Below are 66207 nucleotides of genomic sequence, written 5' to 3'. Positions count from 1 at the left end.
TTATTTAGTTTTATTTATGTGTTTGTGTGTGTGCCATACAAGTGTTGGTGCTCTTGGAGGTCAGAAGCAGGACTCAGACCCCCTGGAACTGAGTTAATGGTGATTGTGAGCCACTTGATGTGAGTTCTGGGAGCTGAACTCATATCCTCTAGAAGAGCAGAATTCACTCTTAATGGCTGAGCCGTCTCTCCAGCTCCACACCCAGCTTCTTATATAGGTGCTAAGATCCGAACTCAGGTCCTTGTGATGGCATAACAAACATTAAATCAGCAGAACCATCTCTTCCTCCTTTTGTTTATTTGAGAAAGTGTCTCCTAGATGTCTGAGATGTAGCACAGGCTATCCTTGAACTTGCTATGTAGCTTCAGATAACGTTGAACCTACTGCCTCCACTTTCCAAGGGCTGTGCCACCACTGTACCTGACATTCCTTTATGGTTTGTTGTCCTCCTTGAAACAAAAGCTCTATGAAAGCTAATGGCTTAATGGTTTCTCAGTTGGGCTGAGAAACTGGGGAGGAAAGTTGGCTTGCCTGTGGGCTATCAGTAGAACCTCCCCCGCTCCCCCTACCACCCCCCCCAGAAATCTTTTGACTGATATACCAACCTCTGTTAGTATTTACCTCATTGAGAGTACAGAGGAACTGATATTAATCCCACCAATCAAGAATAAGATCACTGCCAGGTGGTCTTGGCACACCCCTTTAAACCCAGCTCTCGGGAGGCAGAGGCAGGTGGATCTCTGTGAGTTCAAGGCCAGCCTGGTCTACAAAGCTACACAGAAAAGCCCTGTCTTGGCAAATTAAAAAAGAAAAGGAAGAAGAAGAGGAGGAGGAGGAGCAGAAGGAGGAGAAGGAGGAAGAGGAGGAGGAAGAGGAGGAGGGGGAAGGAGGAGGAGAAGGAGGAGGGAGGAGAAGGAGGAAGAGGAGGAGGGGGAGGAGGGGGGAGAAGGAGGAGGAGGAGGAGAAGGAGGAGAAGAAGAAGGAAAACCCATAATTCATTGTATTTCCCATCAGGTTCAATCAAGGGCATGCATATGTCCTGTTGTACTTCCAGCCTATATCCAATCAGAGGCAAGCATACATCCTGACATATTTCCTGCCTGTGAACCTCCTGACCACATGCAATCAAATACATCTGCTATAGATGGGCCAAACAAAATTGTTTAGGAAAGTGAAAATATGTGACTTGTTATCTCTCATAAACAATGGCCCCCAGCATTTCAGGAGCTATCTGTCTTTAGGCAAGGAAGGGGCTTGTAGATCAGCGGCGTTTTGTTTCATGGATCTCTTAGACATGGTAATTAAAACTTAAAACATAACTTTGGCTCTCACACTGACCTACAAATGTTATCTTCCATTCCCAAAGTCCCCCTTTCCACCTAATAAACTCCCTAAGCCTCCACTACTGCAGGAACAATTCTGTGTAGAGGTGTGTAAAGAGTCTTTCTCTGTCCCACCATTCAGCTCCCAAATAATGACATGGAGATTTGTTTATACATATATACATTTGTTTATACATACATACATACTCACAGAGATCCGGCTGCCTCTGCCTCTGGAGTGCCAGGATTAAAGGTGTGCGCCCCCAATGCCTGGCTAGACTTGTTAATAATTAAAGCTTGACCTTAGTTTAGGCTTGTTCCACTAACTCTTATAATTTTAATTAACCCCTTTATATTAATCCATATTTTGCCTCATGGCTTTTTACCTTTCTTTCATTCTCTACGCACAACTTCCTCCATGTCTCTTTGGCACTTGGATTCATCTCCTACTTCCTCTTTCTGCCTAGAAGCCCCACCTATACCTCCTGCCTGGCTATTGGCCATTCAACTCTTTGTTACACCAATCACAGCAATACACCTTCACACAGTGTACAAATATCCCACAACAGAGGTTAGTCTCTGATTTCCACATCGCCTCCATCAATCCCATTCTAACAAAGGCAAAGACATCCACTTATAGACCTATCTACTATGCCTAAAACTGCCCAGGAATTCTTCAGTTAACATCTGTGAAATAAACAACACACTTTAAAAGACCACGACGCAGGTTGCCTGTCCTCTCCTCTCACCACAGGGCAGCTGAGTAACTTTCCTCAGGTAGATTCTGCTATGTGGGCTTAGCCATGTGTGAGAGAGGACAGTCCACTGGTCTGAAGGTAGGGCAGAAACAATCTGGGAAAATGACTGAAGCAATAGCTTGCAAGTCTCAGTTGACTGAGCAGGTCCCTGTGGCCTAGGAAAACAGGTTGGACCAGTTTTGCCCCACCCCGCAGGGAAGAAGGAATGGAGGCTTCAAACACAGGTGCTCCCAACCCCCATAGCTTCAAACCCTTTGTCCAGGTTCTCAGGTCCTGCACAATTTGAATCACAGAGGTTGACAGAGTCTGCACTCATGGTTAAGGGTTTGACATTCTATAGGGGTATTTGGGGTACATTTAAGAGCCCTAGCCTGGGTGACCAAAGACCAAAGTCCTTGCCCTTTGTACAGTCATAGAGAATGCACTCTTTGGGAGGAAAGATCACTTTCCAAGGTCTCACTTGGGGCAAGACTCCCAGATCATCCCTACCTCTGTCCTTTCATTAATCCATTTAACCAATACTTTCCTAGCTTAGAAGATAACATCACGAACACAATGATTTGTATGATCCTTTGTGGAGATTAAAAAAAAAGAACACAGTAAATACAACAATTATGTGGTTTGTTGTAAAGCAGAAAAGAATAGAAAGGGGAGTGTGTGGAGTGAAGTGCCTGGAGGAAGAGGCCAGGGGGAAGGGAGGCTCATCCCTCCCCGCTCCCCTTTCTGTGTGTGTGTGTGTGTGTGTGTGTGGTGTGTGTGTGTGTGTGTGTGTACAGGTCTTTACCTACTTCGCCATCCCTCCCCGCCCCTTCCTCTCTCTCTCTCTCTCTCTCTCTCTCTCTCTCTCTCTCTCTCTCTCTGTGTGTGTGTGTGTGTGTGTGTGTGTGTGTGTGTGTGTGTGTATACACAGGTCTTTACCTATGTGGCCATCCCTCCAGCCCTTTCTGGATTCTTGTGTCTGCATTTCTTGACTTAGCCTTTCTTCACTTTCAAAGCCAGGAGGAGCATCTTGCATTCTGATCCTCCTCCTTTGATTACACCATGTCCAACTGGATAATCCAGAATATCCTCTTCCTCTCAAAGACCTTTAAGGACATTCTGGGTATAGGGCATAGGTATCTTTGGAAAGTTACTGTGTGGCACACTTCAGGGGGCTACTGCCAAAATCCAAGCATGAGATAGATAATAGTGACCTGGAGGGAAGTGACAGCAGTGAAGAGTGACAGATGCTGGGGCTCTGGGGACACTTTGAGGGTCGAGCCAGCAGGATGTTCTAAGGCATTGGACATGTGTTAATTCCACAAATTGACAAGACAACTACAACTTAAAGCCAAATTTTGAAGCAAGCTTTAATTAAATACTGGCCCGGTGGTTGGGCTCTGGCCAGGTCCATACCTAGGTTCCTGGGAAATGGCCCCATGTCACTGTTTGCAGTGGCTTAAACCCCATAATTCATCACATTTCCCATCAGGTCCAATCAAGGGCAAGCATGTGTTTCCTCCTACCCAAAGGGGATCAAGCACATCTGGTGCAGATGGGTCAAACAAACATATGAAAAACATGTGGCTTCTTATCTCCCATAAACAATATTTCAGGAACTATTTGTCCTTGAGCAAGAGGCTTGCAGATCATTTTTGTTTCATGGATCTCTTAGGCATAGTATTAAAACTTAAAATGTAACTTTAGCTCTCCCACATGGACTTTCCTTCCATCTATCTGGACTTGGAAGCAGACCCTCCCTTCTGTGAGAGAGAGTAGGCGCCTCTATAAAGGTCCAGGGAGTGATCACTGGAGCCTGTGTGCCCCCTCCAATGTGTTGTTACTGTTAGCATTCAGGCATCTGTACTGGCTTGTCCTTGGGGTTCTGACAGAATATGTCCTCAGCTGCAGCCACTAAGAGCACATTCACTATGTTCCCTTTTAAAAGGGCCCCAACTCCCATCTCTCCCTCCCTCTCTCCCTCCCTCCCTCTCTGCCTGTCTCTCCTTCTCTCTTCTCTCTCTGCCTCTCCTCTTCTGCCACTCCTGTCCCCAGAGGCCAGTCTCCCCTCTCTCCTCCTCCCTTTTGCCATTCACTTTCTCCCAATTAAAAAAAAAACAACAACCCTCCACCTCTTGTTTCTAATTCAAATTAAAAAAAACAAAACAATAACAACAACAAAAAACCCTCCACCCAAGCTCCATTGCATGGCATCTTTACAACAGTCACTTGGTTTACATAGACTCAGCGGAACCCACCATTGTCTCAAGTAGAGGCCCCATCCAGCACACATCTCCCTCTCACACCCCTCAGGTTGGGTCTGTCTTATCTCCATTGCTGAATTTGCCCAGATTTCACTAAGTAGCCCTGTGTGACCTAGAACTGGATATGGAGACTGCGCTGGCCCCAAACACACAGGGATCCACCTGCCTCTGCCTCCTGAGTACTGGGACTGAAGATGTAAATCAGCATGTCTGGTATAAATAAATAATTTTAGATGAAAAAGAAAAAAGGGTTGTAGGGTGTGGGGATTTAGCTTAGTAGGAAAGTGCTTTCCCAGCCCATGAAAGGCCCTGGGTTCAATCCCTAGCACTAAAAAAATGAAAGAAAAAAGATACTCAGCAGGGCATAGTGGTTTGTGTCTGTAATTCCAGCACTTGAGAGGCAAAGGCAGAAAGACTGCCATGAGTTTTTGTGCCTAGCTTCTTTCATTCAAGGTAACACATACTGTGCTTATTGTTTTCACATGGCTTCAACACTTTCGTTTGTTTTGAAGACGGGTTTTTCTATGTAGCCCTGGCTATCCTGGAGCTCACAGAGATCCACCTGCCTCTGCCTCCCAAGTGCTGAGATTAAAGGCGTGCGCCATCAATGCCTGGCTGGCTTTAACAATTTGTTTTGTTTTGTTTTTGTTTCCCCGAGACAGGGTTTCTATTGATGCCTCTGGGACCAGCCTCTAGGCAGCTCAGGGTTCTGAGAGAAGCCAAGGCAATGGTGAAGCTAAGACCTTTTCTATCTGAGAGGGTTAGGGAGAAGACATTCACATTTTCTTCATCATTTCCTTTTTTATTCATTAACCTCTTCTGATACTGAAAGACCCCTGGAGGCTCAGGCCCCCAGGATGTTGGCCCAGGACTGAGGTGGTGGCAAAAACTTGATGCAAACAGCACGAGGCTTTATTATAGTTTTTTAACGAGCTAACCCCATGTTAGCTTGGCTCTTTCATCCACCCACCATGGCTGATGGCTAGGAAAGACAGCTCAAAGTGTCTGCATAGAGATCTTATAGGGCAGCATAAGGGGAGTGTCTAGGGGTACGCACAGGCTCAGGATTGGTGTGGCTTCAGGCTTGGAGGGTTTGCCCTGTGTTGATTGGTCAACTGGTTGTTATGGCCCATAGGCCCTCCCAGGGCGATTGCTATGCTCTGCGTGTCATTGCTGTGCACCTGTCCAAGAAGCACACCCAGAGCCATAAAGCGTAGCACCACGAGCTAACTTCTGATTGGTTCTTTGCCACGAGGCAGGCATCTGACCTCCTAGTGACCAAGGCAAGGTCAGGCAAGCACGTGCTAGGCTGTTATGGCTGCCGAAATGGGGAGCTGGAACCTTCAATACACTCTCTGGGCTGGATCTGGCTGTTATGTTTTTGTTTAAATTAGATATAAAAAGAGGGGAGCGCAAGTTGAGACATATTAGCCATTTTATTATAAGCCCGGCAGAGTAGGGAGACTAAGAGAGAAGAGAAACGGGGTAAATGGCTGACCGCCATGGCCGGTAGCCATAGAGAGAGAGAAGAGAAGCAGAAGCAAACAGAGCGAAGAAGCAGCAGAGAGAGAGCGCAAAGCAAAGAAGTTGGAACTTTCAAAGGGAAGACTGTGCATACGCACTGAGGTTCCACGCATGCCCAGAGTCCTCATGTAGGCTGTAAATGCATGGTGGGTGATGGCACGTCGCATGCCCTGACTGTTGTCAGGGGGCGGGGTCTGTCTCTCAAAGAGGTAGAGCTGATCAGCATTAAAGCCTGAACCTTTCACTGGCCACCCCTTTAAAACTGCACAAAAGTGTATTTTTTGTTTGTTTGTTTGTTTTTGGAGACAGGGTTTCTCTGTGTAACACCCATGGCTGTCCTGGAACTCATGCTGTGGACCAGGCTGGCCTCGAACTCACAGAGATCCACCTGCTTCTGTCTCTAGAGTGCTGGGATTAAAGGTGTGTGCCACCACTGCATGGCTTTTTCTTTTCTTTTTTAAAGATTTATTTCTTTACTATGTATATCATGTTCTGCCTGCACACCAGGAGAGGACACCAGATCTCATTACAGATGGTTATGAGCCACCATTCAATTGTTGGGAATTGAATTCAGGACCTCTGGAAGAACAGCCAGGACTCTTTTATTCCCCCCTCCCCCCCCTTGCCCGGAAACCAGAACATTTTATTTTATGACTGACTGAAATCCTCAAGATGAACTGGATGCTGCAACAGCTGCCCTCTTGGGTTTAGGTGTTGTCCCTTCATGGAATCCATGTTTGAATCTTCGACAATTTTTAGGTGCCTCAGCCACCCAGTTCCGTCAGTGTTTTGTCTCTTAGCCTTGGCACACCAGTTATACTTTCTCTTGCGCTTGGCAGGGTAGCCACATTTGCCATTCTGAAGTTGGTAGGCCTTAGAGCCACAGCGGCAGCACAATGCTTTCCAAAGGATGATGTTCCTTTCGTCATCTTGCTTCTACAGCTGAGGCCAAAGAGCCAGCCAGTACTCTTAACCTCTGAGCCATCTCTCTAGCACAAAAGTGTATTTATCAATTGTTACACAAAGCATTTCCCAATTCCAAGGTTCCCCATCTTAATCTACATATCTTATTGAAGGGAGCATCACATGTCTCCATGACTTTCATCCTTCATTAAGCATTGTGTACAATACACAAATAATACAAGAGCCTCTGGTGTGCCTGAGGTGTCCTGTGAGCAAGGTCATGGGATGGCACCCTCAGTAAAACAATCATTGGTCTCCGCTTGGATTCCTCAAGTCAAAGCACTCCTAAGAAGCATCTGTTTACTCTAGTCTCTATCCCATATAGTGATTTTGCTAAATTCTTACAGAGTACATTCATCTTACATGACTAATGAAGTTTCTGCACCCCGATTAGCCTCTCCACTGATGCAGCAATCCAAATCAGACCAAATCAAACTGAATTAGAAAAAGCCCACGTTGAATGGATAAAAAACGCTCCCACATGACTTTCCAAACTCCCAGGGAGGAGACTGAAAAGAGAGACTAGAAAACCACATGTCTATTTTCTGGGGGTCAGTTTAAATACCCTGTGGGAGTGGTCTTGAGCATCTCTGGGGGAGGGGTCATCATTTGTCGGGCTTCTGGAGATATGGCAGGGTTTGGAGAGAGATGAGGGAGGGGGTTTGAGGTGGAACTTCCATCAGAACATTCCAGACTCTCTAGGTATATGGTTGCCAGGGGTTGGGATGAAGCTTCTACCAGAATATCTAATAATAAAATCATCCCAATAAATCTCAAGAAAAAAACACAAAAAACAAAACAAAATTTATCCCAATATCCCATATACATTTACATCTTGAAGGGACCAGCTCCCCATTTCGGCAGCCATAACAGCTGAACACGTGCTTGTCTGACCTTGCTTGGTCACTAAGAGGTCAGATGCCTGCCTCGTGGCAAGGAACCAATCAGAAGTTAGCTGGTGGGCTATGCTTTATGGCTCTGGGTGTGCTTCTTGGACAGGTGCACAGCAATGACACACAGAGCATAGCAACCACCCTGGGAGGGCCTATGGCCCATAACAACCAGTTGACCAATCAACACAGGGCAAGCCCTCCAAGCCTGGAGGCACACCAATGCTGAGCCTGTGCGTACTCCTAGACACTCCCCTTATGCTGCCCTTCAAGATCTCTATGCAGATGGTTCGAGCTGTCTTTCCTAGCCATCAGCCATGGTTGGTGGATGAAAGACCCGAGCTAACATGGGTTAGCTTGTTAAAAAACTACAATAAAGCCTCGTGCAGTTTGCATCAAACTTTCGAATCCACCTGGTGATTGGGGTGACCATGGTCCTGGGAAAAGATCCTGGAGGCCTGAGCTTTCCTGAGGTCTTACAATCTAAGTAACTTATTGCAGATCAATAGAGCATAAGCAGACAGAAATCGTCTCTTTACAGACAACTCTCTTGCTTGCTGGCAGGGTCTATTCAATGGCTACAAAGAATCAGTTATTCTATTGTCTATCTAGAAAGTTAATTTTTTTAATGGTTTTTTGAGACAGGGTTTCTCTGTATTATTTTGGAGCCTATCCTGGCACTCACTCTGTAGAGCAGGCTGGCCTCAAACTCACAGAGATCCGTCTGCCTCTGCCTTCCCAGTACTGGGATTAAAGGTGTTCGCCACCATGACCAGAAACATTTTTTTTAAACAAATTCTTTTATTGTAAGAGCATTTTGTCTGCATGTATTTGTACTACATGTGTGTCTGGAGTCTGTGGAGGTCAGAAGAGGGCACTGGATCTCCTGGAACTGGAGTTACAGTTGTAACCCATCACATGAGTGTTGAGAACTGAGCCTTGCAAGCAACAAGTGCTACACCCCTGTTTTTCACAGAGCTTTTAAATGAGGTAATAGTAGTTGCTTAAAAATTTAAAAGGGCCTGCACTTACCCCAAAGGCCAGAACAATGAAGCCCAGGCTTTCTGGTATTTAACCAATGTACACTGTGAGTCTTGCCATGGCAGTTAAATCCTCAGGCGAGATGGCAGCCACCCATGTGTCACCATGAGGTATTCCACAACCTAAGCAGACATCATGACTTGCTCCTCTTCTTCTTCTTCTTCTTCTTCTTCTTCTTCTTCTTCTTCTTCTTCTTCTTCTTCTTCTTCTTCTTCTTCTTGAGATTGAGAATTATGCTATGAAGGCTAAGCTGGCCTGGAACTTGTGGTCTCCTGTGTCAGTCTTCCAAGGCCACACTGTAGACAACATACTGCACCTGGCTTTCAGCACCTTTTCAAAAACAGTGCCAGGGTAGGATCAAAATTCTTCTTCGGTGACCAATATCAATTGTATGGGAACAGCACTCAAATTTGAGTTTTCTCCTGTGATTTCCCCACAAGATGATTTTCTGGACTCCTAGGGTGTCTCAGTTGGGGTTACTATTGCTGTGATGAAACAGCATGACCAGAAAGTAAGTTGGGGAGGAAAGGGTTTATTTAGATTACCCTTCCATATCACTGTTAATCATCTAAGGGAGTCAGGACAGGAACTCAAACAGGGATCAATGCAGAGGCCATGGAGGGTGCTGCTTACTGGCTTGCTCTTTCTTCATGGTTTGCTCAACCTGCTTTCTTTCTTTCTTTCCTTCCTTCTTTCTTTCTTTTTTAATAATTTAGTTATTTTTATTTGCATTGGTGTGGTGCCTGCATGCATGTTGTGTGAGGGTGTCAGACCTTGGAGTTACAGACAGTTGTGAGCTGCCATGTGGGTGCTAGGAATTGAACTAGGGTCCTCTGGAAGAGCTGTCAGTGCCTTAACCACTGAGCCATCTCTCCAGATCCTCAACGTGCTTTCTTATAGAACCAAGAACCATCACCCCAGGGTGGCCCCACTCACAATGGGATGGACCCTCCCCATCAATCACTAATGAAGAAAATGCTCTACAGGCTTGCCTACAGCCCAGTCTTAACTGAGGTTCCTTCCTCTCCAATGTCAAGTAGTGTCAAGTTGACATAAGCTTATTAGGACACAGTCAGGACACAAGGACTCTGCTGTCAACCTGTTTAGCTCAACAGCAGTGTGAGACTGGTGGTTAAGATTTGTGGCATCTACACTGGGAGGTGGTGGCACACGCCTTTAGTTCCAGCACTCCGGAGGCAGAGGCAGGCGGATCTCTGTGAGTTCGAGACCAGCCTGGTCTACAAGAGCAAGTTCCAGGATAGGCTCCAAAACCACAGAGAAACCAAAAACAAAAAAGAAACGAAACCCTGGAACGGCATTAACTATCATACACTGATTATGAAAATCAAATGTGATCATGTGCTTTGGGGGCTGGGAATTTAACCCAGGCCTCTACCACGGAATCCCTCTCTGTAATAGTTATTTCGCTCCCTGTTCTTCCGTCTCTACGGAGCACATTCCAAGGAGACTACGTCTTCCAGCATGCCACCTCACCCTTTGACCTCGGCGCGACTAAAAAGGTGCGCCATCGTACGCCATGAGCCGGAAGACTCGGACTCCCGGCATGCAGCGCACAGTCCTCCCTTAGACTCGAGGGGCTGTGGGCGCGTGGTGCTCTGGGAGCTGTAGTCAGCGGCGCGTTGCCCTGACGCCGGCCGGGCCGGGCGTGGGGGCCTGTGGGAGGTTGCGCGGCCGGGCCCAGCTGCGGGGCGGAGGTGGAGGCGAGGCCTGCGGGCTGCGGGGAGCGGCGGGGCCGGGAGCGGGCGCCGGAGCCGAGCCAAGCCGCAGCAGGCGCCGGAGGCCGGCGCGGCGAGCAGCAACCATGTCGGTGTTAGGGAAGCTGTTCGGGACTGGAGGGGGTAAGGGGAGCAAGGGCGGCCCGACCCCCCAGGAGGCCATCCAGCGGCTTCGGGACACGGAGGAGATGCTAAGTAAGAAGCAGGAGTTCCTGGAGAAGAAGATCGAACAGGAGCTGACGGCTGCCAAGAAGCATGGCACCAAAAACAAGCGCGGTGAGGCGGCCCCGACCCCATCAGACTCTCCACTGCCTCTCCTAAGGTCCCCCAGGCTCGGACTCCACTTTGTCTGACTCGTTTCGGGGTCTCCTTCAACCCTGGAACTCTTCGGCTAGACTTCTTCCGGTGCCTCTCCCGGCCCGGGACCACTTTCCACCAGACTCCTGTGTCTCCTTGAGCCGGCTCACTTCCACCATCAGACTCCCTTCAAACTCTTCCCTCCCCTATCAGGCCTTTCTTGACCCAGATCTCACAGCACTTAAACTCCGTGCTCAGTCTGTTCCACTCTGTTTTACTGTGTTCTCGCTTTGACTCACCCACCTTCCCAGCCACTGCCTCCACCCCCACTTTGGCTCATTTCTTTTCTTCATCCTATCATTTTGTGTCTCTCGGTTCACCTCTGCCCTCCTCCGAGCCCTTGGTGGAGTCTGAGCTGCCTTCGGCCTCTGACTTAGGAGTCTTTTTGAAAAGCCTCCTTTATGGAGAGAAAAGAGGATAGGGGAGTGAAGAGACTCTCTGGTACCCGCTCTGTTCACTTGTGAAATTGAACAAGTTTGAGACCTTGGTTTCCGCATCCACTAGCTCGGATCTGGCCGCTGTGAGGCCCAAGATGTCACTAGCCCTATGATTCTCTTTTGGTTGCCCCATATTCAGGCCTTCTTGGAGCTTCCGTATTGTCAGCCTTACCCCCTGTGACTCACCACTTCCCTGTCCTCTGCTGAATAAGGAGATTGGTCCAGTCCAGTCTTGATGTGAATTGATACTACTTCCTGTTGTGAGTCTGTCTAGGAAAGTGCCTTGTAGTTTTCGTAAGGGAAATGAATGTGAAAATGTTTTAGTGACTGTAAAGAAGGTTTGCTTTTTGTCACAGCAACGTGAGTATGAATCATAGCGTGGAGTTCTTCCTTTGAGAGTGGGCCAAAGGTGGGAGGGATTTAGGAGTCGTACAGACAAATATTGAACTCAGAAGGCCAGCAGGGAAGTTTGTTCTGGGATTGTGAACTAGTGGATTTGCCTTTCTGAAAGGATTACTAATACCCAGCACATAGTAGGAACTTAACTAACATTGTAAACATCTGCTTGATGTATTCTCAGAATATAAAATGGTCTATCCTGATAGGAGGTGGTGGCGCCCACCTTTAAACCCAGCACTCGGGAGGCAGAGGCAGATGGGTCTCTGTGAGTTCGAGGCCAGCTTGGTCTACAGATCGAGTTCCAGGACAGGTTCCAAAGCTGCACAGAGAAACCCTGTCGAAAAACCAAACCAAACAAAAAGATGGTCCATCCCTAGGATGCTCCTTGATAATAGCAAACATTCTGGAACTTCTGGGTACCCAGTGCATCCAGTCACATTCATAGAGGGGAATCAGACAGCCCCCACTTCAAGCAGAGAGACAGATACTGGCTGTGTGTGTCCCTGTAGACCTGTCTGTAACCGGGCACTGGGAGGTAGAGGTTGGAGGGTCAAGGCCATCTTTGTTGAGGGAGCAATTTCATGGCCAACCTGGCCTGTGAGAGACTCTGTCTCTAAGAGAGATGGTGGGGGCAGGCAAGATCAGAGTAAGTGAAGAAGCTAGCCATTTAGGAGGTGTCATTGATGAGCATTAAACAAGGAAAAGTTGGTCATAGTGAGGGGGAGCGGTGCTATTTTGGTAGAGTGGTCAGGGATAGCCTCTTTGAAAAGTTAAAGTTTGAACTGAGTCTTTTGAAAAGAACCAGCTTTCGGGGGCTTTTTCCTGGCTGGGAGAACAGCATAAGAATGGCTGGAAAGTTGTCAAGATTAAAGAAATTGAAAGACCTCTGTAGTGATTGAGGGGAGAGCAGAGTAAATAAAAGGAGGGTATAGTAGGTAATTACCAATACGGAGTCAGGTAGAAATATAAGGGTATTTAATAGGGAAAAGCCTTACTTACAGAGCGAACCAGCCAGCCGGTGGTAGTCTGTACAGCAAGAAGCAAAGAGAGAGACCGAAACCGAAAACGCAGTCCCCCTACTCATTCTGACCACGCCCTCATAAGCCCTCAGGTACTCTTGTAGCCAGCCCCTAAGAAGGCGTGGCTACAGCTTCCCCTACAGGAGGGGGACAGGCCTCGAATGGCTGACAGTTTGGATTCTAAGTGGATGGAAAGCTTTTGAAGGGTACTGTTCAGAAGCAAGCCCTAATCATTGGTAAGAGTTTTAAGCATCTGGCTGCTCTCTGGAGAGTGGGAGGGGCATTCGAGGAAGTTGCAGGCATCCATCTGTGGACTGGACACCAGTTGTAGCTGTGGAGAAGAACAGAGCTGTGTTCGTTAATCAGCTCTTTTCTCTGACAACTCTCCCTTAATCAGGGTCCTCTTTCACCAGCGGTAATTAGTCCTGGTTTTTGCCTATCTGCATGTTTGAAAGCTTGCCTCTTCACAGTGGAGTGGAGGAGGGTGTCACTGCACATCCTCTCCCATGCCACAGGACCCCAAGTACAACGTCTGCCACACGGTAAGAGAGCAATAACTCAGGTCTCTTGGTCTAGGGCTAGCTTAGTGTCTGCCGTTGCAGAGGTAACTGAATTGGCTTTCAAGATGCTTGTAGAGACAAAGCTGACACACTGGAGAAGCAACCCCAGCTGTAATAACTTTGTTCAAAGTGATGTCTGTCTTTTTGAGTTTACCTGTGAGGGTCCACGTTCTTGTCTTTCTTATGGTCCTAAGGTCTAATAGTTGTGTTGTTCTTGTCCTAGCGCCTAACCTGCTTCCTCCGAGGCTGCTGTGAGGTTCTACCATTACCACATGCATACCACTTACTTACCAACCCAGACTGTTGAGACTCTGAGCATCAGAGATGAGAAAACACTGCCTTGTCTTCCTGGGAGAAGTCAGGATTGGAAATGGGGGGTGAGGAGGTGGGGAGGGCCAGGAGTAATTTTAGAAGTCAGTGGTGAAGTGTGTTTAAATGGTTGAGGTTACAGAGGGGGAGGTTCTTGTCTGGAGGGAAGGTAGGGAGGAGGCTTTGTGGAGGAAGGAGAATGCGGTGGGCCATCAGGGGTTTAGTGTGTTGAGGAGCAGTGTAACCTTGGAGGGTGACTTCTAGCCTTGGATCTTGCCCTGGATATGTTGGAGAGCTGTTGGTGGGAGTTCCAGGACAGGCTCCAAAGCTACACAGAGAAACTCTGTTGGGGGAGGGGGTGGGGGTGGATTCGAATCTTACAGATCAGGGTTTGAGCTATACCTTCTTTACTGACTAGCTATGTGTCTGGGCAGGTTACTCTGCCTCCCGTTCCTCTGTAAATATGAGTCCTATCAACAGGACAGAATAAGGTATGTTTGTTGTGTATGCAAAGTCAGCACAGAGCTTGCTGTATGGTAAAAGATCAATAACTGCTAGACATTAACATTATTACACTGATACTAGCAGTTATTCGGGTGGGAATTAAGGGCCTAGAATAGACACATGGAAAATGGGCAAAGATATACATGTCCAAGACTTCTAAAGGAGAGTCAGAAGAAGCTTGGTGGTTTGGTAGGGTTATTGGCAGTAGCATGATACAGACAGGAGGAAGACATTCCCAGGCTTTCAGCTGGGGCAGCCGGGTACATGGTGATGCATGGATAAGTTAGGAGGTAAGTGGCATGTCATAGTGTAATCCTTTGAAATTTGTAAAAGCTTTCTGATGAGTATTACAGCGTCTACTGAAACTATGGCTCCCTGAGGTGGGATTTTACAGAAATGTTCACTGCTCTATGCCCAGCAGTATCTGGCTTACGGTTAATGTTCAGTAGATATTTAGTCATGAATGAGAATTGATTTATCTATTTATTTGTTTGTTTATTTTTGGTTTTCCAAGGCAGGGTTTCTCTGTATCAACAGCTCTGGCGGTCCTGGAACTCATTTTTGTCCACCAGGCTGGCCTTGAACTCACAGAGATGCTCCTGCCTCTGCCTCCCAAGTGCTGGGATCAAAGGCGTGAGCTGCTGCTGCCGCCTCGGCCACCTCCACCACCTGGCAAATGAGTATTTATTATATGACTAAAGCCAATCTTGGGACTGGAGAAGTGGCTCAATTGGTAAAGTACCTGCCATACAAGCATGAGGACCTGAGTTCAGATCCCCGCACCCAGGTAAAGGGGCTCATCAGTATGCCCAGCTGTAACCCCAGCACTGGGGTAAGGCAGAGACAGGCAGACTCCTTAGATCCGTGGCCAGACAGCCTTTCTTAATTTTATAGCTTCAGGTTCAGTGAGTGATCCTGTCTTAAAAAATAAAATGGAGAGTAATAGAAGCTATTTAACTTTGACCTTTCAACCTTGTATGACCTCTAGCCTTAATATGCATGTGCACATACATATTCATACAACCACACACAGGTACACATGAAAAGTATCTGGCTGGTATGTTCTTTTATGCCCGGTGTAAAGGGAGGAAAATGAGGCGTAGGAAGTGATGTGTCTCAACTCAGAGACTTGTTCAAGGGACTAGGGGCATCATATTGGCTGATTCCGTGACTGCCAGAGGCTTCACATGGCTGGCATTGTCCCTGCACTCAGTACATAACCCCATTTATGCAAGGTGTGGGATGAGAGGGGGGAAAGTGAGACAGCACCAAATTCTGCCCATCAGAATATGTATCCAAATTCAGAAGCCATCTTGGTGATATATACATTGCAAAGATGGTACACTGCCCTTTGGAAGAAAACATGAAAGCCAGATTGGATTATTTGCACTGTGTCCCGGGCAGTGGCTCCAGTCAGATGAAGAGAGCAAAATTTGGGTCACATATTTTTTTTCCAGTTCCTTTTTGTTTCCTTTAATCATATATTTATTCTCATGTTCTGGTTCTGGTCCCTTACTCAGTGCTAAGAATACAGACCAGGACATAGACCCTGCTACACAGGAGACTTATAAACTTATCTTCACTTGTGAAATATCTACCTGGCTGAGGTGAGGATTACCTAAGATATGTATGAAAGAACAAGATATATGGCACTTGTCTGATAGTTACCGCTGATCAGATTTATATGGTTTAATTGTTAATAGAAACAACTTCAGATCGAGGCCTACCAACAAGAACCATCCAAATTTTTCCTGGGCACCTTTGTAGACAGTACTCTGTTAGTTTCCCAAGAAAGGTGACCGTATGTCTCAGATTCTCTTCTTGTTCCTCCTTTTTTCCCCTTCTTTTTCCAACGCCCACCTCCTTGGGTTTTGTTTTTGTTGTTTTGTTTTTGTTGTTTTGTTTTTGTTTTTCTGGAGACAGGGTTTCTTTGTGTAACCCTGGCTGTCCTGGAATTCGCTCTGTAGACCAGGCTAACCTCGAACTCAGAGATTGCCTGCCTCTGCCTCCCAGGTGCTGGGATTAAGGGCATGTGTTACTACCATCTGGCCCCCAAACCTCTTAAAAAGAGATTTATTTACTTTTTGTTTATGTGTATATGTGTGTTCCTGTGTGTTTATGTGCACCACATGTGTGCATGTGCTTTGGGAGGCTCTAGAACTGGAGTTACAGGAAGTTGCGAGCTGCCTGATGTGGGTGTTAGGGGAACGGTACCCAGGTCCTCTGCGGGAGCAGCAAGCAATGAGTTCTCTCCACCCTTTTTCTTCACTTTAAAATTAAATTGTTATTGTTGTTTTTATGATTATGATTATCACTGTTGTTATCATTTGGGGGCACTCAAAGCACAGCACAGGAAGAGGTCAGAAGACAACACTCAGAACTTGGTTCTCTGCCTCTACTTTTCTGTGGGTTCTGGGGCTCAAACTCAAGTCATCATAGCAAGCACCATCTGAACCATCTTGCCAGTTCCTTGTTTTATTTTTTTAAGGGGAGTATGGGCAGTGAGGGTGTGGGACTTGCTATGTATAACCCAGGCTACCCTTGAACTTGTGACCCCTTCCTTGCCTCAGCCTGCTGATTGCAGGGATTCTGAGTTACACATGTGTACCACCACACCTTTATGTTTTAGTGTTTCTCTGTGTAGGACAGCTTGATGGAGTTGGTTCTTTCCTTCTACCATGTGAGTGGGGGCTGGGGTGAACTCAGGTTTCCAGGTTTCCAGGCAAGTGCCCTTTTTACCTGTTGAGCCAACTTACTGTCCCAGTTTCTTTTCTTTTTATGGCATGGTAGCTAATTAAGGAAGTATCTACTTTAGGTAGTTCAGATTTTCTCTTTTCTTATTTTAATAAAGAGGAAGAGAGTTTGTAGGAAGGGTTAGGTTTTTAGTTACACACATTGTGTAAGATTAAGCAATGGGGACTGTGGTCACACGTGTACATTTCTGTAGATCATGGAAGCAACCAGTTCGTTTACTGTTAGGTTCTGCTGAGAATGTCGGAGTCGGAACAATGCAGAGGCCAGGAGCTTATGGGAACTACATCTTCATTAAATTCTGCTCATTGCTGAGACCAGGGTAGCATCCTCATGGTTAATAAAGTCACTAAATCATCAGCATATGAGACGGCATCTTTCTAAATTAAATGGATAGTGAATGTGGCCTTTTGGTTCTTGATAATCAACATCTAAAAACTACAGTATCTTTTATTTTTTTCAGACAGGGTTTCTCTGTGTAGCCCTGGCTGTCCTGGAACTTACAGAGATCCTGCTGCCTCTGCCTCCCAAGTGCTGGGATCAAAGACGTGGACCACCAACGCCTGGCTCAAATTACAGTATCTTTTTTTTTTTTCTCTCTCTTTTTATTATTATTAATTCAAGTTAGGGAACAGGCTTGTTTCACATGTACTTCCCCTCTTCCTCTCCCTCTCCCAAATTACAGTATCTTAATAGTGTGTGTGCCAGCTGGACTGTCTGTCCCAGAGGCCCTTGGATGGAAAACTTGAAACCCATCCAGGAACTAAGCAGTGGGATTTTCCCTTGGTGACATTAATTGTTTGAGGACATAGTTTTATTTATTTCTTAAGACAGATGGGGTGTCAGAAAGGCCCTGTGTGTTGACTTTTTAAACATACTGGTGTCTTCAATTCAAATGAAAAAAATCCGTTTTTGGTAAGATTGCATGCACATGTATGCACGTTTGTGAAGTTTTGCATATGTGGAGGCCAGAGGTCAACACTGAGTGTCATTCCTCAGGAGGCATCTGTCTTATTTTATGAGATAGTGTCTTCCACCTGGCCTGCCTGGCCTGTAAGCCTCAAGGGTTCCTCTCTTTCTACTTCTCTAGTGATAGAATTAAAAATATACTTCACCTCTCCCAGCTTTGCATGCGGATGCTGGGACTGTAACTCAGGTCCTCATGCTTGCATAGTAAGCATTCCACTGGCTGCATGACCTGCACAGCCTGGGTGTGCATGTGTGTCTGTGTGGGGGTGGGGTGTGGTGTGTGGAGAGAGAGGGAGAGACAGACAGATACCCACCTATGTTTGCCTCCTGAGTGCTGGTACTAAAAGAGTGTTCCACCACCTACTGTTTTTAAAAGAGAAAGCTGAATATAATGGTCTCTCTCCACCTGTGATTCCAGCACTTGAACGGTAAAGGCAGAAGTTTCCAGCTAGCTTTAGTGAGACTCTGCCTTTAAAAAAAGTGTAGAACAGAGAGGAAGAGAATATTCAAAAACAACTTTAGTGCTCCATGCATGTGTGCGTGCACACACAGCACTCAGGCTGAAAAAGGATTTCCATGAGTTTGAAGCCAGCCTGGACTACATAGCCTGTTCAAATCAAGCCTGGACTAAACCAACAGATGCTTTAGGTTAGTCATTATTAGTCATTGAAGATGGATGACTATATCTGTTAGTTGTTGAGGATGGGTGATTATATTTGGAAGGAAAATCTGAGCACGTTGAGAAGAAACATCAATCTTAGCTGGCATCTAAGGCAGTGGGCTCAAGTCAGCAGCATCTATTGTGTTCCTTGTAGAAGTCCACATAGTGGTGTAGGTGGATAGTCCCTGTTTTCATGCTGCTTTTCCTCTTACCATCAGTGCCTTGAAGCTTACTCACCCTGAGTCTCTTTTCCTTGTAAAAAGGGAATGCTGTGACTTCCTTCACAGGGCTCGAGTAGAAACAAGTCAGCATGTCTGCAGGACAGAGGACAGAGGCCAGCACCCGAAGAGATGTGTTTCCTCCCTTGGTTTTCCACTCACAGTCTTGAGCTCTGCCTTCTCCTTCCTATGGGGATTCATAACTCTGCAAGGACAGCACATGAAGTATCAGAGGAAAACAGCAGGGAGAGATGACTCTCCTCTGGATTTGGCTGGTTCATTTCACCCAGCCACCCATCCAGGGCCCAGATTTCCTTTGCTGCATTCCTGCATTCCTGCTGCCTATCGATTAGCCTCCTATTGAATCACCCCAACCCTTGCCATCAGGATTTGCGTTAGGATTTCTGGCCTGTGTTATAGTTTATTTTGTCTTGGACAGCTCTGCCAGGGCTGAGAGCTGTCTTCCCGAAGGCTTACGTTGGATCAGGGTGGATGGTCTTCTGTGGTGAAGCAGCCTGGGCTGAAGTCAGAGAGCTTGGGGTCTGATACTAGACAACTGTGAACTGGAAAGTGGGGGTGGGGGGCAGGTTTGGCACCCTCGGGCCACGGAGGACAGGTCTGGCACCATGGCTGATGGAGAAATCTGGTGCTTATGTTTCAAGTCTGCACTTCTTGAGGACAGACAAATGTTTCTCTTACCCTTTGTGGATGTTCACCCATTCAATGGTGGGTGCCTCAGAATACTCAGAATAGTCCAGCAGAAATCTGAACATAGTCCAGCATAGCTCAGAACATGCAGGGTCATGCCATTTGCTTAGGGATTTAGTACAAGCTCTTGAGCCAGGTAATTCCCCTATCCCCAAGCCAGATCTTCTTCTCCTCAAAATTGTGTGTGGGTGTAGCATGTGTTGTACCATTGAGCTAAATCCCTAGTTCCCTTCTAGCCCTTTAAGGAGTATTAGCTAAAGGATGGGTGATTGAAATCACCATGAATACCTGGCTGGCTTGATTCTCCCATAGCTGGTATTTCCAGCTCTACCTCCTCCCTCTTCCTTGTAGGACAAAGGAAAGCTGTACATCTCTTTGGTTGTGGTGTTTATATCAGAAGATTGGTGAGGTGGGTTAGTGGCAACGGTGCTAGGTTTGCAGTCAGAAGACCTAGGTTCACCATCTGCCTTTGCCTCTGCCTCTTGGTACTCTGGAATCCTGCCCAAGTTTCCTTATCTTTATGAGCGTTGGCTTCTTCAGTTGCAAAATTCAGAATACAGTATCTGCTATACTTTCTTGGTGTTTGATGTGGCATATAGGAACATGTTGGGGGTTGTTAGAAATGCATGATATCTGGGCAGTGGAGGCGCACGCTTTTAATCCCAGCATTTGGGAGGCAGAGACAGGTGGATCACTGTGAGGTTGAGGTCAGCCTGGTCTACAGAGCGAGTTCCAAGATAGCCAGGGCTGTCTCCAAAAAGCAAAAATAAATAGAATAAAATAAACCAGACACAGAGGCCACATCCTGACTTCTTAAAGCAGAACTGTTGTTTTTGTGGAATTTCTCTGTAGTTTGTATGTTCCTTGAAGTTTGAGGGGTGCTCAAGTGTGTATGTGTACACACGTGTGCGTGAACCACGATGCTTGTGTGGAGGTCAGAGGGCAACTTTTGGGAGTCATTTTTCCCTCTGCATGTTGAGGCTCCATCTCCCTGCTTGCTATGCTTTCCTGTGTGCTGGCATACTGCAGGCTAGCAGGCATGTGACTTGTGGTTATTGTGTTGTCTCCATCTACTGTGGGATTATAGATGTTTTCTACTGGCTTGTTTTTGAGTCCCAGGGATTGGGACTGAAGTTACTGTTCTTGAATGGCAAGCGCTTTTACCCACAAACTATCTTGCTTGCCTTGTGGGATTTTTTTGGTGGTGTTTGTTTTTGAGACAGGGTCTCACTTTGTAGCCTAGGCTGACTTCAAATTGGTGATTCTTCTGTCTCAGTCTTCCTAGTTCTGGGATTACTGATTTGTGCCACCATGTCTAGAAAGTTTGAGGGATTTCAAAACCAATTTGGCTATCATACATCTTGGGGGAACTCTGGTTTTTCCATTTCCATTTGAGACTGCACTCTTGTAACTCAGCTGGCCTTGAACTTTGCTTCTACCTCCCAAATGCTGGGGTTACAGGCATGCCCCATCTTGGCCCAGTGACATTCCAAGTCTTGTTGATCTGAATACTTGATAGACATTTGTGTTTAATTTCAAGGACTCTATTTTTAAGTGCTAAGGACCAAACCTCGTAACTTATGTATGTTAGCTAAACACCCCACCACTGAGCCACACTCTTAGCCCTGTTTGTAGTTGGATTTTTCTTTGGGCTGCAAACAGCTCCCAAATAAAGACACAGAGACTTAACTATTAATTATGAATGCTCAGCTTGAGCTTAGGCTTGTTCCACTTAATTTTAACTTAATTTAACATATTTTTATTTGTCTCAGGGCTTTGTTTTACTTGTATGTCCTACTTTCTTGCTTCTTCCATGTCTGTCTGTCTGGCATCTCCCTGTTGTCTCTTTCTTTCTCCTTGAGCCTAAATTCCTCTTCCTACTTACTCTCCCTGCTCAGAAATCCTGCCTTTATCTTCTCCCTTGCTGTTGGCCATTCTGCTTTTTATTCAACCAATCAGGTAACTTAGGCAGGCAAGGTAAAACAGCAACACATCTTTACATAATTAAACAAATGCAACAAACACATCATTATGTTGTTAAACAAATGCAATGAATCTGCATAGTTAAATAATCCACAACACCTGTTTGTTAGTTTGTTTTTGAACTCCTGGTCCTTCTGTCCCTGCTTCTGGGGTGCTAGGATGACATGTACCCTGATTTATGGGTGATGAGCCTTAAACCCCAGTCTTGTGCATTACTCAAGCACTCTACCAACTGAGAACATGCCTAGCCCAAAAGGTCCACCCCCCCCCCCAGATAAGGTTCACTACATTGTCTAGATTGACCTTGAAGTTGTGATCCTCAAGCTCCAGAAGACCTGGGATTACAGATCTGTCCCATTGGTTCTGCTAATGTTCATCTTAACAAGAAAGCACTGGGGACCAGTTCCATTCCTATGTGGGATGAGCAGGCATGTTTTAGTGGGAGAGGTGTGCTGATACTGTCTAGTTGCTAGGCAGAGTGCAGGCAACAGATCATTGTTCCTGAGGAGTGTACAATCTACTTGAGGTGATAAACAGATAGTCAGGGCACAGGATGATCTGTTCTAGAAGCATCTTCAGAAGTGCTTGGCACTGGCGTTGTGGCACAGTGTCCAGCACTTGGGAGGCAGAGCCAGGTGGATCCCTGTGAGTTTGAGGACAGCCAGAGCTGTTACACAGAGAAACCCTGTCCGGAAAAACAAAGTAAAAAAACAAAAATAACCCCTCAACCCCAAAAAACAAACAAACAAAAGAAGTACTTGGTAATGCAGTGGCAGGAGCTAAAATAGAGGAGAGGGGAGAAACCTTTACATTTATGTTTTGTTTTGTTTTGTTTTTTGGTTTTTTGAGACAGGGTTTCTCTGTGGCTTTTGAGGTTGTCCTGGAACTAGCTCTTGTAGACCAGGCTGGTCTCAAACTCACAGAGATCCGCCAGCCTCTGCCTCCCAGAGTGCTGGGATTAAAGGCATGCGCCACTAACACCCGGCTACATTTATGTTTTATTAGATAGTTATTATGAAATCTGATGGAATTTAAGATAGAAAGGAATATTTAAGTGTTTGAATTTACTTGGAATTAATAAGATTTTTATTATGTATATGGCTTATTTTTATATGTATGGGTGTTTTGCCTGCGTGTATGTCTGTTGCTGTGTGCAAACATGGAAGTGTATGCTGTGTTGTGTGTGTGTGTGTGTGTGTGTGTGTGTGTGTGTGTGCACATGCGCGTGCACGAGCATATCCTTGGCTGTCCTGGATCAAAGGTGTGCACCACCACCACCCAGCTATGTGCTGTGCTTTTTAAAAGCTTTGTCTGTGTCAGAAGTATCAGTGATGGAAAGGATGTGAGAATGGATCGATGTTTAACTCTGTTTAGTAATAAAATAATTAATACTGGGATCTATGTTAAGGTGTTGTTTGTTCTGATGATTTATTAGCTTCAGAACATTAATTCAGTTAGATCAATTAATAGCAGTTGTTTTACTTCCTATAAAAGGAAGTAGGAACAGCCAGGCGTTGGTGGCACATGCCTTTTTAATCCCAGCACTCGGGAGGCAGAGGCAGAGGCAGAGGCAGAGGATCTCTGTGAGTTTGAGACCAGCCTGGTCTACAAGAGCTAGTTCCAGGACAGCTTCCGAAGCCACAGAGAAACCCTGTCTCGAAAAACCAAAAAAAAAAAGAAGTAGGAACGAAGAACCCTAGGAATGGATTCTTTGCTATTGTCTCTGGCCCTGCTGCTCTTCTTGTTCAGACCCAGAGAGGAAGGGCTCTTTAGACAGGCTGCCTAGAAGATGTTTGCTTGAGACCTCACACTAAAGTGAGAAATTTGATCATAGGACTTGGAGATGATGGCTGGCAAGGCTGACATTAAAAAAAAAAAAAAAATTGTTTTCTCTCTGTGCATCTACCTGCCTGCCTGCCATGTGTGTGGCTGTCACTAGAGACCAGGAGAGGGAGTCAGATGCCCTGGAGCAGGTGTTACAGGCAATTGTGATCTGAAATGGGTGCTGGGAACTGAACTAGGGTTCTCTGGCAGAGCAGAAAGTGCTCTTAGCCACTGAGCTCTCCAGCCCCAGGGCTAACTTTTTTTTTTTTTTTTTTTTTTTTTTTTCGAGACAGGGTTTCTCTGTGTAGCTTTGGAGCCTATCCTGGCACTCGCTCTGGAGACCAGGCTGGCCTCGAACTCACAGAGATCCACCTGCCTCTGCCTCCCGAGTGCTGGGATTAAAAGCGTGCGTCATCAACACCCGGCTCCAGGGCTGACTTTTAAAAGCAAAATGATTGCTAATTTCTTAATTTTTTCCTCGGGTGGACCTGTTGCTTTTACCTCTCCGGAGCACTTTCCCCATAAGAATTGTAGATAGGTAGCTCATTGTCACTGATTGTTTGACAAGTCCAGACATCAAGTTGCAATGCTGTTGATAGATAGTTTTCTGTGTCTTAGCATTGGTAACAATCTGCCTGCTGTTTACCTTGTTGTTCCTAGGGAAAATGTCCTGCACTTTACAGATTTGATCACTTTTTTGGCCTTTTCAGCAACCCCATGCATTGCATGGTGTCTCCCATTCTAGAGATGAGAAAGCTGAAACTTGGATTAAATGGACTCCTGGCTGCCTTGGGTGTTCTGAGGTGGCTGAATCACAGTGGCTTTGGTATCTTTAATATTCTCATAAGATCAGAACTTTGAACACTCATATACTCATAAATTATAAATCTAATTGGAATGGATTTTTTTTTTTTCAAGACAGGGTTTCTCTGTGTAACAGCCCTAATTGCCCTGGAACTTGCTCTGTAGACCAGGCTGGCTTCAAACTCAAAAAGATCCTCCTGCCTCTGCCTCCTGAGTGCTGGGACTAAAGGTGTGCACCACCACTGTCCAGCCTGGGAATGGATTTTTTTTTTAATACTCCCTTCACAGTGTGAGCACCTACAAGCAACTACAGGGTTTTGTGGCATCCATAGCACTGTCAAATACATAAGGTAAATAGAGCGGTTCAAACCCAGGGTCTTGAGCCCAGGGCCTTGTACATGCTAAGCAAATGCTGTACTGTTGAGCCATCAGGTTGTGATTTGATTTTTATCCATCCATCCGTTTATCTTGCTATCTTTCTAGCTATCTATCTCTATTTATTTATTAAGACAGAATTACACTGTCTATCATTGGGCTGGCTTGAAACTGCTGTGTAGACCATGCTAGCCTTGAACTCAGAGATCTGCTTGCCTCTGCCTTCTGAGTACTGGGATTAAAGGCACCTCCACTATGCCTGGCCTAGGTTGTGATTTTTAGCCTGATTGTGCAGAAGAAGAAACTGTTTCAGCCAGTGTTCTTAATCACTGAGCCATTTCTCCAGCCCTAACTGGGACCCTTTTTAAAAGTTGGATGACCAGTTTCTAAATTAAAAGTTATTAGTAACAGTCAGGTGATAATAGTTGTGCCTTTAGTACCATAGATACTAAATAAATGCAGTTACAAAATTTCTCAGCTAGTACGCACTAAGCAGCCCTTGGACTGTATCTGGCATGACAGTGGGAAGTGATCAGGCAGAGGTGTTCGCATTAAGGTTTGGTCATCGTTAGTGTGCAAACAGTGCTTGTGAGCACAGTCAGAGCATTAGAGCGCTAACTGAATGCTGTGGACTCCTGAATGACTTTTACCAGGACACTGGAGAGCATAGCAGGCCTGAAACTCAGGCTTCCCTGAAACCGTGAACTGTGTCCACACTTGGGGTGGAAATCCCTGCACTCTGGAAATGCAGAGCCAGCAGGCTACCCAGGAGTCCTCAGTGCAGCTCTCCCCACTGCCACACACTGGGGTATTTGTGATGAAAGAAGAGGCGTTTGGCTGGAAACAGGCTGAGTTTCTAGCATTAGTTGGTAAGTGGCGCACGAGTCTAAAGAGTTTGAAATAACGGCCTTGAAGTTGAGAATCTGTTTGTAGAGCTGCTCATCTCAAAACACTCAGCTTCTCTAACAAGAGCCGTTATTCTTAGTTCAGAGGTAAGAGGCAGAGAGGCCAGGCCAACCCAGGCCACACAGATCATCCCAGAAAACGAGCTAGCCATTCCCAGAGCTAGGAGCTGAGGCTCCTGGATGGCATCCCAGGGTGGGCTGTTTATTTCTGTTAGATGATGATGGCAAAGAAATGAGGCTGATGGTTTTAAGTCCTACCCAGTTCTGCAAACATTTTGAGCACACTGTGAAACTGTCTGCAAGGGCCATCTGGGACACAGTTGTTACTCTATAGAGGCGTCCAGCTAGCTCTAGTTCACTGCCATTGGTATTCAGTCACAGTGTGGCAAGAGAAGGGAGACTTTAAACTGGGAGAGTCAGTGCCAGGGAGTATGCATTTGTGGGGGTGTTTCTGAGCTGGGCCTTGGCAGATGAATGGGGCGCAGAAGAAACTTAAGGTAGAGGTTGTGGAAGCCAGGGTGCAGAGATTAGCATATGCATGTGGAAGATGTTGGGAGGGTGAGGAGAGTTAGGCAGGCTACAGTCTGCCTCAGAAAGCCCTCGGTGCTAAGTCAGAGAGCTTGAGTTGTGTTGAGATACTTAAGGAGGAACTTTGTACACCCAGACTTTGTGAGGACCAACAGTTATCTCTGCAGCACTCTGAGGACTTTGTTTTATCCATCATTGCCTGTGAGGACAGGATAGGTAGAGGAAGGGAAGTCCTATCGGTCACCACTCTTTCTCTTGTTACAACTTTGCCCTGGTTTTCCTTGTGCCCAGCATATCCTGGGCAGTAGAACAAAGGAAGAATACCACCCCCACCCCCACACACACTCTAAGCTTGCCAAAGGTAAACTGCCTTGACCCACCCTCATCTAACTAGCAGGCTCACCACTTCCTGGTGTTTATTGTGTGGCTCTCTTTCAGTTGCCTGACTGATTGACCCAGTTCGCCATGATCTTTGGAATTATTTAATCTAGGGCTAGAGAGAGCACTTAGTGTTCAAGATAATCCAAGCCAGTACCCAACACCCACTTTATAAGCTCACAGCCTCATGTAACTCCAACTCCAGGGGAATCTACAACCTTTGGCACCTGCTCCCATGTACAGGTACACACACAATTAAAATTAGTAAAAATAAGCCAAGCGTGCTGGTGCATGTCTTTAAGCTCAGCACTTGGGAAGCAGAAGTAGATAGATCTCTGTGACTTCAAGGCTAGTCTGGTCTTCATAGCGAGTTCCAGGGCAGCCAGGGTACATAGAGAGACCCTGTATCAAAGGGGGTGCTGGGCATAGTAATGGATGCCTTTAATTCCAGCCCTTGGAAAGCAGAGGCAGGTGACTCTCTTAGTTCAAGATAGTATAGCCTCCAGAGTGAGTTCCAGGACAGGGCTACACGGAGAAACACTCAAACACACACCAGAGCCAGGGATACACAGAGAAACACTGTCACACACACACACACACACACACACACACACACACACACACACACACACACACACACACCACGCATGCGCATGCTCCAGAGCACATTTGGGTTGGGGAAGGTTTGCTGGAGAGATGGCTCAGCAGTTAAGAGCACTGGCTACTCTTCCAGAGGTCTTAGGTTCAATTCCCAGTGCCCATATGGCAGCTCACAACTATCTGTAATTCCAGTTCCAGGGAATCTGACACCTTCATACAGGCATACACGAAGGCAAAACACTGGTGCACATAAAATAAAAATAATTTATTAAAATGCTTTTGAAATTATACATTTTATTTTGCGTATATTGCCTTATGTATATATGTAACTATGTGCACTGTGTGTATATCTGGTGCTCACAGAGGCCAAAAGAGGGTGCTGGATCCCTTGGAATTGGTGTTACAGGTGGTTGTGAGCTGCCCTTTAGAAATTATTTAATCTTCCTTTTATTTTTTTTTTATCCAAGACAGAGACAGTTACTTCTTGAATGACAATGACCTGTTTCTAAAATCATACATTTCTGTCCCGCGCGCTGTATGTTCTCGCCGGCAAGAAATACACGCAGGACACTCGGATCCTACTGCAGACAAGCTTTAATGCATCTTGAGAGGGAGAGAGCATAAGCTTACCAGAGCGGAGACTCTGAACCAAGAAACCCATCCCTTAATAAAGGCTGGCAAGCAGCCGCCTGGGACGTGTTACCCTATGAATGGCTTCAGCTCCTCAGGCTAAATGAGCCACGGGATAGGCAGAGATCAAAGGAATGGAAATTACCCAGCGCCTGTGAAGTAATTTACATTTTGGTGTCTTCAGGCACCATTATTGTAATGGAGAATGCAGGAACGGCTCCCTACATATCCCCCTTTTTTTTATTAATTAATGATAAGGCTTTATATTTTTACAAGCAAATAGGTCACCCATATGTTGAGGGATAGAGGCAGAGGTTGTACCTTCCCAAATCAAACATTAAGACTGTGTACAAGAGTCGCCATCAGGCTGTTAGCTTGACCCGAAGCACTCTCACCTGTTCTCTGCCGTTTTTCTGGGAAAGGGAGACTGGGGCAGGCAACCCTTATGCAGGACAACATACCTCTCAGAGAAGCCTGCATACTAGGCAACTCTGTGCGATGCCTTTGCTCAACACCCTCATGGGCTGCTCAAACCAGACACTCTACCCTGTGCAATGAGCCTAGGCTCCGGGTGTGCAAGAGCTGTCTGGCCGGCGGCCTATTGCTTAAGCATAGTTAGCCAAATATGAGCGCTTGGGCGATCTCTCTTTAGTTTTGAGCCTAGAGCTTACAGACCAGCCAGAAGTAACACCAATCCGCAAACGGCTGCATCAAACAATCCCACCCCCACCCCTTTCTCTCCGTCAAGGACAGGAGTTAATCTGGATAACAATAGCGGCTCTCAACTCCCGGGGAGAGGGTGGAGTTCCGACTTTTGAAGGTCCGAAGGGGCTCTTCGGGTGAGTCTTTCTGGGATCCATAGGGGATTCTCTTCATCCTGTGGAAAAACACATAGCTCCCCTGGATCTTATGAGAATAGGATCCGGGCCTCTCCAAAGATCAGTTAAGATATCTTTCCATTTTACCATTTCCTTTGGCCTTTTAGGTTTTGAGGTTTGGCGCTTGGCCTCAGTATGGCCCTGAGCTTTAATGTTTATGAGGCTTTAAAGCCCCAGGCATTCCAGGCCTTTAAGAAGTGTTGAATAACATACATGGCCTTTTCCCCTATCAAAGACTGGGAAAGCCATCTGTAATTTTCTCTGCTCCTCTAATGGTAAGAAGGAGTTGGTACCAAATAATGGGGGTGCTGATGGAAGTACACCCGCTGGATTAATAGGCGATGGCCTCATATTTGCTTTCACTTTTGGCAGCCGATATCTATCGGGGTGGTATCGTGCTGCCTCCTCCTCTAGCTCTGCTTCCTTGCTAGAGTCTAAAATCTCAGAGTCTGAGCTGCTCAGCTCCAAGGCCTCTAGTTTCGTTGTAGGGCAGAGGCTAGGTTTTGAGTCTTTATTTCTCTTAAATTTACCAGGATATGACCGGTTATCCCCTATTTTCTCTCCCTCCTTTTTTGTTTCTTTTTCACCTAGCTGAGCTGTTTTCTCTAAAACTTTATCTCTTGAGCTTTTAGAGTCATCAGAGCTATCAAGATTTAAAGCTTTAAACTTATTTACAGAATCATCTAACAAATTATTCACTCCCTTGTCATTAGACATCCCAGGAGGTCCTTTTTTCTTATTTGTTGTTGTTCTTAACAAATTACTCACTCCCTTGTCACTAGACATCCCGGGAGGTCCTTTTTCCTTATATTTTATTGTTGGGCGCGCCCCATCTCTCACTACATTCGGTTTCTGATATGTAATTTTGGACTTCTTTAAGATTGTTACAACAGTGAGAAAGGTCAAAATAGCTCCTCGTAAAAGCACAGAAGCCTCTATATTAACCTCCCAAAATAGCAACATTCCCAAGCCAAAGTCCAGAAAAAACATACCTCTCCGAATTTACCACCCTGCAGTTCTGAATCCGCCCCGTTAGAGGGGTCTCCGCGGTGCCAGCGATGTTAACAAATTCCCGGGTTTCGGCACCATATGTCCCGCGCGCTGTATGTTCTCGCCGGCAAGAAATACACGCAGGACACTCGGATCCTACTGCAGACAAGCTTTAATGCATCTTGAGAGGGAGAGAGCATAAGCTTACCAGAGCGGAGACTCTGAACCAAGAAACCCATCCCTTAATAAAGGCTGGCAAGCAGCCGCCTGGGACGTGTTACCCTATGAATGGCTTCAGCTCCTCAGGCTAAATGAGCCACGGGATAGGCAGAGATCAAAGGAATGGAAATTACCCAGCGCCTGTGAAGTAATTTACATTTTGGTGTCTTCAGGCACCATTATTGTAATGGAGAATGCAGGAACGGCTCCCTACACATTTCCAATTAAGTCCAGACTTTTATGTCACTCACACAAAAAAAATCTGGGTTCCTAGCCTTACCTTAAGGCCTTGGGGTCTCAAGACAGTGCACTCAGGTTCTGGTTGTAATACTGTGTATTTTGGGGTAAGTGCCTTCTTATTTTTGGGCCTTATTTTCTCAGCAATAAAAGGAAGATGGGCTAAATGAGTGCTGAGACTCCTTCATGCTCTATAATTCTCAGAGTCAACAGGTGCCACATTACTGTAACCTCCAGAGAGCCAGGTGTTGCTCCAAGCAGTTTGCCTGTGTAAAAAGATGAAGTAAGTCAGCCTTCATTTTGTTGGTTGACAGCTTGGTCAGTCTAGGGCAGCCACAGCTGTTTTGTAGAAGGTGCTGAGGTTTTTTCCATTTCAGTTCCTAGTTTAGAGGCTAGAGCTCTTTTGGCTGCTCCCCTGATCCAATCCAGGCAGTAGCACAATTCAGATAGGCATTTCTCCTGGCTCCCAAGCTTTCTTTGGATCCATAACAACCTAACCATTTGGTGAATCAAACACAGATTTCTTTTTGGTCTGAGCAACCTAAGGTTTTACTGAGGAAAAATCTAACAGGGACCAGTTAAGCCCCAGAGATATATCCCTTGATAGGATTTTACTTCCTTGCTGACCACCTATGAGGTCATCAGGTGTAGAGGATTTGTCTCCTGTGTAAGGATAATGGAGAAAGGGACCAGTTGTTAAGGGTTGGCCTACCTTGAGTATTTTGTATTAAGTGTACTCTAATAATCTGGTGGTGACTGAGACACCATCTCTGCTGGGATGCTGGGAATGTCAGGAAGACCAGCTGGCTTCTCTCTGAAGGCCTCAGTGTTGAGTGTAAGTCCTGGCCCCACCATGAGCAGCTAAGCCTCTTAATATGGAAAACACTCTGCTTCTAAATGAGGACTTTTAAACCTCAAGTCCCAAGTTGTTCCCATTCTAGTGGCTCACTCCTTTTTATTGACTCCCACAGAACATTGTTGTCTCCTAAGAAACTTTGGAAAGCCAGAGAACTCCAGAGCTCATTTTGTCACATAGGAGGGTATCCCAGGCCCAAAGAGGCTAGATGGCTTGTTAACAGTGACACAGCTCACTGCAGACAAAAAGGAATGGAACCCGTGGTGGAACACGAAGAAATAAAAGACCCAGAGACAGATATTGGGGTTCAAACTTCAAGCAGAAAAGCAAAGCAGCTGGCATTAGCTTCTTACCTCTACCTCAGGCTGAATGGGCTGATCCTGTCTCCATGAGCTTTCACCAAGCCACAGTTTGTAACCTCTCCTCAGCATGGCTGGAGAATGCATGCCTTCTACTTAATGTTTGATACTGACTTATATACCTTTCATGAGTCCTGGGATTAAAGGTGTGAGCTATAATTTTCTTTTAGACTGTTTCAACTTTGTGTAGATCTGGGTGGCCTTGAACCCACAGATATCCGTCTACCTCTTAATCCTGAGTCCTAGGATTAAAGGTGTGTGCCTGACTTCTATGGCTTGTGGCTAACTTTGTTTTCTGAATCCTCAGGCAAGCTTTAATAAATTGTAAATAATATATCACCACACCATGGTGCCTGTCTCCTTGTTCAGTGACGTCTGCCTTGATGCTTTCTGACAGACAGACTAGCACTGTGGCTCAATGTTGCCAACCCTGCCAGGATGGTTTTGAAAATAGCTTTGCGGTGCAGAAAGCCAGCATGGAAGAGATGAAATGAACAGTTGCTATTTTGAGGTTTGTTTTCTTTGGAGTTCTAAGTGGCTGTAGGTGGTTTGGCCAGCTGGCACAGCCTGGGTGGAGGATCTCAAACCCCAGTGGCTGCTGCTGCTACATTTTTACTCCGTGATAAGGCTAAGAAGACATTAGCTTTCACTGGTTACAGTTTCCTCCAATGCAAAGGATCAGACTAATTCTCCCTTTTCACCCACTTAGGATTTAGGAGGATTTAGAGACCCAAGAAAAAGTTGGCATAGAAGTATATAGGAGTTTCCTTTTTAATTTTTAAAAATGATTTGCTTATTTTTATTTCATGTGCATTGGTGTTTTGCCTGCATGGATGCCTGTATGAGGGTCCCAGATCCCCTAGAACTGGACTTACAGGTGGTTATAAGCTGCCATATGGGTGCTGGGAATTGAACCCAGGTCCTCTGGAAGAGCAGCCAGTGCTCTTAACCATTGAGCCATCTCTCCAACCCTGACTGTGTGTGCATGTGTGTGTGTGTGTGTGTGTGTGTGTGTGTGTGTGTGTGTGTGTGTGTGTGTGTGTGTGTGTTTGTCAATTGAAATGTAGCTAACTTTTACCAATATGTACCTGTGAAAACTCCCTTCCCCCTTTAAGCTGTCTGAAGTCTCCACCTTTGGTAGTCTTGACCTTATAGCCAGCCACTCAGGACTTAGAGGAGACAGTGTTTATCTCAACAGGTGCTTCCAAACCCTTGCAGTGCAGGGTGCTAGGTATTGTAGGGAGATCAGAAATGATCAGTGGCTGTCTGTTGTCTCTCACTTCTAGCACATCGGGTTGTGACCATAGTCCAAGGGAGAAATCCAGGACTGAGAGCTTCTAGAAGAGGGATTACTGCTTACTAGGAGAGGAACGGGTTTAGGATTTATATAGACATGGGTGTTGTCCTTCCAGTGTTTGTAAATACTTTCAGCCTCTTGCGACTGGTTCTCCCCCTACTTAAATAATAATAAATACTAATTTTATTTTGCATGTATGGGTATTTTGCCTGCATGTACATCTGTGTGCCAAGTGCAGGTAGTGCCTGTGGAGGCCAGAAGGAGGGCTTTGGACTCACAGGAGTCTATGCTCTTAACCACTGAGCTGTTTCTTCAGGTTCCAGCTGGTTCTTTGCACTCTAGCTCCCTATGGAGAGGAGCAGGTGCTGCCTCAGAGCTGTACCTTCTCCCTGGCAGGCACAAAACAAGCAGTCCCTCTCTTCCTCTTCAGCCCAGGATCCCATAAGCTGACCTGTGTTTTCAGAGTGTACGACCACACATCTGAGATGATTTTGGCTTAAGTGTCTCTGCTTTCTTCGGTTGCATAGTTTAGAAACAGGACACTTCCTTTTTCTTAAGTGAAAACAGAATCAAGAGCAAGTTTTCCAATCCTTTTTTTTTTTTTTTTTTTTTTTTTTTTAAATTTTGAAGTACAGTAGAGGTTTTAACTGCTAACAGGACGTATGGCTCTCTGGTCAATGGGAGTGAGGAAGGCCATGTCCAAATTAGGTTCCTGGTGACCCACTTTTATAAAGGTTCCTAAGGTGGAGTCAGTGTGGAGAGGCAACACCCTGGATGTCTGAGAGTTGTAATCTCCTCACTGCTCATGTGTAGACGGTAGATAGGGAAGAAGGCAACGGCTCAGCCTGGCTCGGGTTCTAGTGAGTCCTTGACTCTTAGAAATAGAAACCAGGGATTATTTGAGTTTATCCCCATTTACAGATAAGAGAAGGAAGGCTTGTGGCCAGAGCCAGATATGGAGTCATGGATGGAAGAGGGTGGTAGCGTGGAGAAGGGTGGATAGTATGGCAGGAGCACCTCCAGTGTTTGGAGCCAGGAATAGCCAAGGGCTAAGGAGGTAGGGCAGGCCAGGAAGGTACTGACTGTCAGCTGTCTGAGGGGCAGGCCAAGGGAGCCATAGACATTCTACACCAGTCAAAAGATTTCGAATGGCTAGAGGATTTTCATGGCTAACCCTTCTTATATTAGTTAGCTCTGGCCGCCCGAACAGGATGCTGTGCACCGGGTCGCTTAGCAGAAAGCATCTTTCCCACAGTTCCGAGATTGGAAGTTGAAGATGGAGTTGGGGGATGGCCTTCTTGGCTTGTTAATGGCCTCTTTGTCCTTACATGGCCTTTCCTTGGCCGTTGCCCATACCTGTGTGTGTGTTGGTGGTGGTGGGGTGGCATGGGGAATGGGGATCTTGACAGCTAGCCATTTCTCCAGCTTCCCTAATTACCTCTTAAAGGCTCCATCTCCAAATACTGACACATCAGAGGTTAGGGCTTCAGCCTGTGAACGGGGAGACAAAAGCAGCCCATAGCTGTTTTTTACTTCTGATGAACTACTTTGGTCTTTTAGGGGTAGGGGTGATTCCTCTTGAAGGCAGCTTGTTTTCCTTTTTTCTTTTTTTCTTTGTGTGTGTGTGTGTGTGTGTGTGTGTGTGTGTGTGTGTGTGTGTGTGTGTGTGTGTGTTCATGTTTTCATGTGTGGCCATGTGAAGGTCCACGGTTCTCCCTTTTTCATTCTTGTGGCAAGTGCTTACCCATTGAGCCGTCACCCTAATACCTCTCCCCCTTTAAGTATCTTTATTATGTCCTTTAATCATTTTGTTTGTTTTGTTTTGTTTTGAGACAGGGTTTCTCTGTATAGCTTTGGAGGCTGTCCTGGTACTCACTCTGTAGACCAGGCTGGCCTCGAACTCATAGATCCACCTGCCTCTCTGTCCTTTAATCTTTTAACAATTATATTGTTTGTATGTATGTATGTATGTATGTATGTATGTATGTATGTATGTATGTATACAGGCACCTGCCACAGTGCATGTTTAGAGGTCAAAGGACACATGTAGGAGTTAGTTCTGTCTTCTGTTGTGTGGGTCTTGTGGATGGAACTCAGGTCATTAGTCTTTATTTACTGAGCTGTCTCATCTCCTACCTCTTGTTTTTGAGATGGTGTTTAACAGCTCAGGCTGGCTTGTACTCACTATATAACTAAGGATGTCCTTGAACTTCTGATTGTCCTGCCTCTGTACCTTCTGAGACTATACCCATATTGCTAGGGATCTGCATCACAACACTCAATTTATGTGATCCAGAAGCTAGAACCCAGTACTTCCTGTGTGCTAAAACTGTGCCCTCTACCATCTAAACTATATCCTCAGCACTCTTCTTGTTTGTCTTACCTAGTCTGTCTTTGCCTTCTGAGTGCTAAGATTGTAGGGGCAACACATTGTGCTCAATTAAGAATCCTTTCTTTTCCTTTCCTTTCCTTTCCTTTCTTTTCTTTCCTTCTCTTTTCTCTTTTCTTTTCTTCTCTTCTTTCTTTTTGAGACAGGGTTTCTCTGTGTAACAGCACTGGCTGTTCTGAAACTCAATTTGTAGACCAGGCTGGCCTCAAACTCAGAAATTCACCTGCCTATGCATCCCAAATGCTGGGATTAAAGGTGTGTGCCACCACTGCCTGGCAGAAACCACTGCCTGGCAGGAATCCTGCTTTCTGATCACTTCCTACTCTATTCTTTTTTTTATAGTACTGGTCTACAATCTAGCACCATTGTGACTTTATTGAAGGGAGCAGTGATTATTTTCATCCAATGTTTGAATTTCTGATAATTCTGTGCAGTTTGGAGTTTGTCCTCCAGTTTTGTTATTCTCACATATATGGCATGTTTTATCTACTGTGTTTCCAGGGAAGATCAGGTGGTGAGCTCCTGACCTGTCTGCTATTGGGTTTAGTGCTGGAGATTGAACCCGGGGCTTTGTGAATACGGACCCAGCACTTTCCAGCCTCAGACTTGGAATGTAGCCAACAATAAACATGAACTTCAGATCCTCCTGTCCACCTCCTAAGGACTAGGATTATAAGCTTGTGGCACCATATCTGATTTTTGCAATGCTGTGGATGGAACTCAAAGCCTTTCAAATGCTAGGCAAATACTCTTGATCTGAGCTGCATCTCTAGCCTCCTGTTCTGTGTTTTAATTGTGTTAAAATATATATGACATAAAACACAAAACTTGCCATTTTAATGACTTGTAAATGGCTTTGTGATATTAAGTATACTTATACTGTTAAATTGCTCTATATTTACTGTTTTTATGTGCATTGGTGTTTTGCCTGTGTGTGTCTGTGTGAGGTTGTCAGATCCCCTAGAACTGGAGTTACAGACAGTTGTGACCTGCCATGTGGGTGCTGGGAATTGAACCCAGGCCCTCTGGAAGAGCAGTCAGTGCTCTTAACTGCTGAGCCATCTCTCCAGTCCCTGCGTTTACTCTTAAGCAAACCTGTTTTTTGTTTTGTTTTGTTTTGTTTTTTGAGACAGGGTTTCTCTGGCTTTGGAGGCTGTCCTGGAACTAGCTCTTGTAGACCAGGCTGGTCTCAAACTCACAGAGATCTGCCTGCCTCTGCCTCCCGAGTGCTGGGACTAAAGGCGTGCGCCACCACCTCCCGGTACAAACCTGTTCTTATGTTTAGTTCTTTCCTGCTATTAAGATGAGCTGTTTCTGAAACAGATGGGATGGCAGAAGGGTTCTGGAGTTAGAGGAACTCAGCTGGAATTCAGGCTCCCTCACTTGCTACATGCAGTTGTTTTGGTTTGCTGTTGAGTGTTCAGTACTTCAGGCAGACTTGGAGCACCCTGAGGGTGGCCTTGATTAAGAGAGTCTCCCGAGAACCAGAATTACAAGCAGAGCCTGCTGGCTTTAGTTAGTTACTCTGCAGCAAAGGAGTTTATTGGCCCACAGGACTGTGAGAACAGTCAGGGTGCGGCTGAACTCTCTTCTGCCAGTCACCTCCATTCTCTTGGCTCCCTCCTCTAAACCTAGTCATGACAGCTGGCCTGTGTAGTTTATAGTTTTTTTCCTGGAAGGAAAATTCCTCTTACCTCCTTTCCTCTCCCATTAGAGTTAGAAAACTCACAGAAAAGGATCCTGATGGGCTACTGGAGTCATGTGTTCATGACTAGCCAATCACTACAAGCCAGAGGATGTCAAGTCTGTGGATAACAGGCCTGCCCCACCCTGTGATAGGGAAGCAGTCTCTTTGCCAAGGCCAGGGCTTTAAGGGACTGTCCTTAGGAAAACAGTTGTCCACCTTACCTTACCTTTCCTGCTTCCTGATCTGGCTTATTGCCCTGCTCAGGTGTTTTTTCCCAGCCCAAGCAGGGCTTGTAGGGAGGCAGGAGACACACTCCTTCACTGGCTGCCTATCAGGATCTGCTGAACACGCTGCCCAGGGCTTGAACACTTGCTGTGTATAGGGATCCTGAGAGAGTGGCACACATTCTAGTTAAGGCTGCACATTTTAGTTAAGCTGCATGCAGAGTAAAGGGAGACATGCATCAGGATTCCAGGACTCTGAGGTTCTGTGTCCTATTTTTGTATGGGCCAAGAAAGGTTGCCTTTTCTCAAAAGAGAGCCTTTTTTTTTTTTTTTTTTTTTTTTTTTTTTTTTTTTTTTTTTTTTTTTTTTTTTTGCCATTTCCCCTGCTGCCGTTTGGACAGGGAAATGCTGTGGCTCTGCAGCCCTCTCTCTCCCTGTGACTGACTGACTGACTGACTGACTGACTGACTGACTGACTCGGGAAGGGCAGGCTGCTTTGGTCTCTTGCTCTACTTGACTAACAGTTGCACACACTGGAAGCATTTTCTGCTGACATTCCTCTTTCCCCACTTCCACATAAATGTCCCCAACCCCCAGCTCTCTGTTGTCACCTCAGTTGCCAGGGCACTCATGCTTGCTCAGGCAGAAGGGGCTTTTGTTGGCATGGATTCAGTTGGAAGCAGAGGAAGAAAAGCCAGTTGGAAAAGAAACAGTGCACCCCAGCCTGGGAACAGAAACCAAGAGCAGGCAGTTTCCCTCTGTCTCAGGCTAAGGGTGTCTAGACCAGGGCCTGGCATGTAGGGGAAGAGCATCATGCTTCTTCTTCCTGTGGACAGGACCAGACCACACAGCTCAACACAGAGAGGTACTGAGGAAAAGTTTGCAGCCTTCAGTGTAGCTGCCATTCTCTCTGCAAGAAATTGGCTGTCTTTTTTTGCTTGTATTTTTTTCTGTTTAGAAAGTTGTATAAATGATAACAACTTGAAAAGTACCTTGCTTGGCTACCCACTCTTCCCGAGATTCCCAGGTATAAGACCCAAAGGTGGGCTTTGAGATACTGACAAGCCTGTGCGTTGTGATATACATACCCAGATATGGTAACTGTTAGGAACTGTTGGATCCTGTGCTCTTAGTAGTTTTACTTTTTTATTTTTTAATGGATTTGGATCAAGCATGTGACACACACTGTAGTCCTAGCAGTCAGAGGGCAGGAGGATCACAAATGCCAGGCCAGCCTGGTCTTCATAGTAAGGCTGTGTTCAAACAGAACTAAACAAAACAAAAAATTGGGGGAAGTCCCTGGATTACATCTTCATTAAATGGATTTAGAAAATGTGGATTTAAATGTCAGCTATTGTTTGAATTTACAGAAAGACCTGAAAATGCTTTCCCCCCTCAAGACCCATCTTGTCTTCTCTGAGTCACTGGTCTGAGAAATGTTAGTCATCTCCTCACCTGGCTCCCCATTAGCAACCTGTGATCCCCTCCCCTTTCCTCCCTGCTGTGGGTTCAGACAAGTGGGGTGATACAGGCCCAGGGGATCATCCTCCTGGCTGGGCCTCAGGTTCAAGCAAGCCCTTCTCTCCAAACCTCCAGTTCAGGCCTTTGAAATCCAAACGCTCCCCGTTGGGTCACCAGTGCCCACTCCCCACATCAGCCAAGCCATCCTTCTGCACTGTAGTCTGTTTCTGTTTCTGTTCTGTTCTGTTCTTTTCTGTTCTGAGTCACCCAGTAGCTTCCCAATGACTGGGATAAAGTCCAGCGGCAGCGCCTTAACAAAGATGTTTTTTCAGCTCTCTCACACCTCTGGGGTCTCCTGCCTGAGATTCCAACCCCTGTCTCTTCCCTTCCTGTAGAGTATGTGCTAACTACCTCTAGAAAAATGTCAAGAACAAGATAAAAGTCTTGATGTAATAGAAAGAATTTGTTTATTTCATCTGAGTTGTGTAACTCATTGACTTGGAGTTGTTCGTAACAGTCCCTTACCCTTTAAATAGCGGTGGGATCTGTAGGGAATCCCACATTTCTTACTCCTGCTGTTTATCATCTTTTATTTCCTTGTCTAGAAGTTCAGTTTGTTTTGTTTTTCATGGCAGGGTTTCTCTGTGTAGCCCTGCCTGCCCTGGAACTTGCTCTGTTGCTCTGTAGGCCAGGCTGGCCTCAAACTCACAGAGGTCTGCCTCTCTGCCTCTCTGCCTCTCTGCCTCTCTGCCTCTCTGCCTCTCTGCCTCTCTGCCTCTCTGCCTCTCTGCCTCTCTGCCTCTCTGCCTCTCTGCCTCTCTGCTCTCTGCCTCTCTCTCTCTGCCTCTCTCTCTCTGCCTCTCTGCCTCTCTGCCTCTCTGCCTCTCTCTCTGCCTCTCTGCCTCTCTGCCTCTCTGCCTCTCTGCCTCTCTGCCTCTCTGCCTCTCTGCCTCTCTCTCTGCCTCTCTGCCTCTCTGCCTCTGCCTCTGCCTCTGCCTCTTGAGTGCTGGAATTTCATGCGCCCTTTGTATGCTTTAAGTTCTGTATTATTTTGTTGTTGCTCATCAAGACTTAAATAACTGAAGTCTATACGTGGTTACCTATGTATTTGTCCTTTGTAATGCTCTTCATCTCATACCTTTATATAAATCTGTCTTTCATCTGGTGCCATTTTCCTTCTGACTCAAAGAGTATGTGTGATGAGGAATTTTTTCAGTTTTTCTGTACCTGATGAACTCTATTTTACCCTTGTTTTGGGGAAATTTTTCTGTATTTAGAATTCTAGGGTGACACAATTTTATGGACTCTCCCCCCCTTTTTTTTTTTTATTAAGAATCTGACTCTATAGCCCAGACTGGCCTGAAATTAGAAATCTTCCTATCTCAGCTTCCCAAGGACTGAGGTTACAAGCATGCCCCACAATGCATAGCTGTTTCTGGTACTTTAATTTTTTTAATTAAAATTATTGTGTGTGTGTGTGTGTGTGTGTGTGTGTGTGTATGTGTGTGTGTGTGTGTATTCGCGCACGCGCGCAAGTTTGTGTTTGTGAGTGCTGGTGCCCATGTGGTACAGTGCACAAGTGAAGGTCAGAGGACATCTCCCAGGAGTATGTCCTCTCCTTTCCACTGTGGCTTCCCGGGACACTTCTGTTACTTTAAAGACTGCTCCAGTGAACTGTGGGTGGAGCCCAGTGGTGGAGCACTTGTCTAACATGGTTGAGACCCTGCATTTAGCCTCCAGCAGTACAACAAATGAAGACGTTGTTCCACTGGCATCTTTTTGTTGTTCTTAAAACAGGGTGTCAACAGGCAGTGGCGGCACTTGGGAGGCAGAGACAAGTGGATCTCTGTGAGTTCAAGGCCAGCCTGGGCTTTATAAGAACCAGAGGCTGGAGAGATGGCTCAGCAGTCAAGAACATTTTGGCAGAAGACCCGGCTGGGTTCAATTCCCAGCACTCATGGCAGCTCACAACTGTCTGTGACTCCAGTTCTAGGGGACCTAATGTTCTCCTCTGACCTCTGCAGGCTCCGGCATGCATGTGGTATACACACAGAGGCACACACATACACAAGTACATAAAAATAAGACAAATAAATTAGAAATTTAAAAAAACCAATCTAAGAACAAAAGTATCTTCTAATTCTGACATTTGTGTTCAAGTTACTTTGTGACTTGAGTATTTCTTATGTTATGGTTATTACCTCCCCCCTCTTACATGATCAGAAACTTTTGGTTGAATCTCAAATGTAAATTTTTCCTTGTTGAATGCTATATTCCTGTATTTTTTGTTGTTGTTTTTGTCTTTTTGAGACCGGGTTCTCTGTGTAGCTTTGGAGGCTGTCCTGGAACTAGCTCTTGTAGACCAGGCTGGTCTTGAACTCACAGACATCCACCTGCCTCTGCCTCCCAAGTGCTGGGACTAAAGGCATGCACCACCACCTTCCGGCTATATTTCTGTATTTTTATAGACTTTTTTTCTTGGGAACAGTTTGTCCTTTTAAGATTTATTAGCTATGGCTGACAATGGTGGTACAGGTGACTAATGCCAGTACTGAAGCAGAATTGTGAGTTTGAGGCCAGCCTAGACTCTATGTTGCGTGTGGACTTATTTTAAAAATCCCCACAGTGGGTATATGTATAGTTGTAATCCCAGCAGGAGGATGACCTGGAGTTCAAGGCTACTTGAGAACCTCTTAAACTTAAGAAAAATGGCTAGGGTTGGAGGTATAGCCTGGTGCTAGAACATGTATTTCTCTATGAGTTATTGGGTTCAGTTACCAGCACAGGAGGGAGCAAAAAGCAAAGAAAGAGATGGCCTTGGTGCAGGGGAGCCATGCTAAAGAACCTCTGAGCAGGGGAGGAACTTAGAAGTTAAGGAGATGGCTGGAGGGGTCTTGACTGCAGTTCTTCCCGAGTGACATTTGTGGCCAGCATTAAACCTGGGCACTGACTTCCTCTGCCCAGCTGGAGTAGCTGAGTTCAGAGGCCAGCAGAAGTCTCTGATCTGTCTGACACAGGTTGTGAAACCAGTCAAGACGAGAGAGGCTGCTAATGCCCCACACAGAATAACTGTGATTATGTGACATACTCAGGAAGTGACATGTGGGGGGGGTTTAATTACATTTCAGGATGATACACGTCCATCAGGAGAGTTTTACCTTTGTGTTTTTGTTAGTCTGTTAGTGGAAATCTCAAAATTCTATGAGCTCCTATATTTTTTAAGTTGGAGGAAGACTAAGGGAAAATATGTTCCCCACTCCCATGCTTTTCCTGGGGAGGCCAAGGCCATGAAGATGTGAGGGGCTCTTACTTGTGACATAATTTGGTGATGACATAGCTGGAGCTAGATTCCATATACAGAACCATGGGGTGTGTATTGCAGGTGCTGTCAGGACCCAAGTATCTCTCAGAGAGTAGAGAGTGCTGTCCATTCAGAACACCACACTTAAGATTCTTGTCTGTTATCTTTAATGCTGTGACCTCAAGCAAGGTATTGAGCTTGTTTTCAGTTGGATATAGCTTAACTGCCTGAAGGCAAGCTGTTATACCAAGATAATTCTTTTTGGTTTCCCCCAGAGGTAAGCTGAATGTCCAACACTGTCAAGTAGCAGATGGGCCGTCGTAGGCTCTATGGTGACCTGAAAAGTACACTATGCCTCTTTTAAAGCTGGACATGGATAGTGCACACCTGTAATCTCAGTGTGTAAAGGCTGTAAGGCAAGGAGGACCAAGAATTTAAAGCCGGCCAGGGTTACATAGTGAGGCCAGGTCTTAAAGCGAGAGATAGATAGATAGATAGATAGATAGATAGATAGATAGATAGATAGATAGATAAATAGATAGATCAATCAATCAAAGGGATGCTGGCTGCTGCTTAGCTCCAGCAGGTTGGTGCTGCAGAGTGGGCCCTGTGTTGCCACATAGTCGGCATTTACAGAGGAACCCCCAAATGTGGATTTGTGGGTAAAATATATAAATACCATATCACCCGTTAAGACCTTTTGTCTGTTTATTTACCTATTCATTTTTCTTTGTTTGTTTTTGTTTTTTTGAAACAGAGTTTCTCTGTATGGCTTTGGAGCCTGTCCTGGAACTCACTCTGTAGACTAGGCTGGCCTCGAACTCACAGAGATCTATCTGCCTGTCTCTGTCCCTCAAGTGCTGGGATTAAAGTTGTGCGTCACCATCACCTGGTTTTTATTTTATTTTTTGAGATAGGGTCTCATATATACATATATATATATATATATATATATATATATATATATATATCCCAGACTGGTGATAGTCCATGCATACAGCCATTTTTATGAATTTGTTTTCCTTCCTTGACAGTGGATCTCACTTTTGAAGTGCACACCAGCTTCCAACTCAAAATCTTCCTGCCTCAGCCTCATGAGTGCTGGGATTACATTTTAATTAAGACAGAACTTATGTGTGGACTATACTGGTTCTCAGTTTGAACTTTGAGAGCCATTTAAGTGGGATTCAGCCTGGCTGGTAAACAGAAAAAGACCTTGGCTTTGGGTAGATCCTCAACAGCCTTTCCTAAGGTCCCTGGCCTGGCCTGAGTTATCACCGATGCTACTTCCTGGTTGCTTCCTGTGTTTGTGAATTGAAGGAATCCTAGTGGGCATTGACAAAAGTGTGTGGACAAATGACAGTTTGAGAAACAATGTTGCGATAAATCTTTCTGCCAAAAGCCACCTGAGCCCCACTGCCACATGGGTGGTCTACGCCAGCTGCCTGCCTGAGTTAGGGCCCCAATTAATGCACAGAGAGACTTGTATTAGGTCTCTCTGCTTGGCCAATGACTAGGATTCTCATCTGTTAGCTCAGTCTCCATTATCATAAATCTATATATTTTATAAGACTTATCTTATAGAGGATGCCTTTGGCTGGCACCCTCTCTTGCCGGTGGCTCACATGGCGCCGCTGGAGGAGGAAGGGGAAAAGGGGGACACTTCCTGTTTCTCCTTGCTAAATATGAGTCTCCTTGCCATGTCACTTCCTGCCTGGATCACCACTTCTCTACTACATTTCCCAGAATCCTCTTTGACTCCTAGTCCTGTCTAACTTGCTGTCTTATTGGCCAAACAGTATTTTATTCAATAACCAATAAGATAAACATAAAAAGAAGTACATTCCCCATCATCTCCTCTTTTCTGTCTAAATAAAAAGGATAACTTATCTTTTATAATAACTGAAGAAAACTATAACTATAACTATCTGTCTTCAACTCTATCAAAAACCACAGAAGGAAAATATATAAACTCTAGAATTGACAGACACATCTCGATACCTGGACAGTCACCCAAGTTCCTCTGTAACGTTGGGGCATCCATCTTCAGCCTATAAGGCCACAGTGTGTCTGGCACACTTCTCCATTTCAACAACAACCGTTCAGTACTGTCTTGTTTTGTAAGTTCAGCAGTCACTTTCTTGTGGGTCCTGCATGTTCCAGTTTATACAGCAACAAACAGTCCAGGCAAGAGCAGTTTCTTGCCCAAATGGCTAATCTTGCCTTGTTGAAAGCAAACTCCATAACAAGTTTCTTCGATACCCATCCTCCTTTCTGACATAATTGGTGTCCCAGGAGCAGTTGTGTCTCACTGCCAAGAAAAACCCTAAACCATTTAAATGCCATATTTCTGTAGGTCTTTGAAAGGTTTGAAGAATACCTATCCATCTCAAATACATCTCTGTATATCTAGAAAACCTAACTAACCTAATTATAAGTTCTGACTATCATAGGTGACTATATAACCTGTATTTAATTATGTATATCATTTTAAAAGATCTGTATAAACACAATATCTAAACAAGAGGAGACATATACATATCACAAAATTGACCTTAAAGTTGTATCAATAAATGAAAATCTATACCAATGCAAAGTATTCATTCTTATATCCTATTCCCCCCTTTTTTTCTTTAAAAAGAGATTGACTATGCTCATTATCATTTATAACCAACCACATTTAAATGAAAACAAACATTTATAAACAATATTTGGGAATTTGGGCATTGTTCTTTCTAAACTGCTTCCTGTTGATTGGGGGCGATGTTCATATACCATGGGGATCATGATAAAACATAGAAATCTGACCAAGTCCTTGTTTTCATAGTCTGAAAGGCTGTATCGTCTCAGCTTTTTTGGATGTAGGATCAGTTGGGTCACTGCTTCGGGGGTCTTGCTTGATCAAACCATATTAGTCTGGAAGGAATCCATAGCTTTTTATTTTCTGTGGAAACACAAACAGAAATTCTTTTTCCAAGTAGCCTGTCCTTAGACTTAAATTTTGAAGTCAAAGTATTTTTAAAATTTATAAGTTGGATTAATTTAGCAGCATTTATAATCAAATGTATTTTAGCAGCAGTAAGTCTTTCCTCAGCAATCAAACAATTTAAAGACAACAATATGGCATATAGTATCCAGATTCTCTGTGTATTTTCCATCTTTATGTGACTTTTTTTATTACTTTATTTTTACTTTCTTTTGTTTCTTTTTTCCCCTGAGACAGGGTTTCTCTGTGGAAATCGCCTGCCTCTGCTTCCTTCAGCAAATCCTACTGGCGTGTACCACCACAACCGGCTACTCTATTTCCTCCTGCTATTTTTTTCTCTCACAAGCCTACATATATTTTTAAACGCAGTGTAAACCTTTAGAGGTTTTTCTTTATCTGGATTTGTCTTTATCATCTCAGAAGTGCCGAGTCCAACGCCCAAGAGCGCCGGGAGGGCGTGAGCCTATGGAAGCTTCTCTGATGCCTCTGAGCGGCCCGACAGGGCCGGCTGTGGCGGCAGGTTTTCCTCTTTCTCTGGGAACCTTGGGGCATGGGGTCATCCCGCTCACTGACACCATTCTGTTACGATACCGCCTGAACCCCACCACCACGTGGGTGGTCTACGCCAGCCACCCGCCTGAGTTAGGGCCCCAATTAATGCACAGAGAGACTTGTATTAGGTACAATGCTGCTTGGCCAATGACTAGCATTCTCATCTGTTAGCTCAGTCTCAATGATTATAAATCTATATATTTTATAAAACTTATCTTATAGAGGATGCCTTTTGCTGGCACTGCTTTTGGCGGAAAGATTTATCATAACAAAACAAAGTTCTTCCCAAGAGCCTTTTTCCCAAGCAAAGGTCATTTTCGGGCCGGAGATAAGTCTAGGGACCATTAAGGGGTGAGAGGACAGAAGACACTGACAGGCAAAGGTAAGATGCAGCTGAGTTGGGCACCTGCTGCCTTCATGCTTTCACAGGGTTCTGCTGTGAGGAGTCTAGGAGCCGAGGATCCGCACTCGGGGAAGCTATCTTTCTTTTCCTTGGCATTTGCAAAGCACCTCCTTGGTAGCCCGGTTCTGTGGGGTCACTAACCTATGTGGAAACATGCTAACATAGTGATTTTTATCATATATGTTTTAAAAACCAGTTTAAAATCCACTGGGAAATAATTTTTTGTCCAGTCAGAGAATTTACTGCTTGTCATGGTTGCCAGCTGGTAGTTTCTGGGCAGACTGAGTCCCCTGATGCCTTTGGTGCCAAACTGTTAGCTTGCAAAGTTGGGGTGCAGAAGGCAGAGCAATAGGCTCAAACGGAAGTAGGCCAGTGCCTGCTGCTCTTCAGAGAGAGGGTGGGCCCTGCAACAGGCAGCCTGATATTGAGCCTTCCTGCTCCTTTTTTAAAAATATTACACTGTGTGTGTGTGTGTGTGTGTGTGTGTGTGTGTGTGTGTGTGTGTGTGTGTGTGTGTGTGTGTGTGTCTGTGTGTGTGTGTCTGTGTGTGTGTGTGTGTGTCTGTGTGTGTGTGTCTGTGTGTGTGTGTGTGTGTGTCTGTGTGTGTGTGTGTCTGTGTGTGTGTGTGTCTGTGTGTGTGTGTGTGTGTGTCTGTGTGTGTGTACATGCATGCGTGCGCGTGCATGCATGCATGCAAGTGGACGAGTGTGCGTGGGCACTCACATGCCACACACAGTGTGCTAAGAGATCATAGGACAACTTGTAGGAATTGGTTCTCCTTTTACCATGTGGAGTTCAGAGGTTGAACTCCTTTCATCAGCTTGAGAGCAAGTGTCTTTACCTGTTGGGTCAGCTCACCAGCCAGGCGCCATCCCCTACCTTCCTAACTGCCTCTGACCTGGGATTACAGGCCTCACCTGGTTTCTGTGCTTCTGGGGATAGAACCCAGGGCTTTGTGTGCACTAGGCACCAAGCTGCATCCCTGCCTCTGTGTGACTTGGGCAGATGATGAACTCTTTGCGCCTCAGTATTCTAATGTGTTAAATCAGACAATAATAATACCTACCTAAGGGGTTGTTGGGGGATGGTAGATGACCAACAACCCTCAAACAAAAAAAAAGCCAGTCATAATACCCATCATCCTGTAGAGCATGTTGTGCAAGGCAAGGAAAGAGGCAGAGGGGAAAGAAGCAAGCAGAATGGAGTGAACGCCTCAATCATCCAGTATTCCTGTGAAGATTATCTTCCCTTCTGCCCACGAAGGTGCTAGTAACACTCTCACTTTGCATCTGACAAAACACACTGAGAGAGGTGTAATAACTTAACCTGCCTCTTGCTCAGCATCAGGGCCAGAATTCTGTCCAGTCTTGATAGTAAACCCCATTGTAGGGGTCACTCTGACCACACCCTAGCAGAATGACCCCTACCTCACCCCATGATCTCTTCCTCTATGTCCTAGAGCTGATTGGCTTCAGCCAAGGGTTGGGGATGACTAGGCTGGCATTGGCTAGAGTGATAAAATGCTTTTGTATGCGATACATGTATGAGTGTGGCTGTGGCTGTGTGTTGGAGTGTGTGCACAGGAATGTCGAGGCCAGAGATCAGTGCCAGGTGTCTTCCTTAGTCATGCTCTACCTTATTTTTTAATGTAGAGTCCTCACTAAGCCGAGAGCGCACTGATCCAGGAAGGCTAGCTAGCCATGGGATTACAGGTAATCTACCTGGCTTTTTACATGGTTGCTGGGGTCAGGAAGCACTTGTTTTTCCCAAGCTGGTTTATTTTGTTTTGTTTCAAGATAGAATTTCTCGGGCTGGAGAGATGGCTCAGAGGTTAAGAGCACTGGCTGCTCTTCCAGAGGTCCTGAGTTCAATTCCCAGCAACCACATGGTGGCTCACAAACATCTGTTACGAGATCTGGTGCCCTCTTCTGGGGTGCAGATATACATGGAAGCAGAATGTTGTATACATAATAAATGAATAAAATCTTAAAAAAAATAAAAAGATAGGATTTATCTGTGTAGTCCTGGCTGTCCTGGAACTTGCTCTGTAGACCAGGCTGGCCTCAAACTCAGAGATTGCCTGCCTCTGTCTCCCAAGTGCTGGGATCAAGTGTATGCCACTACCACCCGGCTCCACACCGTGTTTTGCAGATGTTCATGTGTATACGTCTGTGTGTACACATGCCCACTGGTTGTTTTGTTGCTGTTTTTTTGTTGTGTTTTGTTTTTAAACCTTGGCACTGGTGATTATATTTTCCTATTAAAATCAATTCTGTCCAGAAGTTCTGTAGTTACATAGACCAGTGACAGACATTTTCTGAGCACTTATTTCATTCAGACTCTGCATGTCACATACATAACTCATTCTGATCAGCACAATAACCTCTTGAGATTGGTGTTGTCACAGTAAGGGTTAGTGAGGTTAGGAAATTGGCTCAGGGCAGTAATGGTAGAGCTGGACTTGGTAGCTGGCCACCGGGACTTCCTAAACCACTGTTAAAACATGCTGTAACCCAGCAGATCCTAAGTTTTCTGGACCATGTAGGTGTCTCTTCTAGTTGTTCATAGAACACACTGTGTGCTGTTTCAGTGCTTCTGGGTGGCTCAGCATTCTGTGAAGTTGTTATTGTGGGGCTTATTTCTTTCATCTTTGTCTGTGTTACACAGATAAGAGGCTTCTTTTTCTCTAGAATCTTCCTCTGCAGAGAGTACTGTACTGCCTGTGTACTCCCTGTGTGTCTGCTGATGAAGTCAGCAGGGTTTCAGACTCCCATTTCCTGGTCATACACAAGTACTTATTTTACCATCTCTAAATGGAGTACATTAGCTCCGGGCCACGTAGAGCAAATTAGGGAGCAGGGAGATAGATCACGAGAATGAGGCTGCTTGGAAAATGTGTCTGTGCTTCTGGCCTGAACTCCCTAGCTGTGTGGGAATAAATACAGTGATGTTGGGGTATCATTTCAAGGCTGTTGCAGAATGAGACTGGCTGGTCTACAGGTGATCCTGAAACAAAGCAACCTGTCTTTATAGGTGCTTTTTTGCTTCTGGGAACTTTAAAAAAATGTATTACATTTATTTTAGAGAGGTGTGTGTGTGTATGTGTATCAGAGGACAACTTATAGGAAACAATATCTCTCCTACCATGTGGATCCTAGGGATCTAACTTGATCATCATGCTTGCTGGCAAGTGCCCTTGCCTGCTCATCATCTTATCCGTCTTACTGGACCTGGTTTCTGAGGAGTAACTAAAGCCCAAGCTGGTCCAGCTGCCTTCATACAGGATAGGAAAATGAAAACTCCACCCTGACCCAGCCTTCTGGTGCTGTAGGCAAGATCACAGCACCTACTCAGAGAAAATACCCTTGACCTGGGTCAACCGTCATCCCCCCCCCCACCTCCCTCCCTTCCTTCCTTCCTCCCTCTCTCCCTCCCTCCCTCCCTCCCCCTCCTGTTGCTCAGGATGCCTTATTCTGTTGCTCAGGATGGATGGCCTGGAATTGCAGATGGAGCCACCATGCCTGACCTCTTTTTCTTCTGACTGAGGACTAGAAGAGCACACTGTCATTTTTCAGCTCTTTCATGGGTCAGCACAAGTCTCAAACAAGATTTGCAAAGGGCAGAGTTGAGGACTGAAGTGAAAGGAGCTGGGACATGGTTCCACAGTTGAGAATGCCACTCTTGCAGAGGACCTAGAGCTCAGTTCCCAGAACTTACATGGGTGGCTCAGACCACCATAACTCTAGCTCAAAGGACTCCAACACCCTCTCCTGGCTGATAGCTGCTCCTGCCGACAGATCGGCTTCTTTAGTTTCATTTAACTGTGATTTTGACTTTGTGTCTTGTCTTGTTCTCATACACAGGACAGATGACAGATGAGTGCCTGTGTCTGTCTTGTTCTCATACACAGGATGGATGACAGATGAGCGCCTGCTCTGCTTCCAGCACATGATCAGTGGCTTGATGCCTAGTTGTGGTCATGGTTCTCCAGAAATCTTCATTCACAGCAGAATGAGGCAAGAGCCCTTGAAAGATGGCTAGAGGCAGGTGAATCAAGCCCCCTCATCTGCCTTTGGCTCACTGCCTGCTGTGGTCCTACCATGCATGCCCACGCCACTGAGGGTTCTTCATAGTCTTATTAATGCTGGAGGCGCAGTGTTGCCTTTTTGAGGGAAATAGCCTCTGGAGTGTGCTGGTGTTTGCTGTGTGGTTTATGCTGATTAGGAAGGAAGTGCACACACCCCTCACCCGCAACCTGTCATCACTTCTGATGTTTGCTTTCAGTTGTAATTCATGGCTTTTGGAAGGACTGCAGACACTGCCATTCACTTCTGTGAGAGCTGGTTCCTGAGCCCTCCTTTTCCATGCTGGGGCTCTCCGTGCCCATTGGGAGTGTGCAGATATGCTTTCTTCAAGTCCATTGAGATGCTTTGAGCTATTTTCACCTGTACTGAATGTGGGGCACATCACAACACTTAGACCTCTCTTCTTCCAGGAGAATCTAGTTGATCTTGGTCTACAAGAAAGGAAATCTTCCCTAGTTACATCCAACTGACGCATCCTCTGTTGTCACTGTCAGATGCCTTGTAGAAGGAGTTTCCAGTCCTGGGTGAATGAATGTTTTCCCTACTAGTTGCTCTGCTTCTTGGGGTGTCTCTTGCATGCTGTCTTTTAAATAGCTGTTAGGAGGGTCTAATGAAGCAACTGTCTGGAGACCAATGTTTATTTCAACATGGTTGCAGTTGCTTTTGCTTCAGCTTTCAGAGCCAATAAAGCTGGTTATTAGATTCTGTAATTGCTGCTGTAATTACTCTCTTGGAACTGGCAAAGGCATAATTAAATATGGAGATTTCACAGACTTTTTCTCATCTGAAAACAACCTCGTAAACTTCTGTTAGCAGGGTTAAATTTCTGCTGCTAAAGCCAGTGAATTTACAAATGACACTGAGTTTTGTGGCTGAAGATGAATTTCTTTGGATACTATTTCTTTGAAGATTTGGCTTTGATGAACAGCTGTTATTAGCCTGGAAGCTATTTCTTTAATACAACCACCCAGAATTTGGGAAGGTTGGCAAGTCCTTACAAGCTAGTTTGCATTTATTTATGTAAATACTGGGTTTGGGCTCTGTGGACTTTGGCTACTTAGGAAAACGAGTCTGGTTGGAAATCTGGTTAGAGCTGGGTGTGGTGGCTCATACCTATAATCCTAGCACCTGGGAGGCTGAGTATGCTGATTGCTGAGAGTTCAGGGCCAGTCTAGACTACAGTAAATTCCAAGCCTGCCTGAACTATAGTATAGGAAAGGCCTTGTCTCAAACTCTCCACCCCAGGTAGACATCCCTGTGGGAAGAAGGGAGTTTTACGTGGACAGTGTTCAGAGGGAGCATGTCACGTGACCCGTGGGAGCACCTGCTTCCCCTAAGTTATCCTCACTGTAGTGTCTCACATCTGTATGGTGTAGGGAGTGCTGTGATACTTGTGTTCACACACATCCTTGTGGACCAGATGGCACTTTTCATGGTTACAGGGGTTTATTTTGGTGTTTTGTTTTGTTTCAATTTTGGTTTGGTGTTTTGTTTGGTTTTGGTTTTTCGAGACAGGATTTCTCTATAGCTTGAACCCTGTCTTAGAACTCACTCTGTAGACCAGGCTGGCCTTGAACTCACAGAAATCCACCTGTCTCTGCCTCCCGAATGCTGGAATTGAAGGTGTGCACCACCATGGCCTGTCAGGGTTACTGTTGTTGTGAAACATATTTTAGGGGTTTCTTAGAATGTGTTCTTTCTTTTTAGAGATGTCAGGTAGTTGAAAAATACAGGTTAAATATGAGGTAAGAGGAAAAAATATCCATAGTCCCTACTAGACACCAGCCTGGGGAATCCACTGCTTTCTGGGATGAAACTTTATAAACCCACAGCAGGAGGGTGACCCTGGAGACCAGGGTATTTTCTGGGGACCTTCCCCTAGCTTTTGCATGTTTACCTTACAGTGATGGGCTTGCAAAAGATGCTATTGTATGAACCAAGAAAAAGGCAGGAGACTCCTATATAGAACATATGCTCTTCTGGTCACGCTGATAAGCCCATTGTAAATGGACAGTATTATTAAATAAAAAATGCAGCACACCTTACATAGCTACCTTAAGTGCTAGGATGGGAATATTTGTGTATGAAAATGCATGGAGTTAAAAGATTCAACTTGGCATATATTAACTAACTGCATTCCAGCTGACGTGTTAGATAGATATTGGTCTGCAAAGATGGCTAGTAGCCATCATTCATTCACTGGAGCTTGCTTCCTTATTTCCCTGGTGTATTGGCATTTGTTTCCAAGTCATTTATTCTTGGTGTGTGTGTGTGTGTGTGTGTGTGTGTGTGTGTGTGTGTGTCCACTTGTCCCTGTGCCTGTCTGTCTGTCCATCCCTTGTACTGGGGATTAAACAGGTGCTCAGCCATGGAGCTCTGTTTTTTTTTTTTTTAAGATTTTATTTACTTATTATGTATACAACATTCTGCTTCCATGTATATCTGTACACCAGAAGAGGGCACCAGATCTCATAACGGATGGTTGTGAGCCACCATGTGGTTGCTGGGAATTGAACTCAAGACCTCTGGAAGAGCAGGCAGTGCTCTTAACCTCTGAGCCATCTCTCCAGCCCCAGTCCTGACTCTTGTAGACAGGTTCTGTTCTCAGTTGAGCCCTGGGTAGTGAGAGTAGGGGAGTCTGAGAAAGAACACTCACGAGATGTAGGGTGTAACGATAACTCTTTCCGCCATCTGCTCAAGCCCTGCTGCCACGTGGGCGCCCAAAATACACAGAGATTAACATTAGGCACAATGCCGCTGGCCAATGACTAGGATTCCTTACTTACTACTTCAGTCTTAATTATCAATCATAATTATTAATCTATATATTTTATAAAGACTTATCAAGGACACAGGGTGCTGGGTCTGCCCTTTGAGTCTAAGTCAGAGCAGAGTCAGGGTCTTTTCAAACTTTTAATGAGGGGCAGTAGTATATTGCTCTTCTCATCTGTTTCGGATTCTCCTATTCCAGTGGTTCTCAAACCTTCCCAGTGCTGTGATCCTTTAATACAGTTCCCCATGTTGTGATCCCAACCATAAAATCATAGCTGCAATTTTACTACTGTTATGAATTGTATAGTAAATATCTGATAGGAGACCTCAACAGGGTCGTGACCCTCAGATGGAGAACCTTTATCTTCTTCCTCAGGCTGGGGGAGTTGGATTTTCTATAATGTTAGTGGTTGAACCCAGGATTGAACTATACTCTCAGTCCTAACCAATTTAAATGTTCTCTTTCAAAGATCTAAATATGCTGGTTATGATGGCACACTCCTTTAATCTCAGCACTTGGGAAGCAGAGGCAGGTGGATCTCTGAGTTTGAGGCCAGCCTCGTCTACAAGGAAATTCCAGAACAGCCAGGGCAACACAGAGGAATGTCTTGAAAAACCGAAAGACCGATGCCTAGGCTAATAGTCAGGTGTCTTCAACCTTCAGACGTTGGGCACAATGCTGTCATCTACAGACTCCTCAGTGGAGAAGTGTACAGTTGAGTTGAGTTACACAAATAACTTTACAGTGGTTTTATGTTGGGTGTTGATAGCTATCCTGTGGATCATGTGCCCTGCAGGTTGTAGGATAGGCAACTGCAAGTGGAAGGACAGACAGAAACCACCTCTGTAGAGGAGGTTGTCGTGACCTGCAGCTGGCATGGGTGGCACTGGTGCACACCTCCTGGATGAGGACGTGTCCATGCATGAGTGCATGTATGTGCAGCTTCCCTGACCCAGCCCAGCCCAGTCCAGCTGTTCCTTCTGCCTAAGCCTGCTGGGCTACCTTTCTGAGATTGTAAAGGGAAGGAGCCTACATTTGAGCGGGAGCTGTATATAGTTTGGTCCTAGCTTTGCCACAGATTGATCTTATTGAAATGCTTGCCTTGACTGGATCTCAGACAAAATGATCTCTCTCTCCCCCCACAGGCTGAGAACTAACAGAGCAAATGCCATTGATTTGACTAAATGGTTAAACTCCAGATTTGTTCATGGCAGGAGCCGCGTCTTCAGTTGTGTTTGTGTTTTCTATGCTGTACTAGCCATCATTAGGCATAAAGCTTTCTGGTTTTGTTCAGTTGATTTTCAGACAGAAATTACTGGCTCAGAGAGTGAGGAGACATCTTTATGCTATGCTCCATTCCCACTGTACGTTCAGAACCATAACAATTTGCAGAACTGTTGGCTTTTTGTGACATAGCATTTTAACCAAACTGATCTAATGCTTGTTTATTATTTTTGTCATTTAGTTGGTGTGAAGTGGTACTGCAATGGTGCTTTATAATAATTAGAGCCAGCAGGGTTTTTTTTTTTTTCCGGTGTGCTAGCCTCTTTGCTAATACGCTAGGCTACTCTGTATGTTAGCACATTTCCTCCTCACAGTGAACCTAGCAGGGAAGCTAAGCCACTCACCTCTGTCTGTGAGCGACCGTTTGACCCCAGAAAGCATTCTTCCTTTGGGAGCCTATCCATACTTTGATTTTTGCAACAGATGTGGTTACCAGAGAATTTAAACTGTTTGTGTGCTTCCTTCCTGTCTGCATTGTGGGGTGTGTGAACTTTGGCATTTTCTTAGAAAACTGAATGTGCTCCTGGGAGAAGTTGCTATTAGCTTTCTTACAAAGGAGGCAGCAGCAGAGGTGCATGGAGCACATTTGGGGGAAGGGCTCGGTGTCCTCTCACCACACACCGTGCCAGACATGCTCAAGTCTCCCTTCTCCCTGCAGCGGCCCTGCAGGCTTTGAAACGGAAGAAGCGATATGAGAAGCAGCTGGCGCAGATCGACGGCACCCTGTCAACCATCGAGTTCCAGCGGGAGGCCCTGGAGAACGCCAACACCAACACAGAGGTGCTCAAGAACATGGGCTACGCTGCCAAGGCCATGAAGGCTGCCCACGACAACATGTGCGTGCCGCTGCTGGGGGGAGGACTCTGGAGGGAGGGTGCTGCTGAGGCCACGGCCTCATTGTGGTCGGCTCCCTCTTTGTAGCTTCTGAGGGAACTGTGGCCTGCTGCCTTTGTTTCTACGAGAGCTCAGGGGTGGAAAGAGAAATTGTTTTTCCTGGTTCTAGATTATTGTGACAGGCTTAGTTCCAAGTTGGATAGTCCTTAGAAGGTCTTCTCAGTCACCGATGTTCATCAGACTGTCACAGAGATGGTGGCAGCCTATGCTGATCGAGGGTGGGATTGGGCCATAGCATGTGTGCTTTCCCCCAGGGCTTTGAGTCTGTTCTTAAGTCCGCTTTGGGGGACCTTTTTGTCCCGGCTGCCCTCTGCTTCTGTTCTCAGCAGTCCTTCCTTCCCTGTGGATGCTTCTATGCCAGTGGCCTGAGAACTACACACTCACCTTGGCTCCAGCTGTAAAGAACAAGGGTCTTTCCATGAAAAAACCCTGTATTTATTTTAGTTCTTTGATGCTTCAGCTGGCCCTGAGGGGTACTTGGAGCATTTGCTGCTTTGGCCACCTATGGCCTTCGATGTATAGCAGCCATGTCCTTCATTTGCATACTGTCTGGAGCTGCTCAGTCTTTATAAATAACATTAAAATATTTATCAGTGGGCTGGGGAAATTTGCTACTCTTTGCTCTAGAGACAAGCAGTGCGGAAGCATTGCCTGACATACATGAGGTGTGGGAGTGCACTGTCAGGCGAAGGCTGCATCCTTTAACATTTAGAACAACAGATAGTAAGTAGTGTGTATGTTGTGAAGTACACAGACCATCTTGAATATCTGTGTGACACACAGTGTTTAAAACACAGGCATTTACCTTTCCTTTGGGACTTCATAGATGTTTAAGTAGGGAAGGGCCTGGCTCAGTTTTGTGGTTTATGATTTTTTGTTTGGTTTTGTTTTTCGAGAGGGTTTCTCTGTATTGTTTTGGAGGCTGTCCTGGAGTGGTTTGTGATTTTTACCACCTCCTGTTTAGAGTTGCTTTGGGGCTTGAAGAAGACTTGGTCTTGGCACTAGAGTTAAAGTCCTGTGGTCTCAAATCTGTTTACAGATCTGGGGTAGAGGTGGAGGGTCCTTGACTCCACCCGATGCTAAGCCTACTTTCCTTCAGTGCTGGACTAAATGATGTCTAAGGACTTCCATCTTCGTGATTCTGTGATTTCCAATTTTACATTTATTTTGAGTGTGTGTGCCCCTGCCTGTGTGGATGTAGGGGTCAGAGGACAACTTTGGGGAGTCAGTTCTTTCCTTCCACCTTTATGTGGGTTCTGGGGCAAAGTACTCTGGTCACCAGCTCATGATTCCCAGTTCTGAAGGGAAGGAAGAAGGCAATGATTACAGGCAGTTTCCTAAAGGAGAGTTACTGGGTGCTAAGAAGCAGAGGGTATGTGCAGGGCTTCTGTTCAGACCAGTCTTAGCTAAAGTGATAACCTGTTCATTTCATTTCAAGGGACATTGATAAAGTGGATGAGTTAATGCAGGACATTGCTGACCAGCAAGAACTTGCAGAGGAGATTTCCACAGCTATTTCCAAACCTGTAGGCTTTGGGGAAGAGTTTGACGAGGTGAGTGGTTTCTTGAAGATCACATGGGTCTCATAGGTGACAAGCCTCAGGCTCAACATAGTGTGTCAACTCCAGATGTCAACAGGCATAGTGTGTACCTCCTTGGATTCTGAATTTTTTTTTTTAATTTTTAATATTATTTTGTGCTTGCCATAGTGGCATGTGCCTTTAATCCCATTATTCAAAAGGCAGAAGCTAACCTGGTCTACATAGAGTTTTCCAGGACAGCCAGTGGCAGTGAGACCCAGTTTCAAAAAAGAAGAAAAAGAGAACATAATTTTGATTTTTTGCTTTAAGGGTATTTTGCCTGCCCATGTATGTCTATCTGCGCACTACTTGCATGCCTTGCTCCCCTGGAGGCCAGAAAGAGGGTGTAAGCACTCACTTGGCAGCTAGCAACTGTCTGTAACTCCAAGTCCTTCTGTTGGGGTACTGTATGCACATGGTGCACAGACAGAGATGTGGGCAAAGCACCCGTATACGTAATATAAAATCTCAGAACAACGGCAACAAAGAGGATGGTGCTGGGTTGATGGTGCAGGCTTGTAACCCAGCAGCTCAGGAGTTTGGAGCAGGAGAACAAGCAGCCTGGACCACAGGAAGTGTAAGGCTGGCTTGGGCAACAGCCAGAAACCATCTCAAAACTTTAAAAAGGAAGAAAAAGAGTCTGGGTATGTAGCTCCGTGGTAGAGCACTTGCCTAGCATATGCGCGGTCCTGGTCCAGGTCCCAGTATTTCCCCCTGCAAAGACGTGAAAAGATACAGCCCCTCCACCCAAGAAGCTCGTAGCAGGGACCCCAGATGCATACATATGCCAGTGGCCTCCTCAGAAGGTTCACCGGGCATCAGGGGGAGGAATGGCTGCAGGGAGGGTTTCACCACACTTCCTTTTGCAGGATGAGCTCTTGGCAGAGTTGGAGGAACTCGAACAGGAGGAGCTAGACAAGAATTTGCTGGACATCAGTGGGCCCGAAACAGTTCCACTACCAAATGTCCCCTCTGTAGCCCTACCATCCAAACCTGGTGAGTCTGCCCACAGTTGGGACACACCCTGGCACCATGAGAAGGGGGTGATCGCATGGTCAGTTGACTTCGGTTTGGGTTCTGAGCCAAAGAGGATCTGTTGTGATGATCACGATGCCAATGTCATTTGCAGAACAGATTTCGAACCTCAGCACTGCTGACATGGCCAGATAATTCCAAGGCTTGCAGTGGGGCTGTCTTATAGGATAGCCCTGACTTCTCTCCACCAGATGAGCAGCCGCTGCCTATGATGTCTTCAGGCATTGCTCTGTTCTAGAATGATTTTTCTTATCCCCTAATAAGGGAAAGTTCTAGGCACTGTGCAGAGGTGTGAGAACTTAAGTCTTGCTCCATCCAGGACTCTGTGCTATGTGCTCTCTGGAATGAACCAGCTCTGGCTGGTTTGGAGACCTGCTTTGTAAAACCATCATTTCCTTGCCTGCATTTTCTCCCTCTTCTCCCACGTGCTCCACACAGAGTTTCTAGAGAGACAAAACTGCCCATCTGGAGTGGAGACAAGGGCCTGCTAGCAGGGTGTGAACAGGGTGTGACCCTGTCCCTCTGCCATGGTAAAGAGAGGCCCCTCACCAATCAGTGACTAACAGAGGCAGCCTTGCAAAGCATGGCTCCAGCGACTCCAAATGGAGTCGACTTGGCAAGGATTGCATCTCTTGGGAGGGATGGTCTTGCTTCTCCCCCAACCCTGAGTGCTTCAGGAGTAAGGGACCCCCAGTGTAAAACAGGCCCTCCTGGTATGGCTGCCCCTGCTGAGGGCTGAGGGGAGTTGTGGTGGAAGGTGTGCCTGGTTTCCTGAATTTGCGTGGCAGCTTGTGGGCCCAAAGAGCAGTATGCTGTAGGCCTCAGCTGGCTGCAGGACAGGGCTGTGTGCTTACACAGCGGAGCACAGCCCTGGCTTCCAGGCACCCTTCAAAAATCACCTTTTCTGTCTCCACACAGTCAAGAAGAAGGAAGAAGAAGACGACGACATGAAGGAATTGGAGAACTGGGCCGGATCCATGTAACTGGTCCAGCATAGGCTGGGGCCAGACAGACTCTGGTGGCCTGTGCGACGGGCAGGCGTGTGTGTGCGCAGGGCAGGCAGGACGCGGTGCAGGCAGCCTCCATCGCTCAGCTCTCACCCAAAGCAGTAGGCCGCATCACTGCTCACTCTCGCATAGCATGGTCTGTGCCCAGGGGCGGGCGGGCGGGGGGGGTGTGGGCGGAGGGAGGTGCCTGCTGTTTATAATGTTGAATTTCTGTAAAATAAACTGTATTTGCAAATCCAACATTGAGCTTCTGGACTACGCTAACTCCACTGCTGAATCCTCCATGGAAAGGGTCGGCCGCTTGCAGTTGAAACGATCCGGAAATGTAGCCCGTGTCCTTTAAGTCAGCTGACTTGTCGCACATCTCTGTAAGACGTGTATGGTACTGGCAGAAAAGTCGTTTTTTTAAAAGCCATAGATAGGCTTTTCCTCGTCCTTAGCTGTAATAGCACATCTGATTTTGGTTTCCTCAAGAGCTGTGTTTCTGTCTGTCACCTGTGTACTGCCCCCCACCCCTGTGTTTACCACCCTGGCCCTTGTCACTCCTGCTCCCCTGGTCTTTGGAGTTGTGCCACGGATCTGAAATGGATGTATTCTCTTGAGAACAAATAAGATTGTTAGAATTAAATCCCAGCTATCCAGTTTTCTAACATAGCTCTAAGGTCCTCATTGCTGTTTGTGATGACTGATAGATAACTCACTGAGAACATGTGCATACATTTATATTCAGATGAAATTATGGTTTGCACTGTCTATTAAATATCTCGATTTAATTTTCACACTTGCTGTTGTGTTCAGTCAATCTCTCCCCTCCCTTGGGAACCGACCCTCTCCCGTCCAGCTCTGGTCCAGGGTCACTGGGGAAACATGAAGGACTTTTGAAGAGCAGCTTCCTTCTTCCTACAAACTTCCAGCTTCTGGAGGCCACTGAGCTGTGGCCACTACTTAACCTGGGGACCTCTGGGTCTATACTTAGTGAGTTGATTCTTGTGCAGCCCCAGAATCTTCCATCCTTGCCTGTCAACACCTAGGGAAGTGCCTCTGGGAGCCTCTGCCTGGTGGAAACCACGGTGCCACCATGATACAAGGCCCAGCCAGGCAGCGTGTTTCATAGTAGGGAAGTGTATTGGGTAGGGACTGAGGACTGAGGGCACAAATGCTCCTTTGGGGTCTGCCCAGTCTGTTTCTCTTTGGCCCAACACTTCCATTCTGCACTTTATTCTTGTGCCCTCTTTAGAAACTGATGGATGCTTTGGACCCTTGTATCCAGCTAAGTAGATCTCCACATACGTTTGTCCCTCCTGCATGTCTCAGGATTGAGTAGTCACCCCCATCCCCCTAGCTTCTTTTTTTTGTTGGGGGGGAGAGGTTTTGAGACAGGGTTTCTCTGTGGCTTTGGAGGCTGTCCTAGAACTAGCTCTTGTAGACCAGACTGGTCTCGAACTCACAGAGATCCACCTGCTTCTGCCTCCCAAGTGTTGGGATTAAAGATGTGTGCCACCAACACCTGGCCCCCCTTAGCCTCTTAAGGTTAAAAGCAATCTGAGTTCACAGTGGGATATTGTCATGCTGGCAGTATCCCCAGAGCAAGCTGCCTATGTTCCTGTCTTTCACACTGTTCTGTTTGCTGCGAAGAGACACATGGCAACTTTTAAACGTTTGCTGGGGCCTTGCTTACAGTTTCATAGTGGGAGTCCATGACCATTGTGGCACTGTGCTGGAGCCGTAGCTGAGAGCTCACATCTTTGCAAGTTGAAAGCAGAGAGAGACTGAGCATGGCAAGGGCTTTGGAAACCTCAGAGCCCACCCCCAGGGGCACACCTCCTCCAAGGCCACACCTCCTAATCCTTCCCAAAACAGTTCCACCAACTAGGGACCAAGCACTCAAACACAGGAGTTGATGGGGGCCACTCTCATTCAAACCCCACAGCTCCCTGGGTCTCATATTCTCCTTTGCTTGTGGGAAGCTGTTCATGCCCTGCTCCGTATCCCCCATGACTGCTACACTCAAAATTGGGACTTGATGATGGGGTTGAAAATTCCTGGCTTGGGAGAGATGGGGCTTGGCTGATGTCACAAGTTATGTACACCTCATGAAGAATTTAGTGGTAGCACTCGCTGGCATCCTTCTGTTTGCTTCTAGGCACCCTTTGGTGTGAGATTGCCGGAGTGGCCTGTCTTGAGTCTTACCAGCTGCCTTGCACTCTCTCCCTAGGACTGAGTGAGTAGAGCTGCCAGATCCCCCTCAGCTCTGACAGGCAAAGAGATCAATCCAGGCCAGTATCACACACCTTGAACCTGGGACTGTGGGGCACAGGGCTCACCAGTGCCCAGACCCTTTTCTGTCCTTAGGAAGGTCTCAGACCTTGTGAGACATAACTATGTCTCACATAGCCGTTTTCTTTGGATACAAGCAACAGAAGACTCAACCAACACATAGACACGACACTCACTTATTCTAAATTTATTCAGGTATTTTTTGATCACCTACTATGAGCAGGCACTGAGAATACATGCAACAGAGTCCATGCCCTTGTGCTGTTTGCAGGCTGGTCTCCGAGGGACAGGACATCTCAGCCGCAGTGCTGGGGTTCTGGGTTTGAAGTGGTGCTCAGCAACCTTCTCAAGAGCAAAGCTCTTGCTGGTGTGATGGTACACAGCTAATTCCAGCACCAAGGAGGCTGATGTTGGAAGGATCACAATTCAAGGCTAACTTGTATGTAGTAGTGAGACTGTCTCAAAATACAACCAGCCAAGATGTGGTGTACTCAGGAGACAGAGACAGGAGAATCCCTATGAATTCAAGGCCATCCTGATCTATATAGGTAGTTCCAGGACAGCCAGGGCTTCGTAGAGAGACCCACTCTGTTGATAAACAACAAGAGTTGGGGAGATAGTTCAGTGGTTAAGAGCACTTGCTTCGTGTGCTGGGCATTGGTGGCACTCCCAGCACTTGGGAGGCAGAGGCAGAAGGATCTGTGTGAGTTCGAGGCCAACCTGGTCTCCAGAGTGAGTGCCAGGATAGGCTCCAAAGCTACACAGAGAAACCCTGTCTCGAAAAACCAGAGGACCCAGGTTTGATCCCCAGCACCCACATGGCAGATCACAACTGTCTGTTACTCCAGTTCCATACAGACATACATGCAAGCAGAACACCAGTACACATAAATAAAAATAAAAATCAACAAAAATGCTTCCTGCTCTGCCTAGGCACATGGGCCTTTTCCTTAGGCTACTACTATGTCTCCTGGGCCATGACTATTACATGGCTGAAAATGGAGGTTTCTGTTCCACCCACAGCTGCTGTGCTCCAAATAAACACATGGACACTGTATTAATTATAAAACTGTTGGCCATGGGCTGGAGAGATGGTTCAGAGGTTAAGGGCACTGGCTGCTCTTCCAGAGGTCTTGAGTTCAATTCCCAGCAACCATATGGTGGCTCACAACCATCTGTAATGAAATCTGGTGCCCTCTTCTGGTGTGCAGGCATACGTGGAGGCAGAATGTTGTATATATAATAAAGAAATAAAATCTTAAAAAAAATTGTTGGCCAATGGCTAGGGCTTCTTATTGGCTAGCTCTGTCTTAATTATTAACCCATAACTACTAATCTATGTATTTCTACATAGCCTTATCTTACCAGAGAGCCATGTCCTATCTTCCCAGTTTCTACATGGCATCCCTCCTGCAACTTCCCTCTGCTTTCCTTTTCCCAGCCTTCTCCTGGTCTGGTCACCCCGCCTATGCTACCTGCCTGACTATTGGCCAAACAGTGTTTTTTGTTCATCAACCAATAAGAGAAGCATACATGCAGAAGGACATCCCCATCAGATGGCTGGTTCCAGAGTCTACTAGGATCCCCTTAAGGCTGGAGATGGGCTCTCCGGTCCCAGAGTGTTTTACCGTCTGCCCCTTCAGAGCCTAGAGAAGCTGGGGCAAAGTGGCGCACATCTTTTATCTCAGCCCTAGGAGGCAGAGACAGGCAGATTTCTGAGTTCAAGGTCAACCTGCCTCATCTGTGTAGACAAAACTTGGCTTCTGTTACCAGGAGGAAGCAGCTCATTGCCAAGCAGGCAACCAGAAATTCGGACACCAAAAATCAGCCACATGGCTAATATGGATTTAAAATGTTTTAATGGTTATTTTATGTGTATGAGCGTTTTGCTTACGCGTGTACCAGGTGCCTGAGAAGGGCAAAGGAGAGTGTCAGATTCCCAAGAACTGAAGTTAGAGAAGGTTGTGGGCTACAAGTGGGTGCTGGGAATCAAACCTGGGTCCTCTGGAAGAGCAGCCAATGCTGCCTTCTCAGCCCCTAAAAGCAGATGGAGTCAAGACACTTTTGCAAATCTCTCAATCCCTCCAGATTCCAGTTCTTAAGAGCCCCAGAATAGCTGAGTATTTAATCTTAGGAGGCAGAGGTGGTGGGATCTGTCAGTTGGAGGCCAGACCACCCTTGTCTATAGGGTTCCAGGCCAACCAGGGCTACAGACTGAGAACCTGTCAAAAACAAAACCCCAGAACAGGGTGGGGGATCTGAGACTTCAGTTTAGCAAAGTTCTTGGTAACTATCGGGACCTGTACTTAACTCCAGAAGGCTTAAATCCTCAGGAAAGCATATGTGGTCACTTTGTGACCTGGCTCCATGCTCATCTTCCAGCTACTGTTACCCACAATTCCTGGAATGGGAGTTCTAGTAGCCCTTGGGCCTTGCCTCCCACTCCTGGACACAGCCCTCTTCTCTCCCTCTCCCCTCTCTCAGGTGTGTGTGAGTACCTTGCTCACTATAAGCCCAACCCTACAAATACATTTTTTTGTTTGTTTTGTTTTTTGAGACAGGGTTTCATTGTGTAGCCCTGGCTGTCCTGGAACTCACTCTGTAGATCAGGCTGGCCTCGAACTCAAGAGATCTGCCTGCCTCTGCCTCTCAAATACTAGGATCAAAGGCAAGCACCACCACTGCCGGCATACAAATGAATTTTGAGTGTCTGCCCTCTCTAATGAAATTCTGGTTTGGTAGGAAATTGAGGAAGGTAGCTGCCATCACTCCTTTCTCATCGCCTCCAGGCTCTGAGTAATTGATGTGAAACACATGGGAAAGAACCCACCCCCTCAGGAGTGCTGATGGGAAGGAGCAGAGGGGGAGGGGAGTGAGGAGGACTAGGAGTGGGGAAGGAGAAGACAGGAAACTCCACCTTGAAGCATGAGCAGGGTCAATGGCTGCCCCGCTTCTAAGTGATGGCAGAGTCAATAGACCTGCAGTAAATATTTATGAATGAATTACAGATGAGGAAACTGAGGCACCAGGGTGTTTCAAACCTTAGCCAGCCCTAAAACATGGTCTCAGCGCCCTTCTTCCCATCCAGACTTCATTCAATATGTCTTATGTATCCATCTAACAAAAACAGCTTCCTTCCTGCCTGCCAAGTTGCATCCTGGCCTTGCTGGTTCCTTTCTCAGCAGAAGTGTGTTCTCTGGCTCAGAGCGCCACAGGCCAGAACGATTCAGTTTTCAGTAGGAACAGCAGCTCCACGGGGCATCAAACTCAGAAAACACAGAGCCATCATTTCATTCAACCTCCACAGAGCATCTCAGAACTATTTGCCTGTTTTACAGCTCTGCAAGCCCAGGCACAACAGGGTTAAGATTTGCCTAAGGTCATAGGGCATTTCCTGTCACCATAGTGAGGCAGGGGCAGATTCACAGAGGCATGTTCCTGTTTCAGAAGGTGCCAATCCTGAATGTGATCAAATGCTGGGGTCTAAAGATCCAGAAATGAGGGCTGCCACTCTCATTTTTGCTTCCTGCTGGAGCCAAAAATCTTATAAGCAACAAAAGCCAGAATCATCTAGAAGACACGAAATGGAGCAATGGGATCAGAGCCATGCAATAATAGTTGGTCTCCTGTGTCCTTCTATAATGACTGATAAGATGGGGACCCTAAGACTGGGCCCCTCCTCCAACCTGAGACCTTTTCTCTTATCCCCAGACACTAATCTGTCTTTCTTCCTCCCTCTCTTTAACTTGGCCATTTGGGGACACTTGGTTCCTTCACAGAAAGAGTGGACAAAGCTACCAAGGTGTATGTGTGTGTGTTACACACGTTACCAAGTCATAGTTGCCATGGTTCATGATTCATGTATGGAGGTCAGGACAACTTTGTGTGTTGATCATTGCCTTCCATGCTGTTTGAGAGAGTATTTTTGTTGGTCCCTGTTGCATGCAGGCTAGCTGACCCATGAACTTTTGGGGGTTCTCCTATCTCAGCTTCCCATCTCGGTGTAGTACCATGCCTACTTTTTTAATAAAAAAATTTATTTATTATGTATACAGTGTTCTACTTGCACATTTGCCTGCACATCAGAAGAGGGAAGAGGGCACCAGATCTCATTACAGATGGTTGTGAGCCACCATGTGGTTGGTGGGAATTGAACTCATGACCTCGGGAAGAGCAGCCAGTGCTCTTATAGCCTCTGAGCCATCTTTCCAACACCCCCCCCCCGTGTCTACCTTTTATGTGGGTTCTGGGGGTTCAAATCCAGGTTTTCAGGCTTATGTAGCAAGCACCTTACCCACTAAGCCTGAAACTTAAGTTGTGAAAAGCAGTCATTATTATACTCAGAGTGTATGGGTCAGCATGCAGCAGGTCCAGATGGATGCAATCTAATCTGATCCACAGTAGCCAGGACCTCCCTTGCTAAGCTGCTCTTAGCAGAGGCTGCAGCTCCTTCAGTTTCAGGCTGTGAGTTGAAGCCCCTGCCCATAGCTAGCTGGGGCTTCCTGGAGCTGGTGGAAGGAACACAGAGCTCTGAGTGACTGTCCCTGCCAGCAGAGTGACCCAGCCTTGGAAGTCACACAGAAGCACTGACTTGTAAACTCACTCAGGTTCAGGAGATAAGGACTAGACACCATCTTTGACAGGGACATGGCTAATTCTACAGCAGCCTGGAAGACAGGAAATGACACTGGCCTGTTTTTTCAGAAACAGTCTATGGCAGCTTAGTGATTGTGTGTGTGTGTGTGTGTGTGTGTGTGTGTGTGTGTGTGTGTGTGTGTGTGTTGTGCCTGGCTCTGGAACCCATGGTCTTGCCATGCTAGGCAAATATTCTACCACTGAGCTACACTCCCAGCTTTTTACATAGTGTTCAGTAAGTTGCAAGTATGAATTAATTCATCTGGTCTCTGAACCTGTATCAAAAGATTATTTTTGAATAGCTGCTATATTCTGTATTTATAAATTCTATATACACTGCTGTGCTAGATTGTATAGCAATATACATGTAACTGCCTGAAGTTTTTAAAAGGCAGACACATAAGAAACACGTATAATAAAGACTTGTAGCACTCTTCCTACACTCCAAAGGAATAAAAGGATTTACCTCTAAAGTCTGCCCCCCCCAGTCATTTCTTTTCTCCATGGAAACTTCTGCACTTGCCTCCCTTTGTCTTGTCTTCCTGCTGTTCACCTTGTCCACCACGCTCAAACATGGTGGCTTTTACCTGTAATCCCAGCACTTGGGAGGAAGATGCCTGGGGATTGTAATTTTCAGGCCAGCACGGATAACTCAACAAGATCTTCTCTTTTAAAAGAGAAAAAAGAGCGGGGCAGTGGTGGTGCACACCTTTAATCCTAGCACTCAGGAGGCAGAGGCAGGTGGATCTCAGTGAGTTTGAGGCCAGCCTGATCTACAGCCTGAGGTCCATGACAGGTTCCAAAGTTACAGAGAAACCATTTCTCGGTGTGTGTGTGTGTGTGTGTGTGTGTGTGTGTGTGTGTGTGTGTGTGTGTGATTTTCCCCCTAAAACATCGGTTCTCAACCTTCCTAAAGCTTCAACCCTTTAATACAGTTTGTCATGTTGTGAGATGGATGATCCCAACCATAAAATCATTTTTATTGCTATTTCGTAACTGAAATTTTGATACTGTAATGAATTGTTATGTAAATATCTGTGTTCTGCGATGGTCTTAGGCGACCCCTGTGAAAGGGTCGTTTGACACCCCCCCCCCAAGGGGTTGCGACTTTGGGTTGAAAACAGCTGCTCTAAAACTTCCCTGGAAGACACAGTTTCCAGGTTTCAGACAGAATCTGCCTCTCTCTGTCTCTGTCTCTTGTTTCTCTTTGTCTCTGTCTCTTCTCCTCTTACACACACACACACACACACACACACACACACACACACACACTTCCCAAGGCCTTGTTCAAGGTTAAGTCAGACTCAGGGCTAAGCACGTCCAAGGAATATTTCCAAACTTCTGGATCCGCAGACCTTTTGGGAGTCGCTGGGACCGAGCTGTGTGACATGGAACAGAAAGG

General features: G+C 46.0%; 1 protein-coding gene and 1 pseudogene across 1 annotated transcript; one reads left to right on the top strand and one right to left on the bottom strand.

Moving 5' to 3' along the window:
* Positions 1-6476: 6476 nt before the first annotated feature.
* LOC100774572 lies at positions 6477-6776 on the bottom strand (annotated as a pseudogene).
* Positions 6777-10440: 3664 nt separating this feature from the next.
* On the top strand, positions 10441-58547 carry Chmp4b (charged multivesicular body protein 4B). Its single transcript, XM_027421423.2, has 5 exons — positions 10441-10753; positions 54036-54213; positions 55710-55824; positions 56721-56847; positions 57805-58547. The coding sequence occupies exons 1-5, from the start codon at positions 10564-10566 to the stop codon at positions 57867-57869; spliced, it is 675 nt and encodes a 224-aa protein (XP_027277224.1). The 5' UTR covers positions 10441-10563; the 3' UTR covers positions 57870-58547.
* The last annotated feature ends 7660 nt before the right edge of the window (positions 58548-66207 follow it).

The sequence above is a fragment of the Cricetulus griseus genome, chromosome 6, assembly GCF_003668045.3.
Source record: "Cricetulus griseus strain 17A/GY chromosome 6, alternate assembly CriGri-PICRH-1.0, whole genome shotgun sequence".
NCBI lineage: Eukaryota > Metazoa > Chordata > Mammalia > Rodentia > Cricetidae > Cricetulus > Cricetulus griseus.
The sequence above is the reverse complement of the archived record's forward strand: the minus strand, read 5'-3'. Positions and strand labels throughout refer to the sequence as shown.

Bases quoted from the DNA above. Each gene is read 5' to 3' on its own strand.
- Chmp4b (XM_027421423.2), top strand. From the start codon at position 10,564: ATGTCGGTGTTAGGGAAGCTGTTCGGGACTGGAGGGGGTAAGGGGAGC. The intron at 55,825-56,720 runs GTGAGTGGTTTC...TTCCTTTTGCAG, and splicing joins TTGGGGAAGAGTTTGACGAG to GATGAGCTCTTGGCAGAGTT. The intron at 56,848-57,804 runs GTGAGTCTGCCC...GTCTCCACACAG, and splicing joins AGCCCTACCATCCAAACCTG to TCAAGAAGAAGGAAGAAGAA.